General features: G+C 41.2%; 1 protein-coding gene across 1 annotated transcript; it reads right to left on the bottom strand.

Moving 5' to 3' along the window:
• Positions 1-12434: 12434 nt before the first annotated feature.
• On the bottom strand, positions 12435-44437 carry CPO (carboxypeptidase O). The gene is made up of 9 exons (XM_061382665.1): positions 44243-44437; positions 31743-31842; positions 29657-29758; positions 25311-25415; positions 24091-24201; positions 22593-22683; positions 19670-19872; positions 13581-13665; positions 12435-12768 (listed from the first exon to the last, which is right to left on the bottom strand). Exons 1-9 carry the CDS (start codon positions 44308-44310, stop codon positions 12506-12508), a joined length of 1128 nt encoding a protein of 375 aa, XP_061238649.1. The 5' UTR covers positions 44311-44437; the 3' UTR covers positions 12435-12505.
• Between the last annotated feature and the right edge of the window lie 27652 nt (positions 44438-72089).

Here is a 72089-nt window from a genome sequence, read left to right as displayed (position 1 = left end):
GGAAAAATGTACTAATGAAACTAGTTGCAGAACAGGAATAGAGACACAGACATAGAGAATGGACATCTGGACACAGAGATGGGGAGGGGAGGGTGGGATGAATGGGGAGAGTAGCACTGACATATATACATTACCGCTTGTAAAATAGACAGCCAGTGGGAAGCTCTACACCACAGGGAGTTCAGCTCGGTGCTTTGTGATGACCTAGACAGGAGGAGACGGAGAAGGCAATGGCAACCCACTCCAGTGTTCTTGCCTGGAAAATCCCATGGACAGAGGGGCCTGCTGGGCTTCCGTCTATGGGGTCGCACAGAGTCGGACACGACTGAAGCGACTTAGCAGCAGCAGCAGCAGACAGGAGGAGAAGGGAACGACAGAGGAGGAGATGGCTGGATGGCATCACAGACTCAATGGACATGAGTTTGAGTAAACTGCGGGAGCTGGTGATGGACAGGGAGGCTTGGCGTGCTGCAGTCCATGGGGTCGCAAAGATTCGGACCCGACTGAGTGACTGAACTGACTGACTGAACTGAATTGAGAGGGGTGGGATGAGAGGCGTGGGAGGGAGGCTCATGAGGGGAGGGGATATATGTGTACATATAGCTGATTCACTTTATTGTACAGTAGACACTAATGCAACATTGTAAAGCAATTATGTTCCAACTAAAGAAAGAAAAAGGTGAAGAACTGGAAACAAAACTAGCTAAGGGACAGGGTTGGAATTTGAACCAAGTCAGCCTGGCTTTAAAACCTAAGTTCATAACTACTGTGTTATATCAGAAAGGCCACTATTACTTTCTTAAAAACACAGCTTGTCCCTCACAGACTAGTGGGATTAATGTAGACAAACAAATGAGAATAGGAGTGGAAGGCTATTAATAAGGACAAAAAATGGAAGAATAAGAAATAGGACAGAGAGGGAGGTTGTAACTATGGTGTTAAATCACAATTACCAATATTTACCAGTTACTGACTACTTGCTTACGTTTTATATCATCATTTCAGAGTAAACAGACTCCTGAGCATGTATACTGACATGTGTCAAATGTTTTGAGACTCAGAGTCACTTTTCAGTAATTTGGGAGATGTATCCCATTGTGGTAGCAACATTCATTTGGACAGGTCAGGGACACCGTACTCTTTTGGAAAGGGTGCTGGGTCAGAAATATGAGGATCCAAGCTCACAAGGAGCAGCAAGAGAGCAATACCAACATCAGGAAATCAGCTGAAGACAAATCGGAGGGACAATGCCTTAGAATGACCTTTGAGAACCAGCAGGATCAGACATGACTGAGCGACTTAGCAACAGCAGCAGGAGGATTGGGATAAAATAAAGGTGATGAATAAAGGTAGATGACTGAGCACAGATGAAACCTTTGCCTATCAGGGAAAGACAATCTAGTTTCTCTATATTTGTACCTCAACTCAGAGCTAGATTTCTGGTTGTTGCTGTTGTGGTTGAGTCTCTCAGTTGTGTTCAACTCTTCGACCCCATAGATGGCAGCACACCAAGCTTGCTTCCCTGCCTTTCAGAATCTCCCAGAGTTTGCTCAAACTCATATCCATTGAGTCGATGATGCTATCCAACCATCTCATTCTCATTATTCACAGATTGCTGGTGGCAACTGCAAATAATCTGACAAGGGAGAGCAATCTACGTCAAGGCCAGGTATCCAAATTCCTGGTCATCTTCAAGGAGGCCCATTCAGTCCGTATTTGGAATTTGATTGAAACTGTTGGAAAATGGAAGCACTTTTCCTCCAGTGTTGCAGAGAGGGTAAAATGTAGGCCTGGAGCTGTGGGTGGTCACTGGCGTCTACGTGGAAAGAACCTGCTTCAGTCAAACCAACAGAAAAAAATGCTGATGCAAAAGTAAAAAATGAAAAATTACTAATTCTGATAACACTTGGAATTGCCAGATCCTTTTTTTCCTGAACTCCCTCTATACATTTCTATGATCCAAACCAGTAAATCCCCTTTTATTGGTTTAAAGCCAGACCGTTTGGGGTTCCAGTCCCTTGTATCTGAAAAAAATCTCCCTAAGACACCTGTGGTTCCTTGGAAGAAGGCATGCCCCTCAGTCCTAGTGTTTAAGAACTCCATTCCTGCAAGGGCCGGATCCTGAGGATTTCCTCCTGTGACCGGGGAGAGCAGCCAACATCAGATGCTTGGCTTTTTATTTTAAGAAGCAAACATCCAGAGACAACCAGGTGTTTCTTCACTCTTCTCCCTGACTCTGAGAGAGGGTTTGTGCAGGCTTGTCCCACCCCCACCACTCTCCTCCTAGCCCCTGACTCCCAACCATACTCCCCCTCCCCATCCCATCCTACCTCATTCTGCTTCATAAAAGACTGAGAATACTTTCATTACAAAAGCATAACTGAATGGAAAATCCATGGCTATTCACAAGCTCTCAAATGAAAGAATGTGTCTTGCATAGAACACATATCATTGAAGCAATCAGACCCTTTCCAAGTATTGCTCCAGCTTTAAGGCAAGTAGGGGAAACCTCCCCGGGCCACTTTAGATACTGTCATGGAGCCTGAGGTCATGGCTCACCTACTCTTAGCTCTGTGCACATGGCCCATGTGAGATGTTTGCTTGTTTTTCTGTATTTTGAGCTAGACTCTAAGATCCTTGAGGGAAGAAACGTCTTCTTTTCACGCTTTATCCCCTTTTACTTAAGAAAATAAATCAAGGTACCCTCGATTACCCAGTGGCGTCTATATCCCAATGATGAGCCAAGTGCTCTTGATTAGGGTTCTGCAAAGTGTGTTTCCTAGAGCAGTAGCAGCAGCATCACCTGGGAACTTGTTAGAAATGCAAGTTCTCAGGCCCTGCTTGCTGAATCAGAAACTGAGCTGAGCCCAGCAAGCCATGATTAACAACTCTTCCAGATGATTCCACTGCCCTAGCCGATTGCTATTCAGTGTGTCATGGTCCAAGAACCAATAGTAGCAGCCTCATCTGGGAGCTTGTTAAACATGCAAAATTTCATGCTCTACCACAGACATGTTGCTGTGCCTGAGAATCTGTGTTTGAACGTGCTTCCCAGGAAATCTGTAGCTTCAGTCACGTCCAACTCTTTGTGATCCAATGGACTGTAGCCTGCCAGGCTCCTCCGTCCATGGGATTCTCCAGGTGAGAATAGTGGAGTGGCTTGCCATACCCTCCTCCAGGGGATCTGACCAACACCGGGATTGAACCCACATCTCTTATGTCTTCAGCATTGGCAGGCGGCTTCTTTACAACTAGCACTTACCTGGGAAACCCCATACTCTGAAGCAGCGTTTCCTATATTTTTAAGAACATCACTTTACTTAAGGAAAACTCAAGTTCTGATGCCCGAGAATTGGATTTTTAACAAGCTGCCAGGTGAGACTGATGCTGCTGGTCCACGGACCACACTTCGAGTAGTAAGTGCCTAGAGAGAAAACAGCAAGTTCTTCAAGACTCAGGGAAATTGGGGGCAGGGAGAGCAGAGAAACATCTCCAGACGTACTCACTAACCGTCCTCCTCCCAAGATCAGACAGAGCAAATCTGTTTTTATCTGATTTTAATATCACAATTGAAGGAAATTTTTGATTTCAAATAATAATTCTGCTGCAAAACAAATCTTCTAGGCAACTGCATTACAGAAAGTAGTCAGCCTTTAAAGTGATAGACGTGCAAACCTAATTCTAAATTAAATGTCATAGGGCAAATTAGTATATGTGCAGGAAGAAGCTGGGGATTGAAATGAAGCTTGCTTGTTCCTGGAGACTTGGTTTAAAGTTGCAAAGCAAACCTTAAGTTTTAACTGATACTTCAGTGAGATAATTTTGCATTTCCTATTTCCTGTCTGAAACGAAATGGCTCATCATATTTTCATACTGCTTCCTTTTGGGCTCCAGGGTTCTGTAAGTCTGTTTTCAGCATTGGTCTGTTATACTTTTCTTGGTAGTGATGAGGTAAAGATGAATTAAGACAAAGTCTCATGATCTTCTAATACCACTGTTTTTCTGTTTGGCCATGCCCAACAATTCAACCCTCCTTTTTCCACACCCCCATAATCAAAAAGACCCCACACTGAATCTTTCTGAATAATATCTCTGATGTCTGTTTCCATTTTTATGGCCACCAACTCAACTGAAGTCTTACTCAATTATGTATGTGCACCATACACTATTTTCTTAACTGTTTGCCTAATATGTCTCTCCTCCAACTGTCTCATTCTAATCCATCCTTTGAGACTGATCTTCATGTTAGGAAAAACACACTGACTGAAACCGCCCACCCTGGCCAGGCACCATGGTAACCATTTGCATGAGTTATTTTACTGAAAGGAGGTCCTAGTAAGGAACATGAAACTAACAAGCCACCCACAAGTGTAAGAATCTGGGAAAGGTCAAAAGGAGACGCCATTTGTCCTACCATCTCCTAGAATCCTTCTCTCTGGCAACCGTTTTGGGTGAACAGTGTGTATGTCCCACCAGTAAGGACCCTGAGTTAGAGTGATTGGCCAAAGACAACCTGGAAACTAATCCCATCACCATAAAACCTGAGACTGTGAGCCACTTGGCAGAGCAGTTCTCCCCTGTTCCTTTACCTTACTGCTCTCCACCTGGGCTGCTGCTGCTGCTAAGTTGCTTCAGTCGTGTCCAACTCTGTGTGACCCCATAGACGGCAGCCCACCAGGCTCCCCCGTCCCTGGGATTCTCCAGGCAAGTACACTGGAGTGGGTTGCCATTTCCTTCTCCAATGCATGAAAGTGAAAAGTGAAAGTGAAGTTGCTCAGTTGTATCCGACTCTTCGTGACCCCATGGACTGCAGCCTACCAGGCTCCTCCGTGCATGGGACTTGCCAGGCAAGAGTACTGAAGTGGGGTGCCATCGCCTTCTCCACTCCACCTGGGCACCTTCCCAAAAAAGTCTCTTGCTTTGTCAGCTCGTGTATCTCATTGGACAATTCATTTCCGAGTGTTAGACAAGAGCCCACTCTCAGGCCCTGGAAGGGGTTCTGCTTCCTGTAACATTTACACAACCTGTGTTTAATTACCCTCTTTGTGCAAAAATATGGGGACTACCTGAAGTCTATAGGGATAATGGCTAAACTATCCAGTGCTCAGGGCCTTCAACAAACTGATTCCAGCTTGACTTTCCACCTCACTTTCTCAGGATCTTCCACCTAATCAACCAGATTTTGCTGGTGGCAGAGGGAGGGGTGTGAGGGGGTGGGATTCAGCCCTGTGAACACACATTCTTCTTTGCCTCCTCTGTGTTTCTGTGGTTGCTTTTGTACCATTTATGTAAAGAGAGAGGGAGACTTTTTTTTTTAATTGGCACCATTTTTAGAGCTGACTTGCACAAGTGTATTTTTTTTTAAAGAACAAATTCTCAGAAAAAAACATAAGAGCTCCAGAGGAAAGGAACATGCAGGTAGGAAAGGAGTTAATACATTCACCATTTAAGCTCTTTGGAGCTTTGTTTTTTATTAGTATTATTTTAAATGAATGACTCCTTGGAAAGAAATAAAATTCTTTTTTCAGGGGAGCTAAGAAAAGACTATGCAGTCTTGATTATGGCATAGTGGAAAACTGTTATGAGTGGCTATTATTTTCACATAAAGTCTTATCATAATACCAGATATTTCAAAATTTACAAGTCCATAAAGGCTAATCTTTTTTTTACTGTGCCTTCAATAGAGACCAGACTGGAAATGCATATGTTTTCCTGAAGTGAAAGTCTTTTCTGGAACAAAATTCCTCATCTTACAGAATGGTTACATCTTCAAAATAGGAAATATTTCTGTCCATATGATGTTGTAATCCCCAGGCATATTCTGAATATTAAATATAGTAATACTTTAAAAAATGTATCTCTAGGTTTTTAAAATTATAGTTGATTAACATTCGTTTTCATTTCAGGTATATAACACAGTGATTCAGTTATATATATTTAATATATTATATATATAACACATATGGAATATACATGGGGCTTCCCAGGTGGTGCTAGAGGTAAAGAACCCATCTGATGCAAAAGACCTGGGTTTAATCCCTGGGTCGAGAAGCTCCCCTGGAGGAGGGCATGGTAATCCACTCCAGTATTCTTGCCTGAAGGATCCCATGGACAGAGAAGTGTGGCAGGCTGCAGTCCATAGGTTCACAGAGTTGGACACGACTGAAGCAACTTAGCACATAGGCACACATATAATATACATAATACATATATATATATTATAGATGTATATGCTTTTATTAAAAGCCATTTTAGGAAATTAATAAAGTATTATGTTTTGGTAATAATTCCCAAGGAGATTGTCTTATGTTGAGTTCCCTAGAGGTAGATCCAGAAGTGAGGATTCATGTACAAATGACTTGTTTAGGAGGTACCACCAAGAGGAAGTGACACAGGACAAGGAAAGGTGGAAGCCAAGCATGGCTGTAATCTCAGAGAAAGGCTTTGGAGGGTCACGTCAACAATATCCCACAGGAACCCTGGGAGGCGAGTGATGCTTTGAAGTTTTTCCCAACCCACTGCAAGGGGCTGGGTTTCATATTATTGGAACCACGAGTTTCTATCCAGGCAGAAGCTGGGAGTTTCTGGTGGTGGGTAGAACTCACAAATGCATTTAAGCTCTCTGTCAGTTCAGTTCAGTTGCTCAGTCGTGTCCAACTCTTTGCGACCCCATGAATCGCAGCACGCCAGGCCTCCCTGTCCATCACCAACTCCCAGAGTTCACTCAGACTCACATCCATTGAGTCAGTGATGCCATCCAGCCATCTCATCCTCTGTCGTCCCCTTCTCCTCCTGCCCCCAATCCCTCCCAGCATCAGAGTCCTTTCCAGTGAGTCAACTCTTGGCATGAGGTGGCCAAAGTACTGGAGTTTCAGCTTTAGCATCATTCCTTCCAAAGAAATCCCAGGGCTGATCTCCTTTAGAATGGACTGGTTGGATCTCCTTGCAGTCCAAGGGACTCTCAAGAGTCTTCTCCAACACCACAGTTCAAAAGCATCAATTCTTCAGCGCTCAGCCTTCTCTCACATCCATACATGACCACAGGAAAAACCATAGCCTTGACTAGATGAATCTTTGTTGGCAAAGTAATGTCTCTGCTTTTTAATATGCTGTCTAGGTTGGTCATAACTTTCCTTCCAAGGAGTAAGCGTCTTTTAATTTCATGGCTCAAATCACCATCTGCAGTGATTTTGGAGCCCCCCAAAAAATAAAGTCTGACACTGTTTCCACTGTTTCCCCATCTATTTCCCATGAAGTGATGGGACTGGATGCCATGATCTTCATTTTCTGAATGTTGAGCTTTAAGCCAACTATTTCACTCTCCACTTTCACTTTCATCAAGAGGCTTTTTAGTTCCTCTTCACTTTCTGCCATAAGGGTGGTGTCATCTGCATATCTGAGGTTATTGATATTTCTCCTGGCAATCTTGATTCCAGCTTGTGCTTCTTCCAGCCCAGCGTTTCTCATGATGTACTCTGCATAGAAGTTAAATAAGCAGGGTGACAATATACAGCCTTGAGGTACTCCTTTTCCTATTTGGAACCAGTCTGTTGTTCCATGCCCAGTTCTAACTGTTGCTTCCTGACTTGCATACAGATTTCTTAAGAGGCAGGTCAGGTGGTCTGGTATTCCCATCTCTTTCAGAATTTTCCACAGTTTATTATGATCCACACAGTCAAAGGCTTTGGCATAGTCAATAAAGCAGATATAGATGTTTTTCTGGAACTCTCTTGCTTTTTCCATGCAGCTCCCTGTAGCTGCAGGCAAATCACAGGCAGTAGCCCAAAAGCAGACATTGGATAAAGAGTCACAGAGACACATCAAGGACAGAGAGAGATGCAGGAGAAGGGACCTGACAGGATCTGGAGGATGCTCTGGCCGGGGCCACTAGACAGTACTTTTAACATGGTAGAACCAGGAAGTCCCTATCCCAAGAAATTATTTGATCAATCAAGAATGATTAAGAACAGTGTGACCACATGAAGGATGCAGATGTGTTTTCTTGGACCTGTGTGGCCTTATAAAAATAAAGACATCTGGGAACTTCCCTGGTGTTCCAGTGGCTAAGACTTTGCACTCCCAATGCAGGGTTCTGGGGTTCAATTCCTGGTCAGGGAACTAGGTCCCATATGTTGCAACAAAGAGTTCACACGCCCAAGAAAAAGACCCCTGCATGCTGTAATGAAGATCAAAGATTCTTCATGCCTCAATTAAGACCTGGAGCAGCCAAATAAATAAATAAATGTAAAAAAAAAGTGTTTTTTTTTAATTAAAGCAAGGACATTTGATAGAAAAAAAAAAGAAAAAAAGAACAATGTGACCATAGATATGCTACTTACATTCTCTTCATCTCAGGCTCTTCATGAAATTAATAAAAGTGCCCAACTCAGGATTCTTGTGAGTATTATGCAAAGGAATACACACAAAGGATTCTAATCACTACCTATAGTATCAAATTAATAATTTAATTTTTAAAACTCCTTCGTATTTAATATTGTAATTTTATATTCTTGGGCAGTGGGCCTCTCTTAGTGACATAATAGTATTATACCAGATTCAAATTATATGCAGAAGATAAGAATAATACCAGGCAATATGAAGAATGTATTTTCAGTAACATATCAGAAGATTGCTAAACTGCATAAGAAAAGGAAGGGAAACACAGCTTGGCTATACTTAATGTAAGCAAAAATATAACTCATTTTGACACTGAGGTAGAAAAAAGAGCTAGAAGCTTGAATACCTTGAATCTGAGTTTATCATTTTGCATTATTTTAAACTCTAAATTCACCTATGGGTCAAGAAGATCTCAATCCTTTGTAGAAATTGTTATGAGAAAAAAAGCATCAAACAAGTGTAATGGAAAGAAAGAGACAGTAAACAAAAAAGCAAAATATTTAAACAAGAGTAAGGCGTGTGTGCACACTCAGTCCTGTCTAACTCTTTGTGACCCCATGGACTGTAACCTGCCAGTTTCTCCGGTCCATGGAATTTTCTGGGCAATAATACTGGAGTAGATTATCATTTCCTTCTCCAGGGGATCTTTCCAACCCAGGGATCAAACCCATGTCTCCTGCATCTTCTGCACTGGTAGGCAGATTCTTTACCACTGTGCCACCCAGGAAGCCCTGGAAGCAAAGGAAACAAATGTAAATATGCTGATGTTCATGCTGTTTCCTATGCTGCGTGTGATAACTTCCTGTCTCTGACTCAGGGGGTTCATGTTTTCTCACAATCATGAAGCAGCAACAAGCTAACTTCCGAGCTTTAGAATGTGTCTTGTGTGTTCAGTCACATCAGTCGTGTCCAACTCCTTGTGACCCTGTTGCAGCAAGGGGGACCCCTTCCAGGGCCTGAAACTAGGCTCTTATCTAACGCTTGGAAATGAATTGTCTGAGGAGACACATGTGCTGACAAAGCAAGAGATTTTATTGGGAAAGGGCACCCAGGTGGAGAGCAGTAGGGTAAGGGAACCCAGAACAGCTCTGCCACATGGCTTGCAGTCTCGGGTTTTATGGTGATAAGATTAATTGTCTTTAGCCAATTATTTTGACTCAGAGTCCTTCCTGGTGGTGCAAGCCTTGTTCAGCCAAGATGGATGCCAGAGAGAAGGATTCTGGGAGGTGGTCGGAATGTGGTATCTCCTTTTGACCTTTCTGGAACTCTTCTGGTTGGTGGTGGCTTATTAGTTCCGTGTTCCTTAGCAGGACCTCCTGTCGTAAAACAACTCATGCAAATAGTTACTATGGTGCCTGGTGGGGTGGGCGGTTTCTGTCAGTGTGCTTCCCCTAACTACAAACCCTAAGGATTGTAGTCCGCCAAGCTTCTGTCTGGGATTCTCCAGGCAAGAATACTGGAGTGAGTTGCCTTGCCTTCCTCCAGGAGATCTTCCTGACCCAGGGATTGAACCCATGTCTTTCCTGCATCTCCTGCATTGCAGGTGGATTCTTTACCCACTGAGCCACCTGGGAAGCCCCAGCTTTAAAGTAGGGTAAAATAAAATTTCAGACCCAGCAAAGTCTCAGTACAGGCTGCTGCTGTTGCTGCTGCTGCTAAGTTGCTTCAGTTGTGTCTGACTCTGTGCAACCCCATAGATGGCAGCCCACCAGGCTCCTCTGTCCCTGGGATTCTCCAGGCAAGAATACTAGAGTGGGTTGCCATTTCCTTCTCCAATGCACTCATGCATGCATGCTAATTCGCTTCAGTTGTGTCCTACTCTGTGTGACCCTATGGACAGCAGCCCACCAGGCTCCTCCGTCCACAGGATTCTCTAGGCAAGAATACTGGAGTGGGTTGCTATTTCCTTCTCCAGTACAGGATACTTTCAAAATTGCATTAGTTGCATCAACTGTGAAGTTTTTCCAAACTACTACCATTTAAGACCAGAAAGCTGAAAACATCCTTGAGAAAGATCAGTGTGGTCATTCATCACTGTTCTAGTCTTGCTTTTAGTATCCTTTCATCCAGAGTAAAACACTTTCAGAAGAAGTGAAAAACATGTCATGGCCCTCCGACTCCCATACCCTCAGAGAGATGTGAAGCCCCTGAGAAAGCTACAATTGTATCTGAAACTTTTGGAAAGATCCCTGCAGGAGGTTTCAGGCAAGCTGATGGCTTGCATTTCCATCCATTCCCTACCAGCTTTATTTGGCCATGGACTCAATCTTTAGACATGAATTGAGCTTTGTAGCTCCTAAAGTACTCAGAGGTCCAACTTGTTAACAGACAGCCTTAGAAACTAAAACATGGGCTGAATGACAGCTAATAAACTGAGTCTCAAGCCTCAGCGCCTCAGCTCTTTTCTAGGATATGGCATTGGTGACCATACTAGTTTTCTTCCTTCACAAGCTGACCATTGATGAAACCCAGCCATTTGCTCCCTGACAATGCCACAATTGTGAAGCTGGCATTTTTATGTAAATAGCTGTTCTCTGATTCATTAAGCCCCTCTGCCCCTGACATTTTCCTTTCTGACCCTTATCAGCCACACACTGGCAAAACACAAAAAAATAAGAAGGACAAAGAAAGGCAATAAAAGGGTTACAACCAAGAAGTATATTGTGACTGTGATCAACAAGGAAATTCAGAAATGGGTGACTGAACACCCAAGGATGCCTTGTCACTCGGTCACAGCGACAACATTTGTTCAAAGCCTGACAAGTGCTTAGCATCATTTCAAGGTGTCACAGAGAGATACATAGGAAATGACAGTCATAGGTGCTACCTGAAGAGCATGTAAAGTGTCACAGACAAGATGGCACCATTAAATGGCTGTGTACCTGGAAACATAAAATCTGGCCCTTACCTCTCTACTTACTTTTAATTTCTTTCCTAGCCCCTGTTACAAGCTGCTATGGTTAGTTTATATATTTGTGTTCTTGATTATAATGGCTCTCCAGAAAGGAGATTTGCCTGGTAAGCAATACTGTCCATTCCAGTCAATCTCACCCATTGGAACAGAAATTCTATGAGAACAGGGACCATGTCTGCTTTATTCACCATTGTAAACCCAGAGCCTAGCAAAATGTACCTCGTAGATTCTCAAAAAAAATTTTTTTAATAAGTAAAATATTAAGTAAATAAGTAAAACAAGCAACAGCTATAGAGAAATTATATAACTTTATCTTCTGACTGCTGCTACTAACACAGTTACACAAAATTAAGAGTAAACTTGGGTCAAAGGCACAAGCAACATTTTCAAAGAATTTAGATGGGAAAAAATTTTCCAGACCCTAAGGCAGCTGCCTTGAAACTGACCACAGATCAGTTTCTGTGAGCACAGGCAAGATCAGAACTTCCTAGATGACCTATAGCTGTGTGAGCCACTGAATTGTAGAGTGGTAGCTGGTTGGAGAAGGCAGTGGCTACCCACTCCAGTACTCTTGCCTGGAAAATCCCATGGACGAAGGAGCCTGGTGGGCTGCAGTCCATGGTGTCGCTAAGAGTCAGACAGGACTGTGCGACTTCACTCTCACTTTTCACTTTCCTGCACTGGAGAAGGAAATGGCAACCCACTCCAGTGTTCTTGCCTGGAGAATCCCAGGGATGGGGGAGCCTGGTGGGCTGACGTCTATGGGGTCGCACAGAGTCGGACACGACTGAAGTGACTTAGCAGTAGCAGCAGCTGGTAAAGAATCTGCCTGCAATGCAGGAGACCTGGGTTTGATCCCTGGGTTGGGAAGATCCCCTGGAGAAGGGAAAGGCTGCCCACTCCAGTATTCTGGCCTGGAGAATTCCATGGACTATATAGTCCATGGGGTTGCAAAGGGTTGGACCCAACTGAGTGACTTTCACTTGTAGCATTACTGTACCAATAACTAATATTATACTCTTTTAGAATTAATAAAAATCATCTACAGCAGAACAAACATGAAAATACAAAGATGATTCACCTTTATTGAAAGTATTTCTAGTTAAATTATTTGATTTCTCCATAGTTGCAAAAGCACCTGTTGGGCAGCCATATCCATGTCACTGGGGCCGAGCAGGTCTGGGTAGGATGCACTTAGAGAAGAGACATGAAGGACATCAGCAAGCCCAGCACCAGAGCAGTAGATTTTGCCTTTCTGGCACTGTTTGTGTACCAGTACTTCTCATATACATCATCTAGGACTGAAAGCACAGCCTCCATGGTTTCCTCACAAGTGGCCTGAATCTGAGTTTCTGGCAGGACAAATCCATAGGTACCATTGTCCCTCAGTTCAAATGTGTATGAAAAGGGGATCCCAATGTCCCGAGCCCAGTCTCTTGAGGATCCTGATGTAGCATCTACAAATAAAACATGGAGGCAGAGTTAGAAGTTACCCTTGGAAAAGATAGATTTCTATAGGGACATTTAAGGGACTAAAGGTTCAGCCTAGCAAAATCAACTCTTTCATATTAGGATCTATGGACAGCTGCCTTCTTCCTCTCTTCGATATTTTCGGCTTTTGTCTCCACTTACCATCCCCACGATACCTGGCATTATGCCTGGCACCTAACAGAGGTTTGGTTAAAATTTCTCAGGTGAATCAAAGAAAAGACAATCTGATATTAGACAGTAAGAGTCAACTGACATATCAAGGACAGAAACAAAATGACCTATAGGAAAAATATTCGGAGAATACCATCTTGTTGGTTCTTCAGTGCTTGGAGGGGGTGGTAGCTGGGGATTGGGAAAGCAATGCACTGTTCTTTCAAGTAAATTGTTTTTTTAAAAAAAACTCCAAGCCCCACCTCTTTTGCTTTCTTAACCTGATAGTCCTCTGGGAACTAAATCAACTGATCAAGGATCACTGGAAACAGTCTTTCCTGTTAACTCCTGTACCTTCTCATGGCTAGCTCTTTATAACTGAAGCCAGAGGGAGTACTGATCTGAGCCAGTGTATTTTTTACTTTTAGTTAGCTTGCACCTTATCCCTAGAGAACACAATTCTGGATTTGTACAGCCTGCCTTTTATCCTTGATCATTTTGATTTGTACAACTTCCTGTTGATCCATGGAACACTTTTATCCTGTCCACCACACCCCACTCCAAAGTCCACTGATTTCTTTTGTGCCTTAGATACTATTGAAGAAGTTAAAAAAAAAAAGATACTTACATAAAATATCTGCACTCGATCCAACTCTATAATTGGTTCCATGCTTTGCTTTCAATGCATTTGCTGCCTTCTGTCCAACTTGGATCTGTAGGTGGGAAATGCAGAGACAGATATCTGGTGTTAAAAATAAATCTAACAATCCAGAGTGTTTGCTATTTTGTCCAAATCCATCCTCTGAGTTCCAGACTATCTTTCTAACTTCCCACTGAACACCTATACCTGGGTCATCTGCTGATACTTCAGACTCAACATACTCAAATCCAGTTTCATCATTTCCTCCACTAATAAGGCTGTTTTGATTTTCATCATTCTGTCTTATTACGTGCCCCATATGTAAATTCCGACAATCATCTTTGACTCTTCTTTCAAATAATGACCAAGTTGCACTTCTAACATCATCACTCTATTTCAGTTTTATTAACTCTGAAATGGACTGTTGTCATCTTCTAATAAGTTTTCCTTCCTCTTACCAATCCTTAATCCCAGCTGATCTTCCTGACTTCAGGGTGAGCTTTTGTAGAGCAGGACTGTGATCATGGTCCTGCTGAAAACCCTCACTGACTCTTGGTTTCCCACTGCGTTAGGGTACACTGCTCAGTGTAGTATTTAAGATTCTCTACAATAAGGACCTAACCCACCTTTCCAGCATCATATTTTCTTGATCCTACCCTAGATTATAGTCAAACTCCAGTTCTCCCACAGTTCCCCAGATGTGCCCCATGTTCTTCAGCCTCTCTGCCTTTTCTCAAGATATGCCCTCTACCTGGGATGTCTCATTTCTTTGTTGAAATTCTGCACCACCTCAAAACCTTCTCAAATGCTAAGTTCTCTTGAGCACCGTGACTAGATTATATCTCCTCGCTTTTTTTTTTCTTACATAGCCCTTTCTTCATACTCCTCTTATTGCTTCCCTCTTATTTTTCTTTAAAGGTATTTGATATTTATCTTTCACTCATAGATTTTCAGAACAGGAAATGACACCCTTCTCTGTACCTATCACCATGTCACCTGACTGCATTGGAAACCCTTCAGAACTAGATGATGTCTAAGGTCTCAGCCTTGCTCTCTGAAGACCCTTTCCTGAGATCAGAAACACTAACTGAAGTCTAACTGTATTGGCTATGTTTATTGACCATGCAATAAATCTCCTTTCATACCCTATGGACAGTCTAAGTATTCCCCACCCTAGATTCCCTAGTGCTATATTCTAGCCACCTGATGACTTACACCACTACTTCCCCTTGGGTTCTACACAAGACACCATGAAAATCCCCTTAGCCACCACCTGCCTGGATCCACCATTCCTTCACCCCTTAGGGCAGCCAGACTACACTTTCAGGAGCATCAGTTCCCGACTTCTTCCCTTGATCAGTGACAGATCTTATTTTAGATTCTGTTTTTGTTTTTTTTTGTTTTTTTTTTTTCCTGCTCCTGTACTGCCCCACTGAATCCTAATGTGTGACAGTGTGGTCTTTGGGTAGAGTGGATTTAGGCACAGTGACATTCAAAACGAAAAGCAGGAGAGGTAATAAGTGGTGGGAGGGTTCCATGCAACAGTGGTAGGACTTAGAACTTTAAATTGAACATATTTGCAAGCTTTTTGCCTCCTCTCCACTCACTACTGAGTTTTACATTCTCTCTCTCTTCCTGAAAGATTATACATCTGCCCTAGTTCCTGGTTCCTAGTGCCTGTTCCTGTGTCCAGAACTGAAATGATGGGTAGGAAGGGTTAAATAAGTGCAAGGAATAAATCTGGTTTTAATCACTTACACTGGAAAGAAGTTGTTTTTGTTGTTCAATCGCTAAATCATATGTGACTCTTTGTGACCCGCCAGGCTCCTGTCCATGGGATTTCCCAGGCAAGAATACTGGAGTGGATTGCCATTTCCTTCTCCAGGGGATCTCCCTGACCCAGGGATTGGACACTTGTCTCCTTCATTGGGCAGGCAGGTTCTTTACCACTGAGCCACCAGAGAAGCCTCTGGAAAGGGGTACAAGAGCTGTCTGCAGAAAGAAGAGGAAATTATAAGAAGGAGAAGAGAGTCAGGGAGGGGATTTCTGGAGAGAAAAAATCCATTAAGGAAATCAGAAAGAAGAGTAGAGAGAAAGGAAGGATTCAGAATAGTTGCCGTGTGTGAGTGAAATTAAAACACTCACCCTGGAGAAAGAGTTGCTAAAATTTAGCAGCTCACTCCTTTTTGTAGTTCTTTGGGAGTCTCTAGTAGAGATATAAATTGCTTTTAATTATTCTTAATTCCCATGTGTATCTGTGTTTCTTTGAATGAAACTCTGCTAACTTGTCCATGTGGGGTCTTAACCGTTATTTGGTTTGCATGAAGCAGCTCCAGGCTATATTTTCTATTCAGATAGGTTCTTGCACTCATTTTTTATTTCTTGAAACTCACTCCAGATCAAGATTCTTTCTTCTCATGGCCAAACTTAATTTTATATAGTTCCCTCTCCTTAAATCCTGCCTATTGGGTGGGAAAGAGTCTTTCCAGTTTCCTTTTCTTTATTGACAAAAGAACTTGTGATTTCTGTCTCCTTTCAACACTATACTGCAAGGCCATAGAGAGCCAATTTCTCTGCTATCCTTCTTCTCAGCCTTAAGGTTCCTTCTAGTCAAAATAATAAAAAATCTCTTTGCTAGTAGTGTGTAATTTACATTGTTAAAGACCTCATGCATGCTTAATAACTTCTTTCCTGGGCCCAGAAAGTTTCCTATACGCATATATTCACGGGCAAGTACTCAACAAGATTGATTAAGGCCCTGGCATCTGTGTGGGAGGATAGAGCTTGGAATGGGATACAGGGGTTGATGTGGAAAGAGTTCAAATGGAAAGAATGTCAGCATTTGAAACATTAGACTTCTTATAGCTATTCTAATTTCCAGAGAAGTTTCGAATGAGGCTATATATAGTTCTATTTCCCCTACTTAGTGATTGCCAAGTTGTCTATCACGCAGTATAATATTTATCATGATTTATACAAATTTTTCATTTTGTAAATACATAGAGATTAATTACTAGTCTCTGGTGGTTGTAAATATACCAGAAATGGAAAACTCCTGAAACAGTTGGTGTGATTCTGTCTTTGTGTGCTCTATCAAAGCTTACCACTGAGAACCTAAAAACACTGCTAACTAGCTTCAATGAGTTTGACACATGGTGGTAACATTTTCAGTCTTTTTATGGAGAAGTCTTAGTGATGAATGTTATGCTAACTTTTCAACACCTGATACTGTAAGAGACACAGAATTGAAGCAATCTTTGTCAATTCAATTTTCCAATCTCTACATAGAGTATTAAGAATTGCCAGTAATTCTCATCTTAGAGTTCCACCTTCCATTAGTGGTAAAGTCAGTACTCATTCTGTGGTCAGAGGGTTCTAAGGAGACAGCCCTCAGTAGCCCAAGACCCTGTGACCTTTGAATGCAAACCTTGCAACATGGCGATGTAGTATCTGTTTTCCTGGACTAAAAAAGGGAATGAAATTACCTAGAAAAATACTGGGATATATGAGCCTCTTTTTTTTTTTTTTTTTTTTTTGCTGGTAGAAGACCTGTCCCATCAAAGATCTATAATGGCCTGTCTGTGGTGGTTCATTTGTATTTGTCATAGAATCCTTTAAGCAGAAATCAAACACCCATGGCGAGATGGTTGGATAGTATCATGGACTCAATGGACATGAGTTTGAGCAAACTCTGGGAGATAGTGAAGGACGGGGAAGCCTGGCGTCATCCATGAGGTCACAAATAGTCAGAAACAACTGAGCGATTGAACAACAACAACAATGGCAAATATCACAGGAACTGGGAGATAAGGAGGGGTCTGGGCTTCTTGACTGAAATCCCTGTTTCAGTACATTACTGAAGAAATAGAATTTCTGGGGTACAGAAATGAGGAGAATATAGGACACAGTGGCCCAGGCATCAAAGTCAATGACAGCTTCCAGAAGTTGCAGACCCTTCTTACGTGGAGAGGAGAGGCAGTGTCCTGTGGCCTGATAAATGTGATGCTTGGAATCTGAAGACGTGAGCTCCAACCCAGACTCCACCATTTACCGTCTACAGGGATTTTAGAAATACTATTAACTCAAGGTCTTAACTTCTGCATCTCCAAAGTGAGCTTACTATATTGTCATGAGGATCAGATAAGGGTCATAAAATCTCCTTGTAATTTTTAAAGTTCTAGGTAAATGTTATTTCTACCTTGTACAAAATAATCAGGTAGTACAAATGCCCAAAAACAACTGTGGAAAGACAGTTGGGTACTATTGGATATTTTTGACTCCTGGAGGAAGTATTCCCCTCAGCAAAGATCTATAGTGGTTTTTCTTTTAGTGCCCAGACATGTGTTTTATAAGTGATGTTCCAGGGGGAGAGAGACAAGAGGAAATGACAGAGTCAATAGGCCACCCGCCTTCTGTGATCTTAAGAACAGAGCAAGCCAGGCCCCCGTCCAGCCCAGCATTTGTTGATAATGAGAAACTTGTTTAAAAAATATTTTTAAAGGGTATACAGAAACTAACAAGTGTTGGTGAGAATGTGGAGAAATTGGAACTCTTATTCACTATTGGAGGGAATGGAAAATGGTGTACTTGCTCTGGAAATGATGATTCCTCAAAAAGTTGAAGACAGAATTACAACACGATTCAGCAATTCTACTTCTGGATGTGCCATGTGCTCAGTCATGTCTGACTCTTTGCGACCCCATGGATTGTAGCCTGCCAGGCTCCTCTGTCCATGGAGTTTTCCAGGCAAGAATACTAGAGCAGGTTGCCATTTTCTCCTCCAGGGGATCTTCCTGATCCAGGGATCGAAAATGTATCTCCTGTGTCTCCTGCATTGCGGGCAGATTCTGAATGGAAAGCAGGGTCTCAAGGAGATATTTGTACACTTGTGTTCAGAGCTGCATTATTTGCAATAGGTAAAAGATGGAAACAATTCAATTGCCCATTGATTGATGAATGGGTAAAGAAAATGTGGTACATACATACAATGGAATATTATTTAGCCTAGAAAAAAGAACTTCTGATACATGGTACAACATGTTTGAAGCTTGAAGATATTATGCTAAGTGAAATAATCCAGTTACCAAAAGGACAGGTGCTGTAAGATTCCACTTATATGAGCTACCTAGAGTAGTCAAACTCAGGAGACAGAGAGTAGAAGGGTGGGTGCCAGAGACAAGGTGGGTGGGTCCGGAGTTGTTTGACAGGTAGAGATATTTGATGATGCAAGGTGAAAGTTTTGAAGATTGGTTGCACAATAATGTGAATATATGTAACTACTGACCTGTCCACCTAAAAATGGTTAAGATAGTAAATTTTATATCGATTCTATCACAATTAAAAGTTGAAAAAATAAATTTTAGGAAAAGATAACAAATACTACAACAATTCTAAATTGACCCTTTCTTTGACTTATGTCTATTGTTCTCAGGTTCACAAAAGGGCAAGAGCCCAGTACTTTCCAGCAATTCTGCCCATCAGGGCTTGGGTAAACAGAGCTTCAGAAAAGGACCCCAGATAAGACAAAGCAGAATTTCCCTGCCCCGGTTTGAATTCCACTGGCACTTCCCCTTACAAATATTCCTAGGCAAAAACTAGAGGCAGAGTTCAGAGGGAAATAAAGCATTGTGTTGAGCAGAGAAGAGAGCAGATATTATTTAGCCATGTTATTTTAGATATGCCATATTCCACTAACAGCTGGCAAGTTCTTTAAAGCACGGTTCAGAAGCTATAATTGCTGAACTGAGCTTCAAGAGAATTTACAGAAATGAAAGCACATTCCTACAGATTATTAACATAATCATCTCATTTATATTATACACGAATACCTAAGATGTCTCCCAACTTGACACTTTTTGAAACAGGTAGTTAATTAACGTAGGTAAAGCAGCATTTAACCTGAAGTCTTCCCAGCAGGCGTCTGGCAAGGTGAGAAAAGCGGGAGAAAGAAAATAAGGAAAAGCAGAGGGAACAAAAGCAGGGCTGGAGCCAAAGTCCTATTAAAGGAAACGAGGGGGTAAAGGAAGGCAGAGTCCTACTGAGGCCTCTCAGGGCTCCGGCACTGTGTATGGGCTTACCAATTCCTCATGGTTATTTGATTTATTTTTGGTGTAGCCATAAGGCACGAGAATGAGCTGTCCATAAGAGTGCATGGTCAGGAAGCAGGCAATGTTCTCCTTCTTGCTCTCGATAAAGCTGGAAACAGCTTTCGTCTCTGGTTCAGACATGGGTCCTGTTCCACAAAACGTTAAACTTTCACAGTTGTGAGATGCACCGATACCTGAAATATACAGGAAACCCCAAGGAAGGCATCATGGTCTCCGTTTAGCACCAACTTGGGTGGGGGTTGAGATCGGGGGGTGGGTTGCGAGGATTCACTCTTACTCAGGGCATCTGTGGGTGGAATCAAGGCTTGCCTTTGCTTGTCTAAGTTTGTCCTGGTTAAATGTCATTTAAGGAGGAGCACAGAAAGGCAGGAGGGTTGATGTTCAGATTTAGAAACAAACTCCCTGCTTATGTGGCTGGGGAAGGAAGATGCAAAAAGGAAAAGCATTTTCAGCAATCTTTCACTTAAATTTTTGGGGAACCCTGAAACGAATGCTTGGGAACCAGTTCTTGGGTTCCAGGGTCAGCCTCTGTCATAGTCTTATTGTCCTAAGTGTCTCTCTTGCTGTTTTACTGGCATGAGTCTCTCTAGAGCTATTTTGCAAGGATAGAAAAACAGCTATTTTCAGTCAGTTGTCTTCACCAGTAATAATAAGGACCATCAACAGAGTACCTTTTCCATGCTGGGCACTGTGCTCAGCCCCTCCTGTGAGACATCTGAGAAATGGGATATTTCCTGCCATATCAGTAAACAAGGATATCATCAGATCAGATCAGTCTCTCAGTCGTGTCCGACTCTTTGCGACCCCATGAATCGCAGCACGCCAGGCCTCCCTGTCCATCACCAACTCCCGGAGTTCACTCAGACTCACGTCCGTCGAGTCAGTGATGCCATCCAGCCATCCTCTGTCGTCCCCTTCTCCTCTTGCCCCCAATCCCTCCCAGCATCAGAGTCTTTTCCAGTGAGTCAGCTCTTCGCATGAGGTGGCCAAAGTACTGGAGTTTCAGCTTTAGCATCATTCCTTCCAAAGAAATCCCAGGGCCGACCTCATAGTCATCACCAATTGCAGCCCTTCAGTGTGAGCTGAGCCCTGGGGGAACTCGGGAAGGAGAAGAATACTTGCCATCTAGCAGCCATCAAAATGCAGCCACTCTCTGCAGTGAGCCCCAAGGAAGTTCAGGAGGTGAAAAACAGACAATACTGGCCCCAGATAGCTGAGGTGCATATCAAAGGAATGGTTTCAGTCCAGACTCTTGCATCTTCCCATACACAGAAAGGGTTAAATTCCTTATCTTGGTATATCTGTTTTCTTTCATTAACAATAATATTTTGACCTTCAGACCACCTGCTCTTTATTGCGAAACTCTACATAAACCTGGCTTTCCCCCTCACCTGCTCAGAGTAGCTCTCTCAAGGTCACTTCATACACTGTCTCCCAAGCTTGAAGTCCTAAAAATCCTCACCAAATAAAACATAATCCTCAACTTTTAGGTTGTGAATATTTTTCAAGTTGATACATCTCATTGAATCCCCACGACAACCTCCTGATAAGATGGTATTATGTTGAGCCACATTTTTTAAAAAAAGAGAAAACTAAAGCCGAGAGAGCAATTTTTCCAAGATCACACACACAGCCACCGAATCTGAACCTTTGTCATTTGGTTTTTAACCAGACTGCTCTTATCCATCCTTATTTCTATTTGCTTCCAATCTATTGAGTCTGTTCAGATTCAGAAACATGAAAATGCCTTGATGAGAAGAAAATGTTTGTCTTGTTCTGCCCTCATGTTGTAAAAAATATCTGCAAGGATAATTCTCTGACTTTTCTTTATACCAATTCCTAAAGAGATCCTTGATGAAAGTGAAAAGGGAGAGTGAAGAAGCTGGCTTAAAATTCCACATTAAAAACTAAGATCATGGCATCTGGCCCCATCACTTCATGGCAAATAGTTGGGGAAACAATGGGAACAGGGACACACATTTTCTTGGGCTTCAAAATCACTATGGATGCTGACTGCAGCCATGAAATTAAAAGACACTTGCTCCTGGGAAGAAAAGGTATAACAAACCCAGACAGTGTATTAAAAAGCAGAGACATCACTTTGTCAACAAAGGTCCATATAGTCAAAGCTGTGGTTTTTCCAGTAGTCATGTACAGATGTGAGAGTTGGACCATAAAGAAGGCTGAGCACCAAAGAATTGATGCGTTCAAATTGTGGTGCTGGAGAAGACTCTTGAGAGTTCCTTGGACAGCAAGGAGATTAAACCAGTCAATTCTAAAGGAAACAAATCCTGAATATTCATTGGAAGGACTGATGCTGAAGCTGAAGCCCAATACTTTGGCCACCTGATGTGAAGAGCTGACTCATTGGAAAAGACTCTGATGCTAGGAAAAACCAAGGGCAGGAGGGGAAGGGGGCAACAGAGGATGAGATGGTTGGGTGGCATCATTGACTCAATGGACATGTGTTTGAACAAACTCTGGGAGATAGTGAAGGTCATGGAAGCCTGGCATGCTGCAGTCCATGGGGTCACAAAGAGTCAGACATGACTTAGTGACTGAACGATATATTTTTAAAAAGAGTGATGAGTTTCAAATATATGCACACTGATCAAAGTCATCGTTGCCCTTTTTTAGGCAATCTCACTTGAAAAGAGTCCTGCATATGAGTGTTGCTGTTCTTATTGCATAGATAATATCATCTCTTTAGACAGAGTAACACCAACCAGGAAGTCCAGAAAGCTATACAATATTAGATGTTTATTTCAAAAGTTGCATATATAAATAGTACTAACTCTAGTAATGCACCTCTTTCCTAGCTTCTCTGCTCCGTTTTTTTGCTTTTTGTTATTCATCTACTTACTAATGATGTACTTAGTAAGCATGTACTTACTACACCAGGATGCATCAAAGTTTCGATTGAGATCTGTTCCAAAACATGTGCCATTATTATGGGATGAACGGGACTTCCTCCAAAGCCGATCCTGTAACAGGGAAACAAACAGGGATGTTGTCATTCTAAGGTCTCATAAATCACAGTGTTAGTGATGATGGGTGGTCCTTGAACATGAAAAATAGTTCCTAGGACTGTCTGGAAGAACCTGCCTCAACATTATGAAGCTAGTGCATTTAATTTTTAGTCCCCCAGATGGGTTAGTAACCCCCAATAACAGGAACATCTGTACAACCCTAAGTGCACATGTGTGTAAACCATCACTTTGGAGGGGTAATTTGGCCTCTCCCTCATGGGCAGATTAATAGTGCCTGGTGGATGTGATCTGCTTAATCAGGAAAAGCTTCAGAGAGTCATTTTTTTTAGGTTCAAGTGATAAAGAATGAAAGAGAAATGGCTTGGCAGATGGAAAAAGGCTCTTGCAGGTGCATCAGAGATCGTTTGTGCACATTTCTGGAAGCAGACAACTGATGAGTAGAGATAGGGATAAAGACATGTTTCACCAGACAAGCTGGAAGGGAAGGGCTTGATTCATACTGGGCCAGAGAGGCCGTTACAGAGAAAGGGGTCCCTTGAAGGTCTGGGGGAGCTGGAAGAAGTGGGAGGAATGAATACTCCCTAGAAACAGGGCTCTGACTTCTGGAGCGGTATGCTTTAGAAACATTTTAAAAGAGGAAGTTGTCTATTAAATAAAAATCTTGGATTTCCCTGGTGGTGTAGTGGATATAAATCCGCTTGTCGATGCAGGTTTCAATCCCTGGTCAGGAAGACCCCCACATGCTACAGAACAACTAAGCCTGTGCTCCACAGCTACTGAGCCTGTGCACCCTTGAGTCTGTGCTTGGCAGCAGAAGAAGCCCCCGCAATGAGAAGTCCACACACAGCAACGAAGAGTACCCCAAGCTTACTGCAACTAGAGAAACCCTGCACAAAGCAACAAAGACCCAATGCAGCCAAAAAAAAAAAAAAGATAATTTTATGAGATGTTCCCCTGTCCACAACTCCATATGCATGACCACCATGGAAAAATAAAGGTTGGGTTAGAATTTATAGATTATTTGTGCCACTCATGTTTCAAGAACTGATTTAAGGATACACGGTAGTGTAGGAATTTTATACCAACATAATCCTTATCAGGTGACAGGCAATCCACAAATATTAAAGAGATGGAGTGGAAGAAAAATTAAGTCTGGCTGAAACACTGGGAATAAGTCAAAAACAAACAAATAAAAATATTAAAAAAAGGCCTTCAGCCTCCTTGATCCTAAACTTAACTTAGATTGTTGACTTAAAAATGTGGATTTTAATTCCAAATGAGGTTTCCTCCTTTAAATGACCACGAAACATTTTTATAGTTGCAGTGACTGAAGTCAGAAAATGAACCTGAATCAAGATCTAGTTCGTGAACCCATCCCAGGACCAAACTCAATGTACTCACAGTCGTCCAAGTGTAGATGTAACCATCTATGTTAAGAACCGGAAGCACGTAGAAGTCCAGGTTTTTAAGGAGCCTTCTTATCCTTGAGTTGTCTTCATAGTTCTGTAGAATCTGGACATTTAATAGAAAAAGGTTTGGAATGATCCTGGGAAGAGGTCTTTTCTTTCAATTTTCTGACAATTTCAGCTTAATCGTAGGAGGTGAGTGTACACTGGCCTTTGCCCATCAATCCTGCCTCAACTGTCCTGTTCAATGTGTGGTCTTTCTGAAACCTCTGCATATATCAGAATCACCTGGAGGCTGGCTTGTTAAAATACTGCCCACCTGGCTATACACCCCCCCATCTCCACCCCAGCCCCAATTCACTAGATATGAGGTAGTGAGGTGGAAACCCAGAATTTGCATTTTGAACAAGTTCCCAGTTATGTTGATGCTGTGGGTCTAGGAACTACACTTTGAGAACTACTCCTTGTGGATGTCATCCTGTTTGGGCTTCTGAAAAGCCTTGACACAAAAGTATCTTATATTAATTTTAAAGTCTTATTCCCTAAGGAGGGGTATAGGTAATATGTGAGAATTCACAGTGCCAGGTATTGATAGTTTCTGTGTTAATCTCTTAATCCGCACAACAGGCACTGAAGTAGTCATTTCATACACCTTTTGCAGGTGAAAAACTAGGGGTCCTGGTGTTAGAAATTGTGCACCAGACTATTAGAAAGAGATGGCTCTGGGATTCAAATTCATCTCTGACTCCCAAGATATATTTTCTTCTCCATTTAGATTTGCTTACCTTCCAATAAAAATGATTTTGGGTGCACTAAAAAGACACCAGAACATCTAACTCAGTTTTCAGTGAACCTACTTATGAATTCCATTCACTTTGAGGTGAAGGAGCAGCTCAGTGGAGAGCTGCCTTGCCAACATGTGAAAAGAAACGTGCTCTCTAAATAGCCGAGACGTGACAGGTGTTTTGTAGGGTAGTTAACCACCTGGTGTCTCAGACAGTAAAGAATCCGCCTGCTATGTGTGAGACCTGGGTTCAGTCCCTAGGTCAGGAAGATCCCCTAGAGGAGGGCATGGCAACCCACTCCAGTATTCTTGCCTGGAGAATCCCCATGGGAAGAGGAGCCTGGAGGGCTACAGTCCATGGCGTTGCAGAGTCAGACACGACTGAGCGACTAAGCACAACTAGCCATTGTGAGAAAGTTAAAAACACTTACTTCTTTCACAAACCACTGGCAGAAAGCAGGGGCAATCCATTCCCTGGCATGAATTCCACAGTCCATCCAGATAATCTTCTTGGGGTTACTGGATGGTTGGCTGATCTGGAGGGGACATTTGTGTTCCATTATCAAATAATTGCTTATGATTGCAAGCCACTGTGAAAAGTTATTAGATCTTTTTTTATTCCCCTAAGGGCACCTGTCTCCCTCCATTCCGTGGTTTCAAGGATGAGGCAAGGCTGCTGGTAAAGACACCCACCAATATGACCCTCCTATAGTTATGAGATGGCTGGATGGCATCACCGACTCAATGGACATGGGTTTGGGTGAACTCCAGGAGTTGGTGATGGACAGGGAGGCCTGGCGTGCTGCAATTCATGGGGTCGCAAAGCATCAGACACGACAGAACGACTGAAATGAACTGAACTGAACTGAACTGATGGTTATGCTTGCTCTCTTATTTTTCTTAGGACAACTTACTGACTCCCCTGCGTCCCCCACACAAAGCCTGGTCTTCCCTATACCTTAAATTATTCCCTAACTTTAAATAAAGGCCAAAACTTCCAAGCCACAAACTGTGACGCTAAATCTCTATAAACTGTATAAAACCTTCCCACATAGAGTTCACTCAGAGTAAAAAAGTACACAAGTAGTAACATTCAAGAATCAAAAGAACTTAAATTGAATCCCAGTCTACATTTAAGGGCTTCCCCAATGGCTCAGCAGTAAAGAACCCCCCAGCCAATGCAGGAGACATAAGAAATGCCGGATCAATCTCTGGGTTGGGAAGATACCCTGGAGAAGGAAATGGCAACCCGCTCCAGTGTTTCTGCCTAGAAAATCACATGGACAGAGGAGCGGCGGGCTATAGTTCACAGAGTCGCAAAGAGTCAGGCACAACTAAAGTGACTTAACATGCACACATGTACTACATTTAAACTTCTTGAAAACTGAGAAAGGATCCAAATACACAATGTCCTGCAATGCTTATTAAATTCATTAATTTCCTCTTTCTTTAGAGACTCCTCCAGTCCCAGCTGACCCAGTCTTCTTTCTCCTCTTCCCACTTGTCATTCGTGTCCAGCCTCACTCAAAGCAATAGAGATCCCCTCCTCTTTTGGGGCAATTATGGATTAACCTAGCAATTACAGATCCTCTTTGGTGGAGAAGCTGTGAACATGCCCATGTTTGTAACAGTCACATCTGGTTCTGTTTTGTAAATGTCCTGGACTCTTTTCATTGAAAGCTCCTGGGAGTTGGACTGATGAAGGTTCTCCCTCTGTATCTACGAGAAAGTTACAAATATTGAAATATGCGGCTGAACTCATTATATTCAAGGAATTTTTCCTTTTAGCCTCACCCATTTTCAAAGCTCCTAATGTACCTTTCACCTTAATTCTGTCTTATAATTCCCTTTTATGAATATATATATATATATATGACCGTAAGTTTACCTTTATTGTCTCCTTATTACATGTCAATTCTCTTTTTTAAAAGATGTCCTGTGCAAAGGATGTTTAGATATCTTCTTGGCTGACTCAGCTCAGCTTGACAGCCTATGGAAAGTCACGTAGGTAGGTGGCTCACGTTTAACATAGCAGTCAACTCCTGGGTAAATTCTGTTTTGAAGTCAATAGACTTCTTTGTAACTGTGAGTAACTAAAATTTGAGGATGTGCTTTGCAAAATAACATGTCTATAGTAAGTAGTAAGAGGACAGCAAACAAATAATGCTAGTTTTTAATGCCAAACTGCTTTGGTGATGGTTCTTGAAGAGCAGTCCTGGGCCAGTAATATCAGCACCAGCTGGGAACTTGTTAGAAATGCACTGTGGTCCTGAAACTTGTGTGTGTGTGCTTAGTTGCACAGTCATGTCCAACTCTTTGTGACCTCATGGACTGTAGCCTACCAGGTTCCTCTGTCCATGGGGATTCTCCAGGCAAGAATACTGGAATGGGTTGCTGTGCCTTCTCCAGGGGATCTTCCCAACTCAGGGATTGAACGCCGGTCTCCCACATTGCAGGTGGATTCTTTACCATCTGAGCCACCAGGGAAGCCCTCTGAAACTTGAGTGTCCATCAAAATGACCTGGGGGAGGGCTTGTTAAAGCACAGATTGCTGAGCCCAACTCGCGAGTTTCTGATTCAGTAGACTGGCAGTTAGGCCCAAGCATGTGCATTTCTAACAAGTTCCCAGGTAATGCTGATGCTGCTGGTCCAGGGCCGCCCTTTGAAAACCCACTGATTAGGTGTAGCAGTTGTCAACCCTGCCTGTACCTTAGGATCATCTAGGGAGCTTTCAAGGGGTGCCTGGGACCCATCCTGGAGCAATTAGCTCAGAATCTCTGTGAATGGGACCCAGGCATCAGTATTAAGCAATCAGGATTGAAAGATCACTGGTCTGAACCTGAGAGTCTATGGAAAAGTGGTTAATCAGCCTCAAACATTTTTCATTATGTCATATGCAAAAGGGGCAGAGAACTTTGGGAATGGCTTATTCCTCTGGCTATGCTATGATCTGACTTTGTGACTTTGCACAAGTCACTTTACTTCTCTGGGTCTTTGTTCCCTCAGAAAATGAAAAGTGAAAGTGAAGTTGCTCAGTCGTGTCCGACTCTTCGCGACCCCATGGACTGCACCAGGCTCCTCCGTCCATGGGATTTTCCAGGCAAGAGTACAGGAGTGGGGTGCCATTGCCTTCTCTGTTAACAGCGGCTAGGCATATAATATTTACTTGGAGCTGGTATACTTGGTGACAGCCTTAGTGCCCTCGGACACGGCGTGCTTGGCCAGCTCCCCAGGTAGCAGCAAGCGCACGGTGGTCTGGATCTCCCTGGATGTGATAGTCGAGCACTTATTGTAATGCGCCAGGCGTGATGCCTCGACAGCGATGCTCTCGAAAAAGTCGTTGACGGAGTTCATGATTCCCGGGGCCTTGGACGAGATGCCGGTGCCCGGATGGACTTGCTTCAGCACCTTGTACACGTACACGGAGTAGCTCTCCTTGCGGCTGTGCTTGCGCTTCTTACCGTCCTTCTTCTGGGCCTTGGTCACAGCTTTTTTAGAGCCCTTTTTAGGGGCAGGAGCCGACTTAGCCTGTTCAGGCATGTCTATAATGACAACACCCAACAACACAGAAATATCTTGGGAAAAAAAAATGAGGGAACCAAAAATAAAGGTTGTCCATAATGTTCAAATATTTTTATGGAAAATAATGTGTTAAAGAAAGCTGAGCGCTGAAGAATTGATGCTTTTGAACTGTGGTATTGGAGAAGACTCTTGAGAGTTCCTTGGACTACAAGGAGATCCAACCAGTCCTAAAGGAGATCAGGCCTGGGTGTTCATTGGAAGGACTGATATTGAAGCTGAAACTCCAATACTTTGGCCACCTGATGTGAAGAGCTGACTCATTTGAAAAGACCCTGATGCTGGGAAAGATTGAAGGTGGGAGGAGAAGGGGATGACAGAGGATGAGATGGTTGGATGGCATCACAGACTCAATGGACATGAGTATGAGTAAACTTTGGGAGTTGGTGATGGACAGGGAGGCCTGGCATGCTGCAGTCCATGGGGTCGCAAAGAGTCAGATACGACTGAGCAACTGAACTGAATGTGTTTAAAAAACAATTTTGTAAAAACTCAAAAGCATGAAAAGTGAACTGGGGATGTCACCCTTATGCAGACCATCCTTCCTGCCCCCACCACCCCAACTGTGGGAGCGCTGGAGGCATCAAGGCCTTCACAGAACACAGTCTGGAAACCTCTCCGCCAGAGCGTCTTAAGTCCTTTCCAACCACCATCCGTGATTCTAAGTTCCTCGGTTTTAGCAGGGACAAGTGAGGCCCAGCAGGAAGAAAACTAAGGAGTAAGTTCTTACTTCTGGGCCTTAGGTAGTCCAGTGGTAAAGAATCCTAGCGCCAATGAAGGAGTCTGAAGAAATGCAGATTTATTGCTAGGTCAGGAGCATCCCCTAGAGAAGGAAATGGCAACCCACTCCAGTATTCTTGCCTGAAATCCCATGGACGGAGGAGCCCAATGGGCTACAACCCATGGGACTGCAAAGAATTGGACACAACTGAGCGACTGAGCAAGCAGGCCCGTGGTGTCACCCAGCCATTCCCAGTTCTCTTTACTTCCGAAGTTCTCTTTACTTCCGAATATGATTCCACCCAGATGATTAATATGTAAGCATTTACAAGTTGTTAATTTTAAAAGCCCAGTTTAGGGTGGAAAAGTCAGCATCTCTCTGTCCTGTCTCTTTAACCTTGTCCGTACTTCTGAGTAGCCCCTGAATAGTAAGCCAATATCCTTGGATAAGGCTGTAACTCTCAGCCTTCTCACTCACCTTCAAATAATACATGGGCCGGCTCTCATAGGTCATTCCTAGGAAATGCTGTGTCACCACTTCCGTGTACTTCTCCCTTATCTCACTCATCCACTGGTAGATCTGAAACAGCCAGGGAGGGCTGAGGTTATCAATTAGAAGATCCTTTGCTTGCCTCTAATTAAGATAATTGTTTCTTTCATGAAGATACTGAACTCTCAGCTCTTGGCTGTTCATTAGCACACAAATGAAAGACTAAACCAATGAATTATAATTGTCCCTTCTCCCATATTCTTTAAAGATCTACTCTACCACCCAGGCTAGGACACCCTGTTGAACTTCACAAATAAATGATTGAGAATGATCAAGTTCAACAATGCAGAATAACACTTCCGAAACATTGTCCAATCACACAATTTTCAGAGAGCCATCAGACTTCTGGACTTTGCTGTGGCACTCAATCATGCCAGAAATTTCAGGATAAGCTTATTTTGTGGGATCTTCTTTGAATCCCCAAAATATCCTTTGTTAATGTCCATGGATCCAAAATTGGAGAAGAGTCTGGGTATGCCCCTTCGCAGAACAGTGAAATTTCTAAATCAAGACCAAGTTAATAACTTTAAGGAGAGAATGAAATAAAGTCCTTTAAGGGTCCTTTAAGGGAGAATGAAATAAGCAATTAACCAAGATAAGACATATTAGGACAGTCCTCAGCATATGATACCCTCCACATTCAATTTCTGTCTAGCAGAATTATCTGAATGATAAGAATTATGGTAAATGATAATAATTAATTTGGCATAACAAATTCTATTTGAATTTCTGTGTCTTAATTGACTTTGTCTCAATTTTCTCTCAATTCTGAGACAAATTTCTGTGTCTCAATTGACTTTCATCTTTGGCATGGAATATCTATGGATAAAATGCATTATTATAACAGTAATAATACTTAACTGAGGGAAGAGATTAACAACTCATCACATGGGTACTATATGCTTTTCTGTGATGAGACTGGATCAGATGCAGTGCCCTGAGTCCTGGGAGAGACATAAATAGCACATCACAGTTGCAGCTATCATTTTATTTATTGCTTCATCAGTAAAAGTGTAGCCTATTTCATTTATTCTCACAACCAAACTGCAGGAGAAGTACTGCTATTCCTTTTTCACATATAAGGAAACTGAGGAACATAGAGATTAAATGTCTTGGACAAGGTCACAGAGCAAGTAGCCGAGCCAAGTATATCTCATCTCTGATACCAGCACGTACACTTCTCATGGATCTTACTGGATCTTGTTTAAAAAAGAAAATCGAAGAGACTTTAGTATTTTGGGGTGAATGTTACAGAAGAAAGTGTAAATTCTTTCTTGTACTCTTTGAAAAAAAAATCTGGAAAATATTAATATATTCCCCAAGACTGAGGAAATAAGTGGCAAAGCCTTGCTGGAGGGCAATTTGGGCATTTATATAAAAAATGTAAATGACTGTTTAACCCAATAATTCTATTTTTAGAAATGTTTACTTTGAAAGAAGTGTTACATAATACCACATACACACACCACATATATGCATATATACTTTTTACTGTATCCAGTTTCAAAAACCATTAAACATATCTTCATAGCAATACAAATATTTCTTTCGAGAGCTGTTGCCTGTGTTTCTTGTATCCTACCAGAAATACCACCCTTTCAGCTAAACGGGAATCAATCAGAAGGCTTCTCCACCTGTGTTTTACATCCATATACACACTGATCCTGCCCTACTTAAAGCAGTTAAAAGACTTGATGAACGAGAGTAACATTTAATTTTGATCCATGTTTCCACTGGAAAAACTGATTGGGGCATCCTTTTTCTTTTTTTTTTTTTTATTTTCTTTTGGTTGTTGATTTGCCTTTTTATTTCTATCACTAGATTTGTATCTGTAATGGTGATGGTCACAGGATGATGTTTGTGAATCCCTTGGCCTCAGTGCACAGACAAATCTCACCTTCTCATTCTGGGGCCCTCTGGTCTGTAGATATTAACAGGGATATGAACTATCCCTTGCCCACCGTAAAGCAGTTGTAACCGCCACCAACCCCACCCCCCATGTGTCCGTGCTTACCTCCCCCATGGGGTGATATCTGTTATAAGAATATGTCTCCAGGATCCTCCACGGACTCACTACTTTATCCACAACTTCTTGTCTCTGTTGTGTGAGGGATCTGCAAAGACAAAAAGCAGCCATGAAACCAGGATACCATGAGGGTTGGAAGGTTGATGATAAAAGCAGTGGAAACCAACATGCACAGCACCTTGAGGACGGAAGTCAGTCCTCAAGTCTCGTCTCTGGAGCTTACACACTGTGAGACCATGGGTACCACTGAGCCCCTCTGAGCTGCAGTTTCTTCATCTGCGGGTTGGGGACTTTGCAGGGAGGCTGGGATAATTCAGAGAGATAATAAATCTCTCACTTTTTTGGAAAACTCTAAGATGAGGTATTTTTTTTTTTTTTTTTGCCACACCCTGAGGCATATGGCGAAGGCAATGGCACCCCACTCCAGTACTTTTGCCTAGAAAATCCCGTGGACGGAGGAGCCTGGTAGGCTGCAGTCCATGGAGTCGCTAGAGTCGGACACGACTAAGCAACTTCACTTTCACTTTCATGCATTGGAGAAGGAAATGGCAACCCACTCCAGTGTTCTTGCCTGGAGAATCCCAGGGACGGGGAAGCATGGTGGGCTGCCGTCTATGGGGTCGCACAGAGTCTGACAAGACTGAAGTGACTTAGCAGCAGCAGAGGCATATGGAACCTTTGTTCCCAGACCAGGGATCAAACCCACGTTTCCTGAACTGGAAAAGGTGAAGTCTTAGCCACTGGACCACTGGTTAAGTCCTAGGATAAGGTATTCTCTTTTTAAAAAATAATTTTATTTATTTATTTTTGGCTGCACTGGGTCTTTGTGTTGCTACAAGTGGGCTTTCTCTAGTTGTTGTGAGCAGGGGCTACATTCTAGCTGCAGTGCTGGTGTTTCTCATTGCAGCGGCTTCTCTTATTGCAGCTCCCAGGTTCTAAAGCATAGGCTCAATAGTTCTGGCACACGGGCTTAGTTGCTCCACAGCACACAGAATCTTCCCAGACCAGGGGTCAAACTGCATCTCTTTTTTGCAGGTAGATTCTTTATCACTGAGCCACCAGGAAAGCCCCAAAGTATTCTTATTACTCCCATTTCAGAGATGAAGAAATTGAGTCACAGGGAAAGTATTATTAGGACTTAAACTCTGACAGCCTGAGTGAAAAGCCTGAAGTATTAACCACACTACTGTATACAGTTGTAAGAATCTTAATGCAGTGGTTTATAATTTTTAAAAACAAGCTTTGTTTTTTAGAGGAGTTTTAGGTTCACAGCAAAATTGGATGAAAAATACTGAGAGTTCTTATATACTCACTGTTCCCTGCCCCTCTCCGACACACACAACCTCCCCCATTACCAACATCCCACACCAGAGCCGTCTGTTTGTTATAATAAACCTACATAGACACATCATTATTTCCCAAAGTCCACAGGTTACATGAGGGCTCACTCTTGCTGCTGTACATTCTATGGATCTGGACAAATGTATAATGATGTGTATCCACCATTATATTAATAGTATCATACAGAAGAGCTTCACTGCCCTAGAAATCTCTGATCTGCCTATGCATCTTTCCCTCCCACCTAACCCCTGGCAACCACTGATCTTTTCAGTTTTAGTTTTGCCTTTTATAGAATGTCATGTAGTTGGAATCATACAGCATGTGGCCTTTTCAGATTGGTTTCCTTCACTTAGTAATATTTTAACTTTCTTCTATGTCCTTTTAGGGCTTGATAGTTCATTTCTTTTTGTGCATGCTAAGTCGCTTCAGTCTTGTCCAACTCTGAGCAACCCTATGGACTATAGCCTCCAGGCTCCTCTGTCCATGGGGATTCTCTAGGCGAGAATACTGGAGTGGGTTGCTGTGCCCTCCTCCAAGGGGTCATCCCAACGCAGGATCGAACCCAGGTCTCTTATGTCTCCTGCCTTGGCAGGCAGGTTTTTAGCGCTGTCTGATGTTCTACTGTCTGTATTACCACAGTTTATTTATCCATTCACCCACTGAAGGATATCTTGGTGGCTTCCAAGTTTTAGAAGTTATGAGTAAAGCTGCCATATACAGCTGTGTGCAGTGTTTTGTGGACGTAAGTTTTCAATTCATTTGGATCATACCACGGAGCATGTTTGCTAGATCATATGGCAAGAGTATATTTAATTTTGTAAGAAACTACCAAGTGGTCTTCTGGAGTGACTGAAGGGACCATGCCATTTCGCATTCTCTCCAGCGATGTGTCCTCTGTTTATCTGCCACCTGTGTACCCTCTTTGGTGAGGGGTGTCCATTCAGGTCCTTTGTCCATTTTTAAAATCAGGTTGTCTCTTTGTTGTTGTTAACAAAGAGTTCTTTGTATGTTTGAGATAACTGTGCTTTATCAGATACGTCTTTTGCAAATATTTTCTCTCATTTTGTACCTAGTCTTCTCCTTCTCTTGACATTATCTTTTGAAGAAGTTTTTAATTTTAATAAAGTATAGGTTATCAATTATATACTTCATGGTTCATGTCTTTGGTGATGTATTTAAAAAATCATCACTATTCCCAAATTTATCTAGGCTTTCTCCTACATCATCTTCTAGGAGTTTTATGGTTTTACATTTTACATTTTTTAGGTCCGTAAGCCTTTTTGAGTTAATTTTTGTAAAGACTGTAGGTCTGTGTCTAGATTCACTTTTTGTGTGTGTGGATGTCCAATTGTTCCAGCACCATTTATTGGATTTTTTCAAAATTTTTTTCCTGCATGTACTGACATGATCATGTGATTTTTAAATTTTTAGCCTATTGATGTAATGGATTACATTTTTTGGTTATCAAATGTTAAACTAGGCTTGCATATCTGGGATAAATTCAGTCAGTGGGCCTGGTGTAGAATTCATTTTATACATTTTTGGATTTAATTTGCTAGTGTTTTGTGGTGCATTTTTACATCTATGTTCATGAGAGATATTAATCTATAGTGTTTTTTGCCTCATGATGTCTTTGACTGGTTTTGATATTTCAGTTCAGTTGCTCAGTCATGTCCGACTCTTTGCGACCCCATGAACCGCAGCACGCCAGGCCTCCCTGTCCATCACCAACTCCCGGAGTTCACTCAGACTCACGTCCATTGAGTCAGTGATGGAATCCAGCCATCTCATCCTCTGTTGTCCTCTTCTCCTCCTTCCCCCAATCCCTCCCAGCATTAGAGTCTTTTCCAATGAGTCAACTCTTGGCATGAGGTGGCCGAAGTACTGGAGTTTCAGCTTTAGCATCATTCCTTCCAAAGAAATCCCAGGGCTGATCTTCAGAATGGCCTGGTTGGATCTCGTTGCAGTCCAAGGGACTCTCAAGAGTCTTCTCCAACACCACAGTTCAAAAGCATCAATTCTTTGGCGCTCAGCTTTCTTCACAGTCCAACTCTCACATCCATACATGACTACTGGAAAAATCATAGCCTTTACTAGACGGTCCTTTGTTGGCAAAGTAATGTCTCTGCTTTTCAATATGCTTTCTAGGTTGGTCATAACTTTCCTTCCAAGGAGTAAGCGTCTTTTAATGTCATGGCTCAAATCACCATCTGCAGTGATTTTGGAGCCCAAAAATATAAACTCTGACACTGTTTCCACTGTTTCCCCATCTATTTCCCATGAAGTGATGGGACCAGATGCCATGATCTTTGTTTTCTGAATGTTGAGCTTTAAGCCAACTTTTCACTCTCCACTTTCACTTTCATCAAGAGGCTTTTTAGTTCCTCTTTGCTTTCTGCCATAAGGGTGGTGTCATCTGCATATCTGAGGTTATTGATATTTCTCCTGGCAATCTTGATTCCAGCTTGTGCTTCTTCCAGCCCAGAGTTTCTCATGATGTACTCTGCATAGAAGTTAAATAAGCAGGGTGACAATATACAGCCTTGACATACTCCTTTTCCTATTTGGAACCAGTCTGTTGTTCCATGTCCAGTTCTAACTGTTGCTTCCTGACCTGCATACAAGTTTCTCAAGAGGCAGGTCAGGTGGTCTGGTATTTCCATCTCTTTAAGAATTTTCCACCGTTTACTGTGATCCACACAGTCAAAGGCTTTGGCATAGTCAATAAAGCAAAAATAGAGGTTTTGATATTTGGTTGGCCTCAAAGAAATTAAAAAATATTCCCTCTGCTTCTATTTTTTGGATGAAATTGTAGAGATACAACCTTTTCCTTAAATATTTCATAGAATTCACCAGTGAACCCATCTGGGCTTGGTGCTTTCTGTTTTGTAAGGTTATTAATTCAATTTCTATAATATATATTCTTTGTTGCTTAGTTGCTAAGTCATCTCTGACTCTTTTGTCACCTCATGGACTGTTTAGCCCACCAGGTTCCTCTGTCCTTGGGATTTCCCAGGCAAGAATAATGGAGTGGATTGGGTTGCCATTTCCTTCTCCAGTGGATCTTCCCAACTCAGGTATAGAACCCAGGTCTCCTGCATTGGCAGGTGGATTCTTTACCACTGAGCCACCTGGGAAGCCCATAATAGATATAGGCCTATGAAATAGATAGCCATGTATGGCTTATATTTTAACAAACAGTTTGATAAAAGTATTCAATGCCTCTCCTTTGTGCCAGATATTGTGCCAGAACAATAATGCACACTATATGATTTATTCTCATTTCAACTCTGTGAAATGTCATCATGCATGTTTTACAAATAAGGAAACTAGGCCAAGAGAAACCAAGTAACTTGCAGACAGTCACAGAGTTAGTAAGTCATAGAGCTAATTCTCTGTCTTCAATCCACACAAATGTTTGAGGAATGTTTTGGTTCCCTAACTAAAAGTTTTTACCTAAGTTAAATATAGGGTTATATTTTCATTATAAGAGCATAGTAATTGATCATTCATTTACCCAATAACTATATTTGGAGTGATTTCTTTCTATGTTAATAGCACTCAGTTCAATTCAATTCAGTCACTCAGTCGTGTCCGACTCTTATGTGACCCCATGAATTGCAGCACGCCAGGCCTCCCTGTCCATCACCAACTCCCGGAGTCCACTCAAACTCATGTCCATTGAGTCAGTGATGCCATCCAGCCATCTCATCCTCTGTCATCCCCTTCTCCTCTTGCCCCCAATCCCTCCCAGCATCAGAGTCTTTTCCAATGAGTCAACTCTTCGCAGGAGGTGGCCAAAGTACTGGAGTTTCAGCTTTAGCATCATTTCTTCCAAAGAAATCCCAGGGCTGATCTCCTTCAGAATGGACTGGTTGGATCTCCTTGCAGTCCAAGGGATTCTCAAGAGTCTTCTCCAACACCACAGTTCAAAAGCATCAATTCTTTGGCACTCTGCTTTCTTTATAGCCCAACTCTCACATCCATACATGATTACTGGAAAAACAATAGCTTTGACTAGATGGAACTTGGTTGGCAAAGTAATGTCTCTGCTTTTCAATATGCTAACTAGGTTGGTCATAACTTTCCTTCCAAGGAGTAAGCGTCTTAATTTCATGGCTGCAGTCACCATCTGCAGTGATTTTGGAACTTAGTTAATGCTTAATGTATGTTAAAACAAAGTAGCAATTCAAAACAATGCTAAGTAAAAACCCTATTTTGCTACAATAATATTGAAAATACTAATCATATGGAGTATACTTTAGCCATCTAACTGATATTATCTTCAAACAATATCAAACTACAAAATATTTTGATAAATTAATTAAAACTCAAGTTCCATTCACATCAATATAACTTCAATGTAGAACTGACTACATTTAATATTTTAATCTGCTCAATTAACACCATGTACCATAATAATCACCCACTGTAGTAGAAATCAATTTCTCTACACAATTCCATGATTTTAATTGTTACCATATTAATAATAATAATCTGAACTTAGCAGAACCTCTTTATCTTCAAAGCTGTAAATGTTTTATTGTTAAATGAGCAGTACTTCATTTAGCCTGTCCAAGAAAAGCTCACAAGATATGATTGTCTAGATAATTAGTTAAAACAATGAAATTAATTTTGAAAGGAGATTACAAGAAACAACTGCTATTAAAATTGTAATTTTTGTGGAGCAATACACTTTTCCACTCAAGGATGAATTTCTAATGCTTATCATTTATTCGATTTTTTTAAGAAAATCAGAGTGCTTCAGAATGAACAATTTCAGTTTAAAAATACTCTAAGTGTAATATGTTGAGGCTGATTATTTACAAAACATATTAACATTTTATAAAGAAAACACATACATCCCTTGGTGTTTAAAATTTTTTTAAATTCAACTTACCCATACATTTTCAGAAGCTCATTTCATCTGCTATTATCAAATAATCATCTCATATATATATGTTATAGTAACATTTGTTAACCCTTATTGGGCACTATATTCTAGGCACCAGTCTAAACATTTACATTATTATCTTACCTAATTCATTCAACAATCCAATAGGCAGGCACCCTTGGGACTCTATGCAAAAGTGATAACATAGTAATAGTAATAGAATGTAGATTTCTTCCTTACAGAGCTTAAAATCTACTTAAGGAAGTGAGATATAAATACATGAAAAGCAAAATAACTTAGCTATTAAAAAATATAAAGTGAGGTATGATAAGCTAGAGCCTAATTACCAATTAAATAGTGCACTAAGTATATTGAGGACAGGAGAAGGAGAATTCCAAACTGAAAAGTAGCTGGTTATAATAACAACCAATATTTTACAAGCAATTATGTATGTCAGCACTGTTCTAACTCTATATATAGTTCTAACAATAATCCTTAAGGTAAATACTAGTGTCCTAGGTTGTTGGATTTTTTTTTTTTTCTCCTCTGAAGATTTTGTTACAGAGGCTAAATTAGACATTTGTGTGTGTGCTAAATCGCTTATCATGTCTGAGTCGTTGCTTCCCCATGGGCTGTAGCCTGCCAGGCTCCTCTGTCCATGGGATTCTCAGGCAAGAATACTGGAGTGGGTTGCCATGCCCTCCTCCCGGGATCTTCCTGACTTTGGGATCCAACCCACAAATCTCACATCTACCTGCATTGGCAGGGGGGTTCTTTACCACTAGTGCCACCTGGGAAGTCCAATTATACATTCATTATACTCTAGAAAATATGCATAAAAATGTTTATTAGCCTTTTTTAAAAATTATCAATCTCTAATTTGGACTACAAGAAAGCTAAAAAAGTATTAGCACTATAAATGCGTTGGAACCTAGTTTCAGTGCTTTTGCAGAATGGGGAGAGGAGAGGAAATGAAGCTAATGAGAAGAGTCCATTCAGCCCTTCCTTCTCACTCCTCACACTGACTGTACAACTGGGAAAGGAGATCACTGCAGATGCTTTCCTGTGTGGTTGGGACCAGGGATGGTGGTTGTTCAAGGCAACACGGTTATTTCCATCACATAGTTCAGCAAAGGTCTGTTTCGATCACAGTCATCTACTTGGTAACATAGGAAAGTGAACACACTGAAAAGCAGTCCTGGCAGCTGGTGAATTTCTGTTTCAACTGAGCTGGTATTCCCAAGCAATTTTACAATATGGAAGGGAATAAATGAAAGGTCACTGGACACTATCAAGCACCGACCTTCAACTTTGCCCCAGTTAAATGTCTGGAAAATGTCCAAGCCCAGCATTGAATGACTGGGTCCATACAATATGCAAAAAAAGTGAACCATATGAGATTTGAATGAAAACCCCTAATATTAGAAGTGCTGATCATTTTACATGACATTAAACACAATACTTATATCTCAAAACCCCAAATGTTACTTAGTTCAAGCAACATATAAACCATATACTTAGAAAAGGCAGCTTCCTGTTTCCAGGCAATTTCTTGGGTGATGCATAATACATGTAGATAGGGAAGGAAAAAGCTGTCTAATCCCCCGGATTATCACCAGTCTCATCTCACGATCAAATGAAAAGATTATTGTACGTTGTGTATTCTTTTTGAATAGGAATTCATAAAATGTTTAACAGAGAAAATGATCTCTTGGGGTACATTATTAATAAATACTGCAGATCAAAGATTGTCTGATGAAATTTTTTTTGGAATGTTGAAAGAGGCAAAAAATCCTAATGTATATTGAGGCAAATTTTGTATTTAAATACTTAGGAAACAGTTACATGAATATTTCATGACAGTAATGTATTTTCAATTTTTTTTCTCTCTTACAAAATTAACATTTGCTTATAAGTGGAAAGTTAGGAAGTACAGAGAGAAGAAAAATAGAAGAGAGAAGGAAGGAATAATCCCATCTTCTTCATTCTTCAGTTAACCACTGCTGATATTTTGACATATTTCCCTTCAGGCTTTTATCAGTGCATATTTTTTAATAAACACAGTGCAAATTATATCTATATATAATTTTGTTTTTGCTTCTTTTTATTATATATTCTACCAAAGACATTTCCTCAAACTAATAGAAACTCATTATAAATATTTTTATTGACTGCATAGTATTTTACAGTAATTACTGGAGCATCTCAGGTGGTGTTAGTGGTAAAGAACTCACCTGCCAATGCAGGACATGTAAGAGATGGGGGTTCAATTCCCGGGTTGGGAAGACCCCTTGGAGGAGAGCATGGAAACCCACTCCAGTATGCTTGCCTGGAAAATTCCACGGGCAGAGGAGCCTGGTGGGCTACAGTCCAAAGGGTTACAAAGAGTTGGGCATGACTGAGCATATGGATATCAAGCATATCCTTGATCCATAGGCTTGATCCAAATGATTCTACATATTGGGAATATGTAATATATATAATAGACCACCTCCCTAAATGATCAAGGGAAAGATTACAAAGCTTGTCATCCTTGTTAACTGTAGATTTTCTGGACTACTATTACATCAGATATTCAAGATGGTTTTAAAAAAGGCAGAGGAACCAGAGATCAAATTGCCAACATCCCCTGGATCATTGAAAAAGCAAGAGAGTTCCAGAAAAACATCTATTTCTGCTTTATTGACTATGCCAAAGCCTTTGACTGTGTGGATCATGATAAACTGTGGAAAACTCTGAAAGTGATGGGGATACCAGACCACCTGACCTGCCTCTTGAGAAATCTGTATACAGGTCAGGAAGCAACAGTTAGAACTGAACATGGAACAACAGACTGGTTCCAGATAGGAAAAGGAGTATGTCAAGGCTGTATATTGTCACCCTGCTTATTTAACTTCTATGCAGAGTACATCATGAGAAATGCTGGGCTGGAGGATGCACAAGCTGGAATCAAGATTGCTGGGAGAAATATCAATAACCTCAGATATGCAGATGACACCACCCTTATGGCAGAAAGTGAAGAACTAAAGAGCCTCTTGATGAAAGTGAAAGAGGAGAGTGAAAAAGTTGGCTTAAAGCTCAACATTCAGAAAAAGAAGATCATGGCATCCAGTCCCAACACTTCATGGCAATTAGATGGGGAAACAGTGGAAACAGTGACTGACTTTATTTTTCTGGGCTCCAAAATCACTGCAGATGGTGACTGCAGCCATGAAATTAAAAGACGCTTACTCCTTGGAAGGAAAGTTATGACCAACCTAGACAGCATATTGAAAAGCAGAGACATTACTTTGCCAACAAAGATTCGTCTAGTCAAGGCTATGGTTTTTCCAGTGGTCATGTATGGCTGTGAGAGTTGGACTATAAAGAAAGCTGAGAGGTGAAGAATTGATGCTGTTGAACTGTGGTGTTGGAGAAGACTCCTGAGAGTCCCTTGGACTTCAAGGAGATCCAACCAGCCCATCCTAAAGGAGATCAGTCCTTAGTGTTCACTGGAAAGACTGATGTTGAAGCTGAAACTCCCAATACTTTGGGCACCTGATGTGAAGAGCTGACTCACTGGAAAAAACCCTGATGCTGGGAAAGATTAAGGGCAGGAAGAGAAGGGGACGACAGAGGATGAGATGGTTGGATGGCATCACCGACTCAATGGTCATGGGTTTGGGTGGACACCGGGAGTTGGTGATAGACAGGGAGGCCTGGCATGCTACAGTTCATGGGGTCGCAAGGAATTGGACACGAATGAGCGACTGGACTGAACTGAACTGACTACATCACACGAAGTGTGTAAGGAGAATCAAAAATGGCAGCTAACCTATGTTTTGAGTTGGTAAGAGCCATACGAAAGTGGGCATTATTTAATGTCAGTAAATAATAATGAAAATGAAAATGAAAACCATCAACAAGGACCAGGACTAGGAGATTTGAAATGTTTTGCTCAAGAGCTGGGATGAGGAGCTGTGCACTGGAAGCCATCTTGTCTGATTCCCCATATCTGAGCCAAATCACTTCCATAATTTAACTTGGGCTTGTCAATCATTTTTAAAATAAAAATTTTATGTATCTCCTTTGTAGATATTTGCAAAATGAAGAATAATTGAGGGAAAAGGAAAGGAATTACCAGCCAAAGATAACAGTGTCCATTTTGGTACATACCTGGTTTCTTCTATTTTTTTAAAGTATTTTTTATTACATTTTGTGTTCTGCATCTTTCTTTTAGCATAAAACATGTCTTTTCCCATGCTATTAATTTTTTCATAGTTATTATTCTAGTGGATAAATAATATCCTACTGTCATATGTCATGTATCAATATTTACATACCTTAATGTGGGGCACACAGGTTGTTTCCAAATGTTATAATATTTAATATCATGTTTATCTTATAAATAAAGCTATATCTCAGTGCATATGATTCTTTCCATAGTTTGTTTTCTCAATATAAATTTACAGAAGAAGGAATACTGATTCAAAGAATATGTAAGTTTGAAGGTTTGTGATATTTTAAGCAAGTTTTTTATTCCAATCAAAGTCCTGTAACATATGTAAGTCTTTGTCTCTGATTTATGAATGAAGAATCTCAGAAGAGAAGATAAATGCAGTATCTATATGAAACCCAAGTAAAGTAATGAAAACATGAGATGGTGATGCAAAGAGCTTTAGGTATCACTAGATCCTGGACTTCCTTTATATACCTGAAATCAGACTGTCTATGAAGCTGAGGGACAGGCTGAGGTCATACAGTTAATCTGGGGCAAAAATTGGACTGGATTTCTCTGTTCAGTGAGAGCGTGTTTGCTGTAGGATTAGATTAAACATGGAACTAAAGAAGAAACACTGTTTATAACCACACATGCATGATGAGATATATTAAATGTGCAGAATAATAAGCTATGTATAATATTAATACAGGAAAATATACTTTATTTTGAAACTATACATACACGCAATGTTTATATATATTATATATTCAAAAAAGTTCTTCATTATGAGTGGAGAAAGGACACAAAATGGGCAAATGACATGAATGAGCAATTTATAAACATAAAATGAATAATAAATAAGACAAAATACTTAACCTTATAAGAAATCAACAAAATGAAAAATAAGTAACTGTGGGCATTTTTCACTTGTCAAGTTGGAAAATGCTTAAAAAGTGCTTTCATACACTGTAGCTGGAAGTGTAAACTGATGCAGCTTTTCTAGAGGGCGGATGTAGCAAGATTCTTGAGCTTTTTGCAGCTTCTAACCCAGTGATTCCACTTCTTATAACTTATATTAGGGAAATAATAAAAAATTTGCAAAATAACAACAAAAATTATCATATGGCTGGATGTGCATCACAGTATTATGTACCAAATGACAGTAGGAATCACTCTGCCTTGTAGGGTAGCAATGATGAACTGTTATTAGTGATTGCATTATGCTTTAAGAAGTTATGAATGCCATAAGAAGTTTTGTATAAGACAACTTAACTGAAAAATGTTTGCAGTAGTACTATATGCTTAATTAGCGATCTCACTATCTATTCAAAAACATCAACAGTAATTATGTCTGAGTGAAATTGTTTGGTAGTTTTAAACACTTGAAACATTTTCTGAATAATTAGAATAATGTGATTTATAAATGGAGAAATTATGTAAATGAGGGATATAGAATTTTCATTACAGTTTTCTTTTTTCAATTACAAAATATGACATATCTATTGGTATTTATCATACACTGTGCTAGGAAATCTTTGTTGAAGATCTATATATTTATTTAAAGATTATTAGAGTAATGCTCTGGAGAAGGGAATGGCTCACTACAGTATTCTTGCCTGGAGAATCCCATGGACAGAGGAGCCTGGTGGGCTACAATGCATGGGGTTGCAAAGGGTTGGACACGACTGAAGTAACTTAGCAGCAGCAGCTGCAGAGTAATGCTCAGTTCGATTCCTGGGTTGGGAAGAGCCCCTGGAAAAGTATTCTTGCCTGGAGAAGTCCATGGACAGAGGAGCTTGGCAAGCTACAGTCCATGGTGTTGCAAAGAGCCAGACATGACTGAGCAACTAACACACACACACACACACACACACACACACACACAGAGTAATGCTCAATGATAAAATTTCAGTCATTATTATTCTCATTTCATGGTGGTGTGTGTAATGGGTAGGAAGAGTGGAGAATCCAACTGCACTGATATTAAAAAGAAGCTTTCCATTTAGACAATCCAAATCATACCAGTCACCCCTCCTTCCACTTCATACTCACCTATCATATCCCAACCAACCAGGAACCAGCATACCCAACAGATAAAAGGTTCCAAGCAGAGGTTTCATTCTTCTGTAAAGAGAGCTAGAAAATCCTGTGCTTCTCGTGCAGATCAGTCTATCCTGTGTCTCTGAGAATGCATAAGGGCATAGGCTCCCACAATCAAGATAAGATAAGTCAGTTACTAGATGTCTCAGCAGAAGTTAATATGTGAGCAGTTGCTTCATTTACTCCATCATGTCTTCAAACAGCTTTTTTTAAATAGTGGAAAATTACTTGACTTTTTTCTCCTTTAAAACCAACTTTATCAAAGTTCTTGGCTCCCCCAGATCCAGAAAGAAGTTTCTTCCCTGTGTAAAGTCCTCAGTTCTAGGAATCCCCATCACCCATATTCAAGAGCAGACTACTCCTGCTCTTTCTTCCACACAGGTCATTGAGTAAAATAGGGGGTGTGTCTTCTGCTCTGGTCATGGTGGGCATGATTATTATTCAGTATCTTCACTTCACTCTGCAATCTAAGGCTTTATCTGGGGTCAAATGTCTTCTCTTGTTCTGATGGACCACATCATCAGCTCCTTAAACCCGGGCCTCTCCATATATGAGCAATGAAAATGTTTTAAATCCTTTCCCAAGTGGATTTCCCCATACATTCTTCTTACATAAAGGACTCTTGTCAGACACTGCCTCCCACCCCCTTGTTTTAGACAAACCCAGGATTCGGCTCGAATCTCAAACAGTGACCAATAAAACAAAGGTTCAAGTTAAGATTACCGATAAAAATCTAACTGAGCTAGGCAAATTTTAGTGCAGAGACGTAAAAGGTTTAAACAGAGTTCTTAGCATTTGGGTTGTGTGTGTTCGTTGTTCAGTCACGTCCGACGCTATGCAGTCCCAACGGGTTCCTCTGCCAATGGAATTCTCCAGGAGATCTTCCTGACTCAGGAATTCAACCCGGGTGTCCTGCATTGCAGGCAGATTCTTTACCATCTGAGTCACCAGGGGAGCTCAGCAGTAAAGAATCTGCCTGCAATGCAGGAGATATGGGTTCAATCCCTGAAACAGGAAGATCCCCTAGAGGAAGAAGTGGCAATCCACTTCCTGAAAAACCTTGCCTGAAAAATCACATGGACAGAGGACAGTAGCTGGCTATAGTCCAAAGGGTCACAAAGAGTCAGACACAACTGAGCCACTAAGCATCTCCCCTCATGGTGGGGGTTAGGGTTCTAGCATTCGGGGATTCTTCTAAATCCTTTGCCATGTATGATCATTCATCCATTCATTTATTCTACGAAAATGTCATGAGTACTCACCAGGTACCAAGCACTATTACAAAGATCAATACATACAAGATGAATGAGGTTCTTTAAATGGAATTCACAGTAGAATTGAGAAGAGAATAAGCAAGTTTACAAACAAATAATACAATTTTGAGTAAAGGAAATCAAAGTAAGGAAATATATGGGCCAAGAATATATTGAGATAGAGAGCCATTCCTGACTGATGTAAGACAGTTCTGAATGATGTGGTTCTTCAAAGGTCTGTAGAAAAGGTATTTTAAGTAAAGGGGGCCAAACATGTAGGGAAGAAATGAGCTTGGCGTGATAGAGGAACTGGAAGAAAATCAGTGTTTAAGTGAAGTAGGAGCAAGAGAGAGTGATGGAAAACGAAGTCAGAGAGATAGGCAAGAGCCAGATCTAGTAGAAACCATGGGCCACAGTATGGACTTAGGGTTTTATTCTAAGAAATCATTGAACAAGTTGTGTTTTGATATTTTTATTTTTAATTAATCTTATTGATGTAAAGTTGCTTTACAATGTTGTGTTGGGCTACCCAGGTGCCACTAGTGGTAAAGACCTACCTGCCAATGTGGGACACAAAACAGACATGGGTTCCATTCCTGGGTCAGTAAGGTACCTTGGAGGAGGGCATGGCAACCCACTCCAGTATTCTTGTCTGGAGAATCTCCATGGACGGAGGAAAATGGCCAACTAGAGTTCATAGGGTCACAGAGTTGGACATGACTGAAGGGACCACACACGTATGCTGTGTTAGTTTCTACTATATAGCAAAATCAATCAATCATATTTATACATATATACCATCCCTTTTGGCTTTCCTTCCCATTCAGGTCACCACTATGGATGGAGGTTCATAACACTGGACAGGAGGTGGTGATCAAAACCATCCCCAAGAAAAAGAAATGCAAAAGGAAAAAGGTTGTCTAAGGAGGCCTTACAAATAACTGAGAAAAGAAGAAAAGCAAAAGGCAAAGGAGAAAAGGAAAGATACATGCATCTGAATGCAGAGTTCCAGAGAACAGCAAGGAGAGATAAGAAAGTCTTTTAAAGTAAACAATGCAAAGAAATAGAGTAAAACAATAGAATGGTAAATACTAGCGAGCTATTCAAGAAAATTAGAAATACCAAGGGAATATTTCATGCAAAGATGGGCACAATAAAGTACAGAAATGGTATGGAAATAACAGAAGTAGAAAATATTAAGAAAAGATGGCAAGAATACACAGAAGAACTACACAAAAAGATCTTCATAACCCAGATAACCAAGATGGTGTGACCACTCACCTAGAGCCAGACATGCTAGAATGAGAAGTCAAGTGGGCCTTAGGAAACATCACTACGAACAAAGCTGGTGGAGGTGATGGAATTCAGCTGAGCTATTTCAAATCCTAAACGATGGTGCTGTGAAAATGCTGCACTCTATATGCCAACAAATTTGGAAAACTCAGCAGTGGCCACAGGACTGAAAAAGGTCAGTTTTCATTCCAATCCCAAAGAAAGGCAATGCCAAAATATGTTCAAACTACTACACAATTGCACTCATCTCACATGCTAGCAAAGTAATGTTCAAAATTCTCCAAGCTAGGCTTTAACAGTATGTGAACTGAGAACTTCCAAATGTTCAAGCTGGATTTAGAAGAGGCACAGGAACCAGAGATAAAATTGCCAACATTAGTTGGATCATAGAAAAAGTAAGAAAATTCCAGGAAACCATCTACTTCTGCTTTATTGATTTCGCCAAAGCCTTTGATTGTGTGGATCACAACAAACTGTGGAAAATTCTGAAAGAGACGGGAATACGAGACCACCTTACCTGCCTCGTGAGAAATCTGTATGCAGGTCAAGAAACAACAGTTAGAACCGGACATGGAATAGCAGACTGGTTTCAAATTGGGAAAGGAGTACCTCAAGGCTGTATATTGTCATCCTGCTTATTTAACTTATATGCAGAGTACATCATCAGAAATGTTGGACTGGATGAAGCACAGCTGGAATCAAGATTGCCCGAAGAGATATCAATAACCTCAGATATGGAGATGACACCACCCTTATGGCAGAAAGCAAAGAGGAACTAAAGCGCCTTCTTGATGAAACTGAAAAAGAAGAGTTTAAAAGCTGACTTAAAACACAACATTTTAAAAATGAAGATCATGGCATCCAGTCCCAACACGTCATGGGAAATAGATGGGAAAACAATGGAAACAGTGATTCACTTTATTTTTTTGGTCTCCAACATCACTGCAGATGGTGTCTGCAGCCATGAAATTAAAAGATGCTTGCTCCTTGGAAGAAAAGTTATGACCAACCTAGACAGCATATTCAAAAGCAGAGACATTACTTTGCCAACCAAGTTCCATCTAGTCAAAGCTACTGTTTTTCCAGTAATCATGTATGGATGTGAGAGTTGGGCTATAAAGAAAGAAGAGTGCCAAAGAATTGATGCTTTTGAACTGTGGTGTTGGAGAAGACTCTTGGGATTCCCTTGGACTGCAAGGAGATCAAATCAGTTCATCCTAAAGGAAATCAGTCCATCCTAAAGGAAATCAGTCCTGAATATTCATTGAAAGGACTGATGCTGAAGCTGAAACTCCAATACTTTGGCCACCTGATGCAAAGAACTGACTCATTGGGATAGACCCTGTTGCTGGGAAAGATTGATGGCAGGAGGAGAAGGGGATGACAGAGGATGAGATGGTCGGATGGCATCACCAACTGGATAGATGTGAGTTTGAGCAAGCTCCAGGAGTTGGTGATAAAAAGCGAAGCCTGGGGTGCTACAGTCCATGGGGTCACAAAGAGTTGGACATGACTGAATGAACTGAACTGAACTGAACTTGCACCTTGGAAGAAAAGCAATGACAAACCTAGACAGCATGTTAAAAAGCAGAGACATTAATTTGCCGACAAAGGTCAGTACAGTCAAAGCTATGGTTTTTCCAGTAGCCATGTACAGATGTGAGAGTGCCAGAGAATTGATGCCTTTGAACTCTGGTGCTGGAGAAGACTCTTGAGAGTCCTTTGGATGACAAAGAGATCAAACCAGTCAATCCTAAAAGAAATCAACCCTAAATGTTCATTTGAAGGACTGATAATGAAGCTGAAGCTTCAATACTTTGGGCCAACTGATGCAAAGAACTAATTCATTGGAAAAGACCCAGATGCTGGGAAATATTGAAGGTAGGAGAAGGGGGCAACAGATAATGTGATAGTTGGATGGCATCACTGACTCAATGGATGTGAATTTGGACAAGCTCTGGGATATGGTGAAGGATGGGGAAGACTGACATGCTGCAGTCCATGGGGCCTCAAAGAGTCAGACTGAGTGATTGAACAGCCTCAGTAGGTCACCACAACTGAACAGCCTCAACAGGTCACAACAGGTACTGAGTAGAGTTCCTTGTGCTATACAATATGTTCACATTAGTCATCTATTTTATACAAGTAGCTCAATATTAAGAAAAAGTAACCAAATCAAAACATGGGCAGAAGACCTGAACAGACATTTCTCAAAGAAGATACAGAGATGGCCAATAAACACATGAAAAGATGCTCAACATCACTCATTATTCAGTTCAGTTCAGTTGCTCAGTCATGTCTGACTCTTTGCGACCCCATGAATCGCAGCACGCCAGGCCTCCCTGTCCATCACCAACTCCCAGAGTTCACTCAGACTCACGTCGGTCGAGTCGGTGATGCCATCCAGCCATCTCATCCTCTGTTGTCCCCTTCTCCTCCTGCCCCCAATCCCTCCCAGCATCAGAGTCTTCCAATGAGTCAACTCTTCGCATGAGGTGGCCAAAGTACTGGAGTTTCAGCTTTAGCATCATTCCTTCCAAAGAAGTCCCAGGGCTGATCTCCTTCAGAATGGACTGGTTGAATCTCCTTGCAGTCCAAGGGACTCTCAAGAGTCTTCTCCAACACCCCAGTTCAAAAGCATCAATTCTTCGGTGCTCAGCTTTCTTCACAGTCCAACTCTCACATCCATACATGACCACTGGAAAAACCATAGCCTTGACTAGACGGACCTTTGTTGGCAAAGTAATATCTCTGCTTTTCAATATGCTATCTAGGTTGGTCATAACTTTCCTTCCAAGGAGTAAGCATCTTTTAATTTCATGGCTGCAGTCACCATCTGCAGTGATTTGGGAGCCCCCCAAAAATAAAGTCTGACACTGTTTCTACTGTTTCCCCATCTATTTCCCATGAAGTGATGGGACCGGATGCCATGATCTTCATTTTCTGAATGTTGAGCTGTAAGCCAACTTTTTCACTCTCCACTTTCACTTTCATCAAGGGGCTTTTTAGTTCCTCTTCTCTTCTGCCATAAGGGTGGTGTCATCTGCATATCTGAGGTTATTGATATTTCTCCCATCACTCATTATTAGAGAAATGTAAATCAAAAGTGCAATGAGATATTACCTCACACCAGTCAAAATGGCCATCATGAGAAAGTCCTAAATCCTAGACAGGCTGTGCAGAAAGGAACCCTTTTACACTTTGGTGGGAATGTAAAATGATATGGCCACCATGGAAGTCAGTATGGAGATTCCTCAAAAAATTAGGAATAAAACAACCATATGATGCAGAGATCCCACTATTAGGCTTGCACACAGAAGAAACCAAAATTGAAAAAGACACGTGTTCTCCAGTGTTCATTGCAGCACTATTTACAATAGCTAAGACATGGAAGCAACCTAAATATCCATCAACAGTGAATGGATAAAGAATGTGGTACATATATACGGTGGAATATTACTCAGCAATGAAAAGGAATGCATTTGAGTAAGTTCTAATGAGGTAGAAGAACCTAGAGCCTATTATACAGAGTGAAGCAAGTCAGAAAGAGAAAACAAATATCATATATATGCAATCTAGAAAGATGGTACTTATTAACCTATTTTCAGGATAGCAATGGAGATACAGACATACAGAACTGACTTATGGACATAGGTTGGAGGGAGGAGGGAGACCTGGGGACGAATGGAGAGACTAACATGATAGCATATACCCTACCATACGTAAAATAGATAACCAATGGGAATTTGTTGCATAACTCAGGGAACTAGATCAGGGGCTCTGTAACAACCTAGAGGGGTGGGAAGGAGTGGGAGATGGGAGGGAGGTTCAAGAGAGAGGAGACATATGTATGCCTATGGCTGACTCATGTTGATGTATGGCAGAAACCAACACAGTATTGTAAAGCAATTATCCTTCAATGATAAATAATTAAATTTATAATAAAAAATGAAGACAGAAAGAGCAGTGGGGAAGGTTACCACAGTATTCCAGGGGAGAAATGATGGGGCCCAGTGCTAAATGTTATGGACCACATGGTAAGCCATGGTTGCACTGGGAATTTATTTTAACAGCAGACTAACACATATGCTTATGGAGTAAATACAAAGTATGAGGGGATTAGGAAACTCAAGAACACCTCCTAGATTGAAGGGCCACGAAATGGACTGAATAGTAGTGACTGTTTATGATATGGGGGAAATCAACGGAAGAGTGACTCTGAGGGGATGGAAAGTCAAGATTCGATTTAGGGTTGATAATTTTGAGATGTTTCTTAGACATCCCAAGGACTTAGAAATGGGCAGCAGCTATAGCAGGCTGGATCTCAAAGGAAAGCTGGAGTGAAGTGCATACATTTGTGGCTCTCTGGGATGAAAGAGCTGGTGTTTGAAGCCACACAGACGAGCCCTTCTAGGGGCCAAGTATAGATAGAGTGAGAAGGGAAGAACAAGGACTGAGGTGTAGGTCAGTATGACATTTAGAGATCGTGGTACAGAAGAGGAGAAATCAGCAATGAAATTAAGGAAAAACAGCCAGTGAGGTATATAAAAAACTGAGAGACTGTTGTGTCCCAGAAGTCAAGTGAGAAGAGCATTTTAAGAAAGTGAGAGTTACCCACTGGGCCAAATCCTGTAAAGAGGTCAAGTCTGATGAGGGCTGAGAACTAGCTGGATAGAGATTCATGGAGACCTTGAAAAGAGCAATTTCAGTCAGTACATGGCATGTGATAAGACAAAAGTCAACTAGAGTTGGTTCAAAAAGGACCAAGAAGAGAGAGGAGGTGGGGAGTACAGAAAATTCTGCAGCACGCTTCTGTGGCCTAATAGAAACTTCATGGTTAATAATCTTCCTTCATCCCCCTGGGGAAATTGTCAATTTGGAAATCTTGAATTTGAATTTTGATGGTGTTCAGAATGAGAAGTAAAATGCAACCCCTGTGATATTCTTCCCCTCACCTGGTGCAGAGACAGGTCAGCCACCTGGGTGGTCCTAACTCTGAAGCAAATGTTTTCATGGAGCTGAGAGCTCCACAGAGGGAGAGAGGAACATAGGAGATAAGGGTGTTTTCTTTCCATGCTTCTGCTAATTGGAAGGGGACCCAGATGGACTCAGGGATGCATGGGTAGTTTAAATTAAAAGCAAGATTAAATAGGCTTTTCCCCTCAATAGCTATGCAATCCCATGCAGTCATTCTGAAGAAAAAGAATACAAATAAAAATAAGAAGTACATGAAATGCATGATCAAATAATGCATACAAATTGTTAATGGAACCCTGCAAATAATTTTTAAGAATACATTGTGAGGACGTTTGGCAGTACTACACAGGGTTTTCACTGATAATTGGATTTTCCTCAATCCCCATGTCCAATTTCACTGTAATATGTAGTCTCCTGCCAACCCAATGGTCAAAGATTATCTTTCTGCAACCTATGGAATGCAGGCAGTAACCTAGAGCACCCGGGGCCAATGAACTGGAACCATGGACTCCTCGCTAACAAGCGTGAATTATTATCATATCTTTTCTGGTGATTAGATTATTCCTTATCATTGTGTTTTATAGCTTTCTAGTTAGTCATCTCAACACAATTTATTCACAATAATAGTGTTTTTTATTATTGCTGTTTTATAGTTCTTATAGCCGTAAAATTTATTCTCAACTCTATTATTACAATATTCAACTACTAATGGAATTCTTGTTTTTATTTGATTGTGTTTTAAAGCCATAACAATAAAATTTACTCCCCAAAATTATTACTGCAAGTTTTATGTTCTCTAAACTACTTGATAGAATGCCTGCAAACACATGTGGTTCTTTAAACCATGTGAGAGAAGGCCTGCCAAAATGTAAACACTGTTTTAGAAAGAAAAAGGGAGGAATTAGTTCCTATTATGGTGAGATCCATGACCTTTGATGGAATAAGTAACAGGGTGAAAGAAATGCAAAGGACCTTAGAGACTGCTGATTCAGTGAAAGATATATTTCTAGTTGGCAGGAATATCTCTTTAAAAAATCAACCCTTTTTTATTATTTGCCAAGCCCTAGACAATCCCACCATCTTTATCCTCCAAAATAATATGCTCTCAAAATCAAGTCCATGATTTCTCATGGCTGGTGGCCGTATTAGTTGGAAAGAGGATGCTATGAAATATTATAACCAAAGGCCATGGTTATCTTGAAGGTAAACAGTTTCAGTGACTTCAGAACTGGAAGGCACACAGCCAAGCTGTCTCACTACCTCTGCTGTCCCTTAGCTGTTCTTATTGACCCTGAACCCAAGGACATCACAGTGAACCTCATCACTTGCCAGGCACCTTTTATGCCTGCAACACTGAGTCAAAAGTCCATAACATAAATTATGGTCTATCCAGTGGAGCAAAGTATCATTAAGACTCAAGAAAGAGGTGTGTCTGACTGGTAGAAATTAGGGTTTATTAAAGGACTTCATCTCAGAAGTGTAAGTTAAATTAGGAACAGAAGCAAATTGGGTAGAGATACAGGCTAGTTGTCACTCACAGATTGTGGCTGTGGTAGCAAAGAGGCAAAATCTAGATTTGGTTTCTGAGGTAGCACCATGGATAAGTTTCATGTTTTGAGAGAACCTTCAGAGATTGCTGCTGTCAGGCGATACATGAGTGTATGGGTGGATAGTTAAGTGGGTGGATCCATGGATTCATGGATGGATGCATGAATCTGTATCCATGTTCTTGTCAAATGACACAAATCTTGGCTATGTCTACCATCTCATGTATACAGCTAGGCACTTAGCTCTCTGTTTCTATCTGCTTCCCTTTTACCAGCAATAGCAGCTATGGGAGCACCCCCATTGAGATTTACTTTCAAAAAGGAAACTTCTGCCAATCTCTGGCTGTGGATGCCTTCAGAATCTTACTCAGTATTCAAGCTAAAACTATGCGCTACCTGGACATTTCCCAACCAATGATAGAACACAGAAATGGCGTAAGAGCTCTCCCTTGTATATATGCAGGGTTATTCTATGAGCAATATTCTTGGAACTGCACCATGGTCTATTCAATCCTCCTTTCTTCCCTCTCTCTTTAATGAGTGTCAGAACTGCATCAAGTTCTGAAGGTTCTCCTGCTTCCTATGCCTTTTATCTTTCACAAGGACTACCCCCTATAAATCTTTTCCACTTCTAAGTCCATCTTGGCATCTACTTCTCAGATGATCCAGCCAACACACCAACCAGATTCCAGGACAAATGAAAATAAGTAAACACAATTGCTCTTAGTCTTTTTGGACTTGGTGAATAATTAAATGCAGAAACAAGGCTGAGGTTTGGAAGAACGGGAGCAATCCTCCATGGCCAGATCTTATCAGGCTTCCAAAACACAGCCAGCAAACTACAGAAAATTATACGCTAGCTAAATAGCACCACATACTAGTTGGCTTCAAAAAATGTATTTTTTTTTTTTTTTTATCTCATTGCTTGCTTGCCCTGTCTACTTTGTTCCCAATACTGTATGGCAGGTCCTCTATCTTTTTGTGGAGATAACAAACTGTTCTTTATTTCTTTTTTGTGCTAAAGTATCTTCTGTTTAGGTCATTAGGGGAAGAAAGTGGAAAAGGAAGCAAATACAGGCTCTCAAGTGCCAGGAGTATAGATAGGAGGGTAAGGAGACTGAAGAGCTACTAGTGAGGAGTTTGGGTTTCCTCCAGAAACCCCAGCAACCTGCCTGGAGGTGAGATGGGCATAGAACCAAGGTATGGTAAGGGCAATTAGCATAGGAATTAGCCCTTTGGATACTCTTCCATCTCTTTCACGGTTGGATAGTACCTCATTCCATATCAGCTACCAATTGATTTTCAGAAACTGTTTTTGCTTCTTATGAGTTTAAACAAATCAAATTAAAAAGTAAAAAATAACACTTCTGATTTATCACGATCAGGGCTTTGTCAATGGTGATATTTAAATGGAAGGCATTCAAACGGGAGGCAAAAGATATGGAGACAACCTAAGTGTCTGTCAACAGATGAATCAATAAAAAAGATTTTATGTAGATAGAGAAATATATAATGGAGTATCATTCAGCCATGAAAAAAGAAAGAAATCCTGCCACTTGCTATAACTCAGATGGAACTTGAGGGCACTAGACTAAGAGAAATAAGTCAGAGAAAGACAAATATGCTCTTACTATATGTGGAATCTAAAATAGCCAAACTCAGAGAGTAGAATGGTGGTCACCAGGGAATGAAGGTTGGGGAAAAAGAGGAGATTTTGGTCAAAGGATTCAAAATTTCAGTTAGAAGATGAATAACTTCTGGGGATCTAATGTACAGCATGGTCATTATAGTTAATGATATTGTGTTATATGCTTGATAGCTGCTAAGAGAGTAGATCTTAAATGTTATACCACAAAAAGAAAATGGTAATTATGTGACGTGATGGAGAAGGAGATGGTAGCTAACGTTGTTTGCCTTAAACTTTCATGGGTCAATTATATCTCAACAAAGCTGAATATATATATATATATAAAACAATATATTTAGAACAATCCTCCTCCCCTTCTCTGGATTTTGCCTCAAGGTCATTTCCCTGCATCTTTTAGTTTCCAATTACTATATTTAGCAGGATCATTATAGATCATTATGGATTACTATGTTCACTGTCAGAATCTCAGTGCAATATTAGTTGGGCCAAATGCAGAGCACTGAGTTAGAAATCAGAAGCCTTGGATTCTAATTTTTATTCCAGTATTTATCAGCCGTGTAATTTGGGGCAAACTTCACCTGCCTTCCTTCATAAACAATTATCCTTGTCTGGCCTGTCACTCAGAGTTGTGGAACATATTAAAAGAAATAATGTATGTAAAAGCAGTCTGAAGATTATAAAAACCATCAAAAATGTATAGTGTAATTATTACTGACACTAATAACAAGGATCTGTAACTAGATTATAGTTCTACACAAGATTATTCCAATATGATAACCACACTATAGAGAAGAGAAAAACTAAATTCCCTCCAAAAAAAAAAAAAAAACGCAACTATTTACCACAAAATTTATGAATGTAAAGTTCACTAAAGTATTTTCATGGGACAGAGGTTAGAGGGGTTTCTCAGCTTTATATATATTAGAAAACCAGATTTTTGAAATGTATCATCTGTTGAAAAAGAGCTTTATCTTAGCTGCTAAGATCAACTGTATATAATCTGTATGATCCTTGCTTCCTGTTTATAAAATAAGAAAATTCTTTCAGCATAATTACTCCTTATATAAAAATACTCCCAACTTAATGTCATTCCCATATTCCTATTCCTGTGTATTTCCCTATTTCTCTAAAACAATATCTATAAAAGAATAGAAGTGAGACTCATACCTTATTTCATAAACTGAGATGCATTTTATACACAGAAAAGTAAAATTGTTAGCAAAATTGTGATGGGGTTTAATAAACCCAAATACATTCAGCAAGTTCAATTTCACACGTGTACACTAAAACCACCAAACTTCACAAGGCTCCTACTAGTTCTTTGCATACACAGAAATCATATTGTCAGTAAGGGTGGAGTGCCTATGCCAACTTTCCTATGTCCCCCTTGCTCCTATTAGCACTTCCTTAATTCCCTAGACAGACACCATGTTACTCTGATGAGAAATATCCTAAAATTTTTTTTAAAAAATTAAAGAGTTACAAAGACAGTTTATAGAGTAATTGCTATGTTCCAGACATTGTGCTTTCATGCACAAACTACATGGTGGGATCGATTATTGACCTCAATTACCGAAAATGAAGGTAGCCCAGCTGGTAAAGAATCTGCCTGCAATACAGGATTCCGTTGGATTCCTGGATCAGGAAGATCTCCTGGAGAAGGGATAGCCTACCCACTCCAGTATTCATGCTTCCTTGGTGGCTCATACCACAAAGAATCCATTTGTAATGTGGGAGACCTGGGTTCAATCCCTGGGTTGGGAAGATCCCCTGGAGAAGGGTATGGCAGCCCACTCTAGTATTCTTGCCTAGAGAATCACCATGGACAGAGAAACATAGGTTCCATAGAATCCATAGGATCACAAAGAGTCGTACATGACTGAGAGACTAAGCACCCAGAAAAGGAGACTAAGTCACAGAGGTCTTCATTGACCATTTTATCTGAAACATAAAATAAAAATAACTGTGGGCTGGAGACCAGCAGAATTAGCACTGTCTGGCCCAAGCACCATTAGAAAGGCAGAGCCTCAGACCCTCATCCCAGATTCTCCATTTTAACAAGATCCCTAGATGCGTGCTTTATCGAGCCCATCTTTGCATGAAATGTTCCCTTGGTATCTCTAATTTTCTTGAAGAGATGTCTAGTCTTTCGCATTCTATTGTTTTTCTCTATTTCTTTGCATTGATATCTGAGGAAAGCTTTCTTATCTCTCCTTGCTATTCTTTGGAACTCTATATTCAAATGGGTATATCTTTCCTTTTCTCCTTTGCATTTCACTTCCCTTCTTTTCATAGCTATTTGTAAGGCCTCCTCAGACCTTTTTCGCTTTTTTGCATTTCTTTTTCCTGGGGATGATCTTGATTCGTATTTCCTGTATAATGTCACGAACCTCCGTCCATAATTCATCAGGCACTCTGTCTGTCAGATCTAGTCCCTTAAATCTATTGCTCACTTCCACTGTATAATCATAAGGGATTTGATTTAGGTCATACCTGAATGTTCTAGTGGTTTTCTCCACTTCCTTCAATTTCAGTCTGAATTTAGCAATAAGAAGTTCATGATCTGAGCCACAGTCAGCTCCCAGTCTTGTTTTTGCTGACTGAAAGGACAGAAATGGTAGGGACCTAACAGAAGCAGAAGATATTAAGAAGAGGTGGCAAGAATACACAGAAGAACTGTAAAAAAATGGTCTTCATAATCCAGATAATCATGGTGGTGTGATCACTTACCTAGAGCCAGACATCCTGGAATGTGAAGTCAAGTGGGCCTTAGGAAGCATCACTATGAACAAAGCTAGTGGAGGTGATGGAATTCCAGTTGAGCTATTTCAAATCCTGAAAGATGATGCTGTGAAAGTGCTGCACTCAATATGCCAGCAAATTTGGAAAACTCAGCAGTGGCCACAGGACTGGAAAAGGTCAGTTTTCATTTCAATCCCAAAGAAAGGCAATGCCAAAAGAATGCTCAAACTACCGCACAATTGCATTCATCTCTCACACACTAACAAAGTAATGCTCAAACTTCTCCAAGCCAGGCTTCAGCAATACGTGAACCGTGAACTTCCAGATATTCAAGCTGGTTTTAGAAAAGGCAGAGGAACCAGAGAGAAAATTGCCAACATCCACTGGATCATCGGAAAAGCAAGAGAATTCCAGAGAAACATCTATTTCTGCTTTATTGACTCTGCCAAAGCCTTTGACTATGTGGATCACAATAAACTGGAAAATTCTGAAAGAGATAGGAATACCAGATCACCTGACCTGCCTCTTGAGAAACCTATATGCAGGTCAGGAAGCAACAGTTAGAACTGGACATGGAACAACAGACTGGTTCCAAATAGGAAAAGGAGTCCGTCAAGGCTGTATATTGTCACCCTGCTTACTTAACTTATCTGCAGAGTACATCATGAGAAACGCTGGGCTGGAGGAAGCACAAGCTGGAATCAAGATTGCTGGGAGAAATATCAGTAACCTCAGATATGCAGATGACACCACCCTTAGGGCAGAAAGTGAAGAGGAACTCAAAAGCCTCTTGATGAAAGTGAAAGTGGAGAGTGAACAAGTCAGCTTACAGCTCAACATTCAGAAAACAAAGATCATGGCATCTGGTCCCATCACTTCATGGGAAATAGATGGGGAAACAGTGGAAATTGTGTCAGACTTTATTTTGGGGGCTCCAAAATCACTGCAGATGGTGACTGCAGCCATGAAATTAAAAGACGCTTACTCCTTGGAAGAAAAGTTATGACCAACCTAGATAGCATATTGAAAAGCAGAGACATTACTTTGCCAACAAAGGTCCGTCTAGTCAAGGCTGTGGTTTTTCCTGTGGTCATGTATGGATGTGAGAGTTGGACTGTGAAGAAAGCTGAGCATCAGAGAATTGATGCTTTTGAACTGTGGTGGTGGAGAAGACTCTTGAGAGTCCCTTGGACTGCAAGGAGATCCAACCAGTCCATTCTGAAGGAGATCAGCCCTGGGATTTCTTTGGAAGAAATGATGCTAAAGCTGAAACTCCAGTACTTTGGCCATCTCATGCGAAGAGTTGACTCATTGGAAGACTCTGATGCTGAGAGGGATTGGGGGCAGGAGGAGAAGGGGACGACAGAGGATGAGATAGCTGGATGACATCACCAACTCGATGGACACGAGTTTGGGTGAACTCTGGGAGTTGGTGATAGACAGGGAGGCCTGGCGTGCTGCGATTCATGGGGTTGCAAAGAGTCAGACACGACTGAGTGACTGAACTGGACTGAACTGATCTTATTTATGAGTGAGTCAGTAAGATGTTACAACCAGTCCAAAGAAGAATTTAAAGAACCACAGATATGTGGGTAACAAGGAACTTTGAAACGAATTTACAGACAGATGCAAAATTAGTCACTTCCACTCCACCAAATGCTCTTCATTTCTTTTTTATGGACAAGAACCATTTGGATTATTATTCATTTTCTATGATGTACAGAGTTATAAAGCAGATTAAAAACAATGAAAGTCGGAGACAACCACAACAGTGCTCTAGACAGTGTCTCATTTTTCCACTGTGGATGTCTCATGACTTTTGTGATTCATTTCATAGCTTTTCCCAATTTTTCCTTGTAACACTCAGTGTTTTTATGGTCTGTTGAATGTTGGGACAGATAAAAAGGTTAGATGGAAACCAACTAAAAAGCCTCACTTCATTAGGAATTTGATTGAGATTAATTTAGCTACAGGTATCTTCAAGTAACTATAGGCAAGGTGAAGCTCAAATCTAAGTTTTAACTGGAGTAGCCCTGACTTTTGTGATGCCTGTTCAAATTTTATTAGTAAAGAGATGAAACTTCTGATATTGGAAAGGAGTTATCATCAAGCTGGCTATCCTGGGAAAGAAGGAGAATATGCACCAAGAAGCTCATTCAAGTCTGCATATGAGAAGAAACATTTGGGAAGGAATTGGGATGTCTAAATTTATAGCTCAGTTGGTAAAGAATCTGCCTGCGATGCAGGAGACCTCCATTCGATTCCTGGGTTGGGAAGATCCACTGGAGAACGGATAGGCTACCCACTCCAGTATTCTTGGGTTTCCCTTGTGGCTCAACTGGTAAAGAATCTGCCTGCAGTGTGGGAGACTGGGTTCGATCCCTGGGTTGGGAAGATCCCCTGGAGAAGGGAAAGGCTACCCACTCCAGTATTCTGGCCTAGAGAATTCCTTGGACTGTATAGTCCATGGGGACGTAAAGAGTTGGACAGGATTGAGCGACTTTCACTGGTTTGTGTAATGCCTCATTTCAACTTCGTAACAATCCTAAAAGGCAATCACTCTTATCCCTGTTTTCCCATGAAGAAATGAAAGTTCAGAAGTACAAAGGGATTTGCCCAACTAAGGGCAGGGATTTGAACCAAAACCATCTTTGCCAACATCCACACACTTTCCTATAGTTTAAGGTTGCAGATTAACTTTGTTCTTTTATTGTCTCTTCCAGAAAGCTTCAAAACTTTATTTTTTTTTTTTTTAATGAAGCTATAGTTTTACCCTGAAAAGGAAAATTTGATTATTACTCAATGTGGTCTAAATTTATTCTAGGAGATTTAGCAACAACTTGAAATTTCATTTTCGGTCACCAAATTTCACTAACATTTTACAAATTGCTATCCAAATAACTGATTTTTTTCCAGATCTACCTCTGACTTCCATTTTTTATTAAGCTGAAATATTTGAGGTGCAATCACTTTCCACAGGCATTTTGCAATTGTAGGACAAAGATGCTATAAAGTACCAGAAACTTGGAACATACAGTTATTACCACGATGATGCTAAAGTTGAGCATTTGGATTGAGGATTTATGTATTACAGCCTTACTTCTGGGAATGTGTGACTAGCAGATCAAGTACAAAGATATGGTACAGGAAGTGCAGTCTCTCAGCCTTCTTTGGAGAGCCTGTTTATTCCCAATCCTACTGCTAAACTCAAGAGTTACTCTTAAATCTTTCAAGTACCCAGGCCAGAAGAACAATTTCAATTTCTCTTCTGAACTTTGTTCATGAGTTTTCTGTAGTAATACATGTGCTGCCAATAATTTGGATTCAAATTGTGTTATACTTTACATCTTCACATCCCTTATACTTTCCTGCTGTACATAGAAGCTGTGCAGGATCTCTTCATGTTGAAATGGCACAGCCCAGTTAGTTAGTCTCCCTAGAGTGTAACATGAGGTCAGGGGCAACCTGGCCGCAGTACATGGATTTCTAAAATTAATCATGATAAAGTAAGTATGGCTTCTTGGTTTTTGGAACTATATATGAGGTGGACCTAGAGATTTTCATGCTTAAACTAAGTCAGAAAAAGGAAGAGAAATACCATGTTGTTGTTCTTCAGTTGCCAAGTTGTGTCTCACTCCTTGCGACCCCATGGACTGCAACACGCCAGGCCTCCCTGTCCATCACCATCTCCCGGAGTTTGCCCAAGTTCATGTCCATTGAATCAGTGATGCCATCCAAACATCTCATACTCTGTTGCCCTCCACAAATACAATAGGATATCACTTAAAAGTGGAATCTAAAATAAGAAACAAAAACAGACTTATAGACAGAGAACAGACTTGTGGTTGCCAAAGGGAAGGTGGGGTGGGAGTGGGAAGGACCGGGAGTTTGGGATTAGCAGATGCAAACTACCATACATAAGACGGATAAACAACAAGACCCTACTATAGAGCACAAGGAACTATATTCAAAATCCCATGATAAACCATAATGGAAAAGAATATGAAAAGAATTGCTGCTGCTGCCAAGTCGCTTCACTTGTGTCCGACTCTGTGCGACCCCATGGACTGCAGTCTACTAGGCTTCTCTGTCCATGGGATTCTCCAGGCAAGAACACTGGAGTGGGTTGCCATTTCCTTCTTCATGAAAAGAATATATGTGTATAAATACAAAAAAAATATATATGTATAACTGAGTCTCTTTGCTGTACGTAGAAATTAAACATATTATATATCAACTATGGAGAAGGAAATGGTAACCCACTCCAGTGTTCTTGCCTGGAGAATCCCAGGGATGGGGGAGCTTGGCTGGCTGCCGTCTCTGGGGTCACAGAGTCGGACACGACTGAAGCGACTTAGCAGCAGCATATCAACTATAGTTCAATAAAAATTTTTTAAAGAGCATATATGGATTTTACTACTGACTCAGCTTTTTAAAACTCATTTAATCAACTTTATTCATTCTGAAATGTATTATTATCAGTATAATGTTAGTCACTGATCATTTTTGATCAGTGTACTGTCATTTGGGGTATATTTCCTTAGGACTCACCAAGATAGAATTAGTAGGTCTACAGTTGACCTGCCTCTTGAGAAATCTATATGAAGGTCAGGAAGCAACAGTTAGAACTGGACATGGAACAACAGACTGGTTCCAAATAGGAAAAGGAGTACGTCAAGGCTGTATATTGTCACCCTGCTTGTTTAACTTCTATGCAGAGTACATCATGAGAAAAGCTAGGCTGGAAGAAGCACAAGCTGGAATCAAGATTGCCAGGAGAAATATCAATAACTTCGGATATGCAGATGACACCACCCTTATGGCAGAAAGTGAAGAGGAACTCAAAAGCCTCTTGATGAAAGTGAAAGAGGAGAGTGAAAAAGTTGGCTTACAGCTCAACATTCAGAAAACGAAGATCATGGCATCTGGTCCCATCACTTCATGGGAAATAGATGGGGAAACAGTGGAAACACTGTCAGACTTTATCTTTGGGGGCTCCAAACTCACTGCAGATGGTGATTGCAGCCATGAAACTGAAAGACGCTTACTCCTTGGAAGGAAAGTTATGACCAGCCTAGATAGCATATTCAAAAGCAGAGACATTACTTTTCAACAAAGATCCATCTAGTCAAGGCTATGGTTTTTCCAGTGGTCATGTATGGATGTGAGAGTTGGACTGTGAAGAAAGCTGAGCACTGAAGAATTGATGCTTTTGAACTGTGGTGTTGGAGAAGACTCTTGAGAGTCCCTTGGACTGCTTGGAGATCCAACCAGTCCATCCTAAAGGAGATCAGTCCTGGGTGTTCATTGGAAGGACTGATGCTAAAGCTGAAACTCCAGTACTTTGGCCACCTCATGTGAAGAGTTGACTCATTGGAAAAGACTCTGATGCTGGGAGGGATTGGGGACAGGAGGAGAAGGGGACGACAGAGGATGAGATGGCTGGATGGCATCACCAACTCAATGGACATGAGTCTGGGTGAACTCTGGGAGTTGGTGATGGACAGGGAGGCCTAGTGTGCTGCGATTCATGGGGTCGCAAAGAGTTGGACACGACTGAGTGACTAAACTGAACTGAATTGAACAGTTACTTTATGGAAAATTGAACTACTTGGTAGACTATAGATTGCTACAACAGTCTTCTGATTTATATTTACTTGCAGCCATTCCCTCTCCATGCCAGTCTGTTCTCTACCCCAATCCCAGAGAAACCTTTTGAAATCCCAACTTTGGCCATACCTTTCCATGATTTCCCATTGCTTTAAGGGTTAAGATAATCTCCTTGTCAATTCATGCAGGGAAAGTGTCTTTTGAAACTTTCTTATAACCCTACCTGGTCTAGACAGTGATCCATTCAGTTCAGTTCAGTTCAGTTGCTCAGTGGTACCCGACTCTTTTCAACCCCATGAACTGACCCCAATGAGTCAACTCTTCGCATCTGCTGGCCAAAGTATTGAAGTTTAAGCTTTAGCATCAGTCCTTCCAAAGAACACCCAGGGCTGATCTCCTTTAGAATGGACTGGTTGGATCTCCTTGCAGTCCAAGGGACTCGCAAGAGTCTTCTTCAACACCACAGTTCAAAACCATCAATTCTTCGGCACTCGGCTTTCTTCACAGTGTCCACTTAATACCTCAACCCATTCCTTTCTGAAGGTCTTTCTTGCCCCCTCCTACTCTCAACTGGATCCTATCTTCCTATTATATGCTCTTGTATGAGCAATAACCAAGAATCCTTTGTAACATTAATTAAGGATGTAATTTTGTCACTTAATTAAGGATGCAATTTATTGATATGATGATTTGGTTGTTGTCTAACTCTCCCATCAGACTCTAAGCTCCATGAGGCCTTTTTCTGTTCATCACTTATTTCCAGTGCTTCACACAGTGTCCTGCCCAGAGGGGCACTCAATAATTGTGGAATCAATAACTGTATGAAGTCCCCACTTATACACAGATGTAGCAATTGCTTCTTGGCAATTGCTTCAATAAATTGTTTTATTTATTTCTTTGCTGATTGCTTTGTTTGAGCTTTTTGTTTTACTTTGCTTTTTTGCTGCTTTTACAAGACTGCATCAGAAACATGGGAAGGAAGAAGTGTGAACTGAGCCAGTGCAGAGTATTTTCACATGATCTCATTTAATCTTCATAATCTGTGAGGTAGCTGTTTTTTAATTTTATGGAAATAAACTGAGGCTTAGAGATACTATACAAAATTACACCATTGGACATGGCAGAATAAGGGTGAGCCCAAGTTTTTACTGCTGGGCTTGACATCAGAGACCCTGCTTTGTCTGCAGGCTGGGAAGTCACCCGTGGCACCATCTTACCAAGGCTTTGGGCCTCAGTTTCCTTCTCTACAAAATGAAGACTAAAGGTCTTTATTTTTTACTCTTCTTTAAAGAATGTATGCTTCTTTGATCACCAGTAACAAGGTAAAGTTTCTACGTGATGACCTGCTATTCTCCGTAGCTAAGCAGTCTCCTTTACCAATCACCGATGCATGGTAAAAATGGTCACAAACCTGCCCCTTCCCCACTTCCATACTTCAGTAGTGCCCCCGGGTCACTGGCTCTGAGACTGACCGTGGGACTCCTTTGGTTCATATGGTAGCCAATGTAGTGTAAGCAAGAAACATGCCAAGTGCATGTGCTTTGGAGTTTGCCCTCTGGCTTCACTTGGAAACTTTCTGCCATATGTGCAGAAAGCTTGACTAGACTTTCAGATGATGAGAGCATGGGACCCCACGGCTCCAGCTGACAGCTCGCCATCCCTTAGAGGCCAGACCATAGATGCCAGAGTAAGTTGGTAGAGACAGGCAGAAGGATCGCTGAGCCAGTCCAAACCCATGGACTCAAGTGTCAAATAAATGGTTATCATTTGAAGCCACTACATTTCAAATATTGACTTTGTATGGGGCTTCCCAGGTGGCTGTAGTGGTAAAGAACCCATCTGCCAATGCAGGACACACGAGAGACATGGGTTTGATTCCTGGGTTGGGAAGTTCCCCTGGAGAAGGAAATGGTGACCCACTCCAGTATTCTTGCCTGGAGAATCCCACGAACAGAGGAACCTGGCAGGCTACAGTCCATAGGGTTGCACAGAGTTGGACAGGACTGAAGTGTCTTAGCATGCATGGAATATATATATATATATATATATATATATAATTTCTCTATTTTTAACAGTAAGTTTCTAGCATATATGGCAACCCACTCCAGTATTCTTGCCTGGAAAATCCCATGGACAGAGGAGCCTGGTGGGCTACAGTCCACAGAGTAGCAAAGAGTCAGACACGACTGAGCAACTTCACTTTCACTTTCACTTTCTATCATATATTAGTCCTACAATTTTTTCATTCTGAGAGAAATGTGTCGTATCTCCTAGATTTATTCTCTTAAATGAGGTAAAATGTGTAATTTAATAGACACATATTTCTTCTTTGTAGGTGGGAGAAATATACTTTTATTTTCTTGTAATTTTGCCACCACTTAACTCATTAATTCATTTGGAAATTAATGAGATTTTAGGGATTAGGCTTCTTCCCAGGTGGCGCTAGTGAAAGAGACACAGGTTCGATCCCTGTTTTGGGAAGATCTCCTGGAGGAGGGAATGGAAACCCACTTCAGTAATCTTGCCTGGAGAATCCCATGGACAGAGGAGCCTGGTGGGCTATGGTCCATGGGGCTGCAGAGTTGGACACGACTGAGTGACTAAGCACATACATAGGGAAGAGGCATGAATTTAAATGATTTTTCTCCTCATTAATATCAAATTGCGATGTTCTTTTATCATTTAATAACTCCTTTCTCAATTTCCAAGCATTAATTTCAAATAACATGTTAGTTATATTCTTTGTAATTGGTATGGCATCCTATGAACTGACTTCTCTTTTTATAATTTAATACCATATTTTTATTACAAATGTACAATTTAGAAATATAAAATATGTTACTAATATACAGTTGTTTATAATAGTATAATTAGTGAAAGCTCTTTATGGATCACAGACAGTAGTTTCTTTCTCTTTGCTAAATTTCCACTGCCTTTCCATCTTTCTTCTGACTCCTTCACAATTCTGTTTTCTCTTATAGGTCTTTGATTCATTTTCAACATTCTCTGACTTTAAACTTTTTGAGAGCAGGAAGAGTATCTGTTTTCCCTTGTTCACTGTCTTCCACAGAGTATTCAGTCACTGTTAGAGTGATGTGAAATTCAATTATCCCAGCAGTCCTTAGTTTTGGTTATTTATTTATCTGTTTACTTAGCTGTGTTGGGTCTTAGCTCAGCACGAGGGCTCTCTAGTTGAGGTTCACAGGCTCAGTAGTTGCAGCAGGGTCTTTCCCACAGCCTGTGGGAAATTAGTTCCCAAACTAGAGATCCAACCCATGTTCCCTGCATTGCAAGGCAGATTCTTAACCACTTTACCACCAGGGAAGTCCCTCAGTCCTTAGTCTTAATGCAGTCTTCCTGAACCTGTGAGTTTTCCCTCCTTATAAAGTTCCCAGATCTTCTCTGGGTTATCTAAATGGCATGGTGGTGGTTTAGTCACTAAGTCATGTCTGATTCTTACAATCCCATGGATAGTAGCTTGCCAGGCTTCTCTGTCCATGGGTTTATCCAGGCAAGAATACTGGAATGAGTTGCCATTTTCCTTCTCCAGGAGATCTTCCAGACCCAGGAATCGAACCTGGGTCTCCTCCATTGCAGGCAGATTCTTTACCAACTGAGCTACTAGGGAAGCCTAGTCTCCCAATGGCAGAGGCAAAAGGAATAGGAAACTCTTAAGTAGCTCAAAAAAGACTGTTAAAATGGGCATGTAAATTTAACTGATTGGGATGTCATTGGAAGTAGGTTCTAATTACTAGTAAAATAAATGAATGCAAGACCTCGAGACTTCATGGCAATGTCAGCCTTCTGGACAATATCCTATTTGCCAGGCCCAGGGTCTACAAAGATCACTTGGGTGTGGCCTCTGCTTTCCAAATCAGGATAACAGTGACCAAAAGCTATGAGAGTTTCAACCTTTAACCACATGACAGTGCAAATCTTATTTTAACTACCTTAAAAAAGTATCTGTACAAATTTAATGTCAATGTTGTCATTTAAAAACCAAGTTCTAATGTCCGTTCCCTTCTCCCACTCACAAATCTACTTCCCAAGTGGAATCTATCTATTGTTTAGATTTTTCTCCCCTCCTTATCCTTGATGGATGGGAGGTTCCCATTGGATTGTGAGGAATGCTCTGAAAAGTAGAACTGTAAGGCCAGAAGCACTTTTAGACCTGGCAAGGTCACATCCCAGCCCTGCCTCAACCCTAATGCTTCCCATAAGCCCTCCACTCCCTTGGCCTCACCCCAGACCTCTCCCCTATCTTGACAGGCACCACCTCTCACATCTTACCCAACCCAGCCCTTCTGGAACATTGTGTCAACAAAGCTCCTGCCAGCATCCTTAACATCTTCACCCCAGGTGACACCACCCTGCAAACCTCTTTATAATGCTAGATCATTTATTTAATTCCTTTGCTTTTCTACTCTGCCTTCTGAGAGCTATGGGTGAAGCCTCATAGCTACCATCTTGCTGATGCTTATTCAATTAGGATTTATTGAGCATCTAGAATACACTAAAAACACTAGAAGAATCTATAGTAGGCTCAGAAGAATGTAACAGTAAATGAAGCCGGATCTACTCCCTCTTAGAGAATAATGTCTGATGGGGCAGGAAAGCTCAACATTCACACCATCATGAGATAAGGATCTTCAGGATGGAATTACAGAGAAAACCCACAGGAGGGCACCTAACCCAGAGATAGAGGGGGTCAAAGGAAGACTATGTCACTTCAAATTCATGGTCTTCAATTCCAGTGGGGTCCCTGGCACCACTCAGCAATCTTCTGTAGTTGTCTGAGTGCGTGCTAGGTCACAACAGTTGTGTCTGACTCTTTGACTGTAGACAATCAGGCTCCTCTGTCCATGGAATTCTCCAGGCAAGACTTCTGGAATGGGTTGCCATTTCCTCCTCTAGGGGATCTTCCCAACCCAAGGATTAAACCTGTGTCTCTTAAGTCTCCTGGATTGGCAGGTGGGTTCTTTACCGCTGACCTATCAGAGAAGCCCCTAGTTATCTGCTGCTGCTACTCTAAGTCGCTTCAGTCGTGTCTGACTCTATCTAGTCAACTGCAATTCCCCTGAAAGAATGGTTAAGACCTCATGGTTCTCCTCAAGACACCCAGATTACTTTCACCTTTCTCACCTCTCAACAAATGAGATAGCCTCTGTCTACAAGGAGCAAGTGCACTCCGTGTTGAAAATCCATTTCCATCTCAACATCTCCCCTCTTGACTCAGTAAAAACAGAAACAGTGCCCTTCTCTTATCCTAGTTGTTTATCATTATCCCCCAGTTAATCAGGGACCAAACCTGAAAAAATTGGTTTATTTTCACCCTCACTTTTATCTTAAGTTCAAGCTCTTCCTCTTAATTACTCAATAGTAAACATATACATCTCTGTTACACACACACACAAATACACACACACGCACATACACACTAATTTATAAATAAATTTTAATATAAAGCAAAATAAATGCTCTTTAGTTCAGTTCAGTCGCTCAGTCGTGTCCAACTCTTTGTGACCCCATGAATCGCAGCACGCCAGGCCTCCCTGTCCATCACCAACTCCCGGAGTTCACTCAAACTCATGTGCATCAAGTCAGTGATGCCATCCAGCCATCTCATCCTCTGTTATCCCCTTCTCCTCCTGCCCCCAATCCCTCCCAGCATCAGGGTCTTTTCCAATGAGTCAACTCTTTGCATGAGGTGGCCAAAGTATTGGAGTTTAAGCCTCAGCATCAGTCCTTCCAAAGAACACCCAGGGCTGATCTCCTTTAGAATGGACTGGTTGGATCTCCTTGCAGTCCAAGGGACTCGCAAGAGTCCTCTCCAGCACCACAGTTCAAAAGCATCAATTCTTCAGCACTCAGCTTTCTTCACAGTCCAACTCTCGTATCCATAAGTGACCACTGGAAAAACCATAGCCTTGACTAGACAGACCTTTGTAGCCTTCATCAAATTTCAGATTAAACCCAGATTGTACAAAGTAAAAAATAACCCATTGGTTACAAACATTTTCCTGCACCTTAACAAGTTTCCTAACCCCAACCTCCACCTACTACTGCCTCTAGGTATATCTGAGATTCCCAAATGGGAGGAAGAGGGTCTTACTTGTGTTCTTAAAAAAGGTGTGTTTGTTCCTTGCTGCCACCTAGCTGGAGACCTGCCTCTGCCAAACCACTGCCAGACCCCGTGTTGAGGTTCTATCAGCCACCACTGGTGAGGTCCTAGCATGGCTGCCCTGGGCTCAGTAGCCCCTCAAGACTCCTGTTGAATCTTCAGTATGACTTATTGCCGGCCTCCCCTCAGCTGAGCTAGGGCTTCATGTTGGGGTGCAGAGTTCCCCTGAGAGTTCTGCCCACAGATGTTCTCAAAATGGACTCTAGCCGCATCACACTGCATGATGTCTGGACAGTTGTGATGTGCAAACAGAGGGGAAGGTAATTGCTTCCACTCCTCTGCCCTAGTGTCTATTAAGAAGCCCCAGAGCAAGCATGTCCTCTACACACATGATGCTTGAGCAACACCAGGGACCCCATGCACATTCTTTTCTATGTGAATAACATACTCAGAACAAACTCTTTAGAGTCCTCTTTTGGGGGCAGTGCTGTCTAATATTCCAGGCTCTGCTTGTGACCCCATGGGCTGTAGCCCACCAGGCTCCTCTGTCCATGGAATTCTCCAGGCAAGAATACTGGAGTGGGTTGCCATTCCCTCCTCCAGGGGATCTTCCCAACCCAGGAAGGGAACCCTGGTCTCCTACATAGAAGGCAAATTTTTTACCATCTGAGCCACCAGGGAAGCCTCTGCTTGCCCACCTCCAGTCAAAACCCATCTGCTAGGCATGTCTATATGTGTCTGAATTCCCATTGTGGTTACAGCTCAGCTTCCCAGGAGGGTCCTCAGCTTCCTGTAAACCAGTGGGTGTCAACAGATACCTGGATAGTTATAAGTGTCACAGCTCAATACAGTAGCTGTAGGGGAGAAAAGTGTTCCTCCATCCTCTTAAGGGCCTTGGGTGTGTACTGTCCAAGACAGAGTAACAGGAGAAAAGTATACACATTTATTTAATGGAAGTTTTATGTTTTATGACACAGGAAGCTTCATAAGAAAATGAGGACCTGAAGAAAAAGTGTTTTTTTGTGCTAGGATTGATGAAGAGTGGGCAGTCATGTAGAAAGGTGACAGGTCGGAGAGTATGAGGTATGCATAATAAACTGGAGGAAATATAGCAAGCCCTCTTTGTTAGGATTCTTCTCAGCATCCACTTTGTCTTCACAGATAAAGATGTTCCTTTCCTCTGGGTCTAGGGAGGGTACCTCTCGCCTGAGGGTTTTATGACCTATCTCAGGGGAGAAAGTCAAAGTAAAATTCCTGTTTCTTCTGTTCTCTCAAACTCTCTTAGTTTAAAATATTAAACATGCCAAGGTGCCATATTCTGGAGCACTGTGTCCTCAACCCCACCACCGCCTTACACAAATTATGGACTAGTCATGACTCTGCTACAAAAAAATAAAGTGTCACTTCTCAATCCTGCATCCAGTTCTAGCTCCTGCCTTCTCTTCTCTTCACAGCCAAGCTCTTTGAGAGAATAAGCTATAATTTTTACTTCCTTATTGCACATGCATTTGCTGGGAGAAATATCAATAACCTCAGATAGGCAGATGATACCACCCTTATGGCAGAAATCGAAGAACTAAAGAGCCTCTTGATGAAAGTGAAAGAGGAGAGGGAAAAAGTTGGTTTAAAGCTGAACATTCAGAAAAATAAGATCATGGCATCCAGACCCATCACTTCATGGCAAATAGATGGGAAAACAATGGAAACAGTGAGAGACTTTAATTTTTGGCTCCAAAATCACTGCACATGGTGACTGCAGCCATGAAATTAAAAGATGCTTGTTCCTTGGAAGAAAAGCTATGACCAACCTAGATAGCATATTAAAAAATGGAGACATTATTTTGCCAACAAAGGTTGGTCTAGTCAAAGCTATGGTTTTTCCAGTGGTCATGTATGGATGTGAGAGTTGGACTATAAAGAAAGCTGAGTGCTGAAGAGCTGGTACTTTTGAACTGTGGTGTTGGAGAAGACTCTTGCAAGTCCCTTGGACTGAGAGGAGATCCAACCAGTCCATCCTAAAGGAGATCAGTCCTGGATGTTCATTGGATGGACTGATGCTGAAGCTGAAACTGCAATACTTTGGCCACCCATTTCTTTTTCTTGGGGATGGTCTTGATTCCTCTTTCCTGTACAATGTCATGAACCTCCATCCACAGTTCATCAGGCACTCTGTCTATCAGATCTAGTCCCTTAAATCTATTTCTCACTTCCACTGTATAGTCATAAAGGATTTGATTTAGGTCATACCTGAATGGTCTAGTGGTTTCCCCACTTTATTCAATTTAAGTCTGAATTTGGCAATAAGGAGTCATGACCTGAGACACAGTCAGCTCCCGGTCTTGTTTTTGCTAACTGTATAGAGCTTTTCCCTCTTTGAAAGAAGAAAAAAAAAAAAAAAATCACAGCAAAAATTAAGTCATAAGGGCTGAGGAAAGTATGAAAGACCAGTTGGAATAGAAATAGATATACCTTAATAGAAGGTAAATCAGGTGAGATATCCCCTGGTCATGAGAGAGACAGATGCATGTTTCTAAAAAACTTGTGAATGATCTCAAGGCAGAATGAAGTTAAAAAGTCTACTACAGTCAAAAGTGGTGTTGGTCAAATA

This window comes from Bos javanicus, chromosome 2 (assembly GCF_032452875.1).
Source record: "Bos javanicus breed banteng chromosome 2, ARS-OSU_banteng_1.0, whole genome shotgun sequence".
In the NCBI taxonomy this organism is placed as follows: domain Eukaryota; kingdom Metazoa; phylum Chordata; class Mammalia; order Artiodactyla; family Bovidae; genus Bos; species Bos javanicus.
The sequence above is the reverse complement of the archived record's forward strand: the minus strand, read 5'-3'. Positions and strand labels throughout refer to the sequence as shown.

What these genes read in the sequence shown, in the direction of transcription:
- CPO (XM_061382665.1), bottom strand. Translation starts at nt 44,310, where the DNA reads ATGAAACCTCTGCTTGGAACCTTTTATCTGTTGGGTATGCTGGTTCCT. An exon ending in GATATCACCCCATGGGGGAG is followed by an intron (nt 29,759 to 31,742) that starts GTAAGCACGGAC and finishes TGGCTGTTTCAG; the next exon opens with ATCTACCAGTGGATGAGTGA. An exon ending in CTTTGATGCATCCTGGTGTA is followed by an intron (nt 19,873 to 22,592) that starts GTAAGTACATGC and finishes TGTATATTTCAG; the next exon opens with GTATCGGTGCATCTCACAAC.